Raw genomic sequence first — 72089 nt, forward strand, 5'->3', positions numbered from 1 at the left:
CAATGGATGAGGGGCTGGGCATGGATTAGTCTCTCTGGAGCTGACTGCCAAGTCAGAGGAAACCGGAGGCCATGGCCTGCAAGCACATAGTGCAGGAATTAGACGCAGTGGTCCAAGAAGACATCTAGTGCTCCAGGCTCAGATAGGGCTGCTGGCCTACAGGGGGATTCACTGCAGGTTTGGGTGCAAAGTGCTTAGAGTATTGAGAACAAGCAGCAGATGCCCAGCAGGGCAATAGCAGACGGTTGAAGGCAGCAAGGCCCGGACGACACTGAAAGTGAGTGACAACTATGGCCCTCACCATCAAGCAACAGCATAGTGGAGCTCAGCGGGAGGACAACCCGGTGACAGCTACCCACTGGGGCTGGGACCCCCACGACAAGGCAGGACGGTCTGGTGATGTGGTAAGAGATATAGCAGCCATGTCCTCAGAGAGAAGCAAGAAGGATCAGAATCTAAAAAAGATGCTGACCAAGCTCCCAATGACCAGCAGCAGAGAAGGGAGGCTCTCCCCAACGACACAAATCAGCCAAGATGCAGACACCTCTGAAGCCCCAGTTACCCACGCCTTTTTAGAGTCGCTATTCGGTGCATTACGAGGCGACTTGCAGATGCTGAAAAGGGAAATAGCGGGGGAGATGAAGGAGATAACTGATTGAGGCCACACGTCTCCCAACGGCATCAACGTCCTCCTTATGATAAGGCGGGACGTCAATGCCGTTGGGGACAGTATGGCCTCCATCGAGGATCAGGGCAAGCCCAGGAAGAGGAGGTGGAGCATCTACAGCAAGAGATACTCCGGCTCAAGGTTCAACAGATCGATCTCCAGGCACACACAGAAGACCTGGAGGATCGGTCTCGGCGAAACAACATCCACGTTAAGGGAGTTCCACCAAAAGAAGAAGGGCCAGACATCACACAGTACCTGCAGGGTCTCTTCAGGAGCATACTGGGCGCCCCACCGGATATTTTGGCTTACTTTCCAAACTTTCAACTAAAAGAGTGTACACTACGTACTGTCAGGGACAAGCAACCACTAAGATATCAGGACCACTCCATAGCTTTGTACCAGGACCTGGCTCTAATAACCCTTCAAAAGTGTTGGGTGTTTCGAGTGGCAACCACGCGTCTTCCAAATCAAGAAATACCGTATTCTTTGGGTCACCCTTTCCGGCTGATTTTCATATGGCAGGGCAAACTCCTCCAGCTCAGATCCATGCAGGACACTTGCCAGGTGCTGGGCATCGAGAATCCAATCCAGGAGGAGACAGAGCGCCCACAGATTAAAACTCCTCGAGAAAATTGGCATAAGATCTACGGGAGGCATAGCACAGAGTGAGCAAGGAGACCGGACCCCAAGACCATGGCACAAGAAAGACTGGCAGTGCTGAAGACATTGTTGAAGGAGACATTCCCCCATGATGACACCGTGAACGACTGAGGGACAGATAAGTGACATTTGCAAGGCTTGGTGGGCAGTGAAGAAGTCTGCGGGGAGCGTAGAGACACAGGGAGTGTATAGACACGGGGAACAGGCCACACACATTCACAACTATTCCGACTTCCAAGGACGCGCACGTACGAATGGTGGGCCCTGGACATAATGGGTTTCTAAGTTTGGGTTAGGGAGGGGAGGGTGGAGAACTGGTATGCAGGTTAAAGGCGTTGAAGAGAGGATCACAGGGCAATGGAGGCCTGGCAGACGTTGGGAGTTCAGTGGTAAGAGGGATCACAGGGACCCAAATACAGGCAAAAGCTGGTGCACTCACTATGGCACGCTATTTCCCAGCCCACACTGAAAATTCTCACTCTCAATGCGAGAGGTCTCAACAATCCCAATAAAAGGAGATCCATCCTTTCCTACCTCGATAACATGGAGGCAGATGTGTGCCTCCTCCAGGAGACACAGCTCCTCTCCAAAGATTGGCATAGAATGAGGTCACAACTCTTTCCCCAGCTGTTCTTTTCATCTTCCCTGGATGAGAAGGGGGGTGGCTATTTTAGTAGCCAAACATTTTAAGGGGACAGTGGGGGAAAAGGTGGCCGAAATCAAAGAGGTTGATGGGAGCAGGGCCATCGATAGTGTAGGTGTTGGTATGAGTATTTTTGATGCCGAAATTGTGTTGCAAACCGCCAGAGTTACTGCTCCCGCAATCACCCTTCACCCAATATACGATCAATCCAGGGGCTGCCTCAATTGCCCATAGATAGGAAAGGGTCCCCCATATCCCTATACCAATAACCATTTCAAATACCAACCCCACCAGGGATGTTGCTAATAGGTTAAACTGGCCCAGGAGCTCGAATCAGAACAGGTTGTCTAGTACCTTGTGCATTAATGTTCCTGCCGCCCCAAGTATGAATGGCTAATCAGGATGTCCTGAGTCTGCCGCCCGCTGCTTGCCCTTATGTGTTGGTACTGGCAGGAGTACCTACTTTAAAGAGGGATCAGTATGAGTCATGGGACCAGCTACGCGATAAATGTGCGGCCGGGCTATCAAGGCATAGTAGCTTCCAAATATCCGAAATATAGGATATTATTATGGCACGCAGGGTTGGGTGAGTCAGTGCATCTACAAAAAATATCGAAGGGTAAAGTATTCTAATTAACTTTCGCAGACCTTCTTTGGCGAGACACCTACTAAGGTGTTGCTGATTCATAACACCTAATAGCACTAACATAAGCGCACTTCCCCTTGGTTATTTCTACAAACCAAGTCATGCTCCTTTCACCAACAATTACTCTTGAATTACTACCTCTAATAGGTTCCAGGCCTTATCTGGATTAGAGACCCAAGACTGATTATCAACTTTTGGGGAAAATACTGATCCTGATATTAGGTTACCTCATGCCCTGCCAGTAACTGAGTGTACTATTCCCACAACCCACGTATCCCCCTATGCAAAGGAAGGCCTCAGCAAGTTCAGACCTCCCCATCTTAAGCTGGAATGTTGCAAGGTTGTACTCTAAACTGGTTAGTGGAAACATGAATCTTATTAACATCTGTTTAGAGGCCCTGTTGCACACCCAGTGGCTATCAGCGCCTTTACCAAACTCAGTGGAGCCATTAAATCCTCGCTGTCTAAACCCTTTTGTACAGTACTGCGCGAACCTAGATGGTTCAATCAGGAGTGCTCAATTGTCAACAGGAAGCTCTGCAAGGCCCTATCTCAAAGCCCTAGGTTTAATGATTTGGTCAAGTCCTTACGGTTGACATATAAGCAGGCTATTGCTAATAGGAAGGAACAGTTATTAGGTGAGCACTGGTATGCGCTCATTAATGTTGCCAGCTTAAATAATGGGAATATATTTTGGACTACCATTAAAGAGTTAAGATCAATGGGACAACCGTTAACTCCCATCAGCTGCAACATAATGAGCACTTCCTGGGAAAGTCACTTTTCCACTATTTACCAAGAGCCTGCTTTTTAATCCGACCCTTTTATTAACAGGGTGCCACCTGGAGTCTCATTATCAACAAACGAGGTTGAGGAGGTTATCTGTCAGAGAGTGGGCAATAAAACTCCAAGCCCTGATGGGTTGCCCATCGATCTTATTAAATATAAACCAGATTTTTGGGCCCCACTGTTGTTAAATATTTTTAATATTCTAACCAATGCCCCACTGCCTAAGACATGGTCTACTAGCACGATCGTTCCCATTTTTAAAAAGGGCGATTGCACACAACCTTGTTGCTGTAGACTGATCTCCTTGTGTGGTCTCATGACAATCCTTTCGCCATTTTTCTAATAAAAAATCTTCATGACTTTTATTTGGTTTCAAACATCATTTCTTTTTATTCCTTTAATCTTTCGGAGTCAATTGAATTAATCCATTCATTTATGACGATTCGTTACTTTAACATTCAACGTCTACCCAATGCATTTCGGGTCGAAGTTTACCCTTCCTCGGGGGTCTGTGTAGGGAAACAAGGGATACAATGAGCTATACAGCTAATGTTTCAACTTAATTAATAATACAGTTAGTTGCTGTTAGATCTACATAAGACAAATACATCAATTGCAAAAGCCATTTCATTACGTTCTGAATCTTACTGAACTGCGTGCTAACAAAAATGAACTTAGGTTCGTGATTTACCAAACTCGACATATCCGAATTTCTCAACCCTTATTCATAAATTATTGACTCTCTACATTTCAAGGTGTGACCATTACATATCGAATATATTGAATGCTATGCGCTGTTCAAAAGAAGTACACACTAAACTAAAATATTAACGTGCCGAAGCCAAACAAACATTCAAACTTCACTTACTGCCAAATGTCAAGTATCGCGCGCCGTGTCTCTTCTGCCAATCAGAATACCGGTGACATACTCTGATGCATTCTCACCACCTTTAAACCATGCGATAGGCTCAAAACAGCGAGATCGCTACTCGGTTAAGTTGTTTATATTGTTCAAACGTGAATTAAATCTAAATCCTCTCTATATCCGGATGGTTAAAAGAACCCGAATGATATAAACAAAATGTTTAAATGCAAAACACTTTTACGCGCAGTTAATGTTGACATTGCACTGTAATAATGTGATAGTTGGGAGAATTTTTACACATCCTATGACAGGCAAGAAGATTCCATTGTTACATTCAAGTACTTGTGACACCAAAGGAGTAATTTATGGTATCAAATGCCCATGTGGGAAACTATATATTGGCCAAACTGAGCGTAAAATTAAGATAATAATCACGGAACATAAAAGTAATATCCGTATGAAAAATGTAAAATCGACACTGGCAACACATTGGGCTGAATCAGGACACAACATAGCTCAGATGCGTTTCACTATACTGGAGGTGATGAAACCAAGACTGGATTTGGATACTCACAAACAGAGATTAAGATCTGAATATTTTTGGATTCACAGAATGGGAAGTCTATACCTGCATGGATTAAATGACAGGATAGAATTATCCTGTTTTTTATGAACAACTTAGGAAAGCTTTGACTGGGTTCCTGCTACATTTGATATGAACATCGAACTATGGTACCAATCTAAGATGGCTGACATATAAATGAACTACCTGACTCTTTACGTTTTTGATTATTGACTTTTTTCTTCATTTCCATCATTGTTTTTTGTATGCTACGGTATGAAACAGACAGGAATTGCATTCTGGCTTGTTCTTTGATAGTGAAGTTTAAATCCTCTATGTCAACATTAACTGCGCGTAAAAGTGTTTTGCATTTAAACATTTTGTTTATATCATTCGGGTTCTTTTAACCATTCGAATATAGAGAGGATTTAGATTTAATTCACGTTCGAACAATATAAACAACTTAACCGAGTAGCGATCACGTGATCGCGGTTTTGAGCCTATCGCATGGTTTAAAAGTGGTGAGAATACATCAGAGTATGTCACCGGTATTCTGATTGGCAGAAGAGACACGGCGCGCGATACTTGACATTTGGCAGTAAGTGAAGTTTGAATGTTTGTTTGGCTTCGGCACGTTAATATTTTAGTTTAGTGTGTACTTCTTTTGAACAGCGCATAGCATTCAAGATATTCGATATGTACTGGTCACACCTTGAAATGTAGAGAGTCAATAATTTATGAATAAGGGTTGAGAAATTCGGATATGTCGAGTTTGGTAAATCACGAACCTAGGTTCATTTTTGTTAGCACGCAGTTCAGTAAGATTCAGAACGTAATGAAATGGCTTTTGCAATTGATGTATTTGTCTTATGTAGATCTAACAGCAACTAACTGTATTATTAATTAAGTTGAAACATTAGCTGTATAGCTCATTGTATCCCTTGTTTCCCTACACAGACCCCCGAGGAAGGGTAAACTTCGACCCGAAATGCATTGGGTAGACGTTGAATGTTAAAGTAACGAATCGTCATAAATGAATGGATTAATTCAATTGACTCCGAAAGATTAAAGGAATAAAAAGAAATGATGTTTGAAACCAAATAAAAGTCATGAAGATTTTTTATTAGAAAAATGGCAAAAGGATTGTCAGGAGACCACACAAGGTCATGTTAATGATGTGCACGCCTCCTCCTGCAAGTGGAATTTCCGCTTTCTCAATTTATCTCTTTGAATAAATGTGTTCCTGGACAAAACACTTAAAAGGAGTGAGTAGCACATAAATAAAATTGTGAAAAAATTTGAAAAATAAGACGAGTGCCAGACGGATCAAAGCTAAGATTTATGTAGACCGATCTCCCTCATAGATAACACCCTTAAAATTTAAGGCAGAGTTTTATACACAAACATTTTAACCTGGACAGAGGACAATCAGATTTTAGAACAATGTCAACTAGGTTTCAGGGGTAAAGTTGGCACAAACGAGCAAAGCCCTAATCTTAATTTGATCATAGGGAAGTACACTATTGCACAGCACTCGCCTCTTTACTTAGCTTTTATGGACCTGTCCTCAGCTTTCGATTTTGTCAATAGATCCCGTCTATGGTCCATCCTTTTAGAATATGGACTGGATGAGACCCTTGTTAATTTTTTGGCCTATCTCCATATGGACCTGAAAGCGCGGGTCAGGACTGTTGGTGGGGGAGAAGTTTCCAATTACATCAGTGATGACAGAGTGGTCACACAGGGGTGTGTTCTGGCCCCTTTTCTATTTATCATATATATAAACAATTTACATAAATCACTGACCACACTAACTAATGATATTCCCAGAATTCAAGGCAAACCTCTCCCAGTGCTGTTATACACAGATGATGCGGTTTTATTGGTCGCACACCAAATGCACTGTACACTTTAGTTCGAGGTTTCACAGATTTTATGTTCGGCTTAGATTTATGCACAAATTTTAAGAAATCTTTTATAATGCCTTGTGGGCCAAGAAAATGTCCTTTAATTTTATCTCTGTGGGTGACCAAAAATTAACTTGCACTGCTACTTTACCTTATCTGGGAATGGTCTTCGCTGCGAACGGCACCTGGTGTGAACACTTGGCATATTGTAAAAGTAAGTTAGTCGAGGGATTTTAACTCAATCCTCAGTCTCCTCTGCCCTAAAAGATCGAGAACAATTCTAGCCTTTTTTAAGATTTTTAAGATCCAGAGTGTACCAATAGCTACCTATGGGGCAGAGGTATGGAGTGTTGCCAAATGCTCTTGCGTCCAATCAGAGGAAAATAGATTTTGTAGAAAACTCTTGGCCCTCCAATCTCCACCCCTCTGTACATATGTTAAGGCGAACTGAAATTAGGATACATTGAAGACATCATAAGGGCCCGCCCCACACTATTTTGGCTATTCATAATGAAGAATCCCGAGGCTTCTCTCACAAGGGACATAATAGATGATAGTCTTCGCTGTGAGAAAGGATTGGATATTCCATGGCTTCCTGGGGTAGTCAAGAGTCTGAAAAGCGTTAACCTTGGTAGACTGTTTGCCAATTCAAACACAGCTGTATCAATGGACAAAAAAGTTTTAAAGACAGCATTGTACGCACTTCATAGCGCGGAAAGACTAGAAAGGGAATTGAATAAACAAACTGTTGCAAAATGTATATCCATTGCGTACCCCGTGCATTGTCTACCAAGTTATATTGCACTACCCATGTCCCAATGGGAGAGAGGCCTCCTATTCCGTCTAAGAGCTGGGACAGTAAGATATTTGCTTTGTTTTCCCTATAGCTATGAACCAAAACGTGACTCCCTGCCATGTCCATGTGATGGTCACAGCGGTCAAACACTTTTACACTTTTTATTCTTTAGTAGATACTATATGAAATGTGCACTATGGTTTCTAATTCCGTATTTAAAAAAATTGTCACCTATTAATTTATCAGACGCTCTTGACTGCAAATTTAAATTGGACAATGTTGAATTTATGTTGAGCATTGGCACCTTTTTGGAAGTAGCTACGGGTGCACGGAAATCTATGTGTGATCTATGAAGTCATTTGTATTGTACTATTCACAATATACACTTTACCTAGGTTTACTGTATTTTGCTACATTATGATTGGATATTGCTATCTATTTCATTCAAAACATCTTTATTCGATTCGTGGAATCATAAAACAAAAACAATGCAATATTTATAGATACAACATTTCCGTCCAATGCCATAATCCTTGAGAAAGTAAATTTCAGATTTTTGGGTATCATTACATTTGTGCAAATACGCAATTCCAAAATAAACTGCAGTTAGTAGAATCAGTGCAAATAACATGGCCAATAGGTTCTCGGTGCAATAGACAATTAAAATAGTAAAGTACAGTGCATATGTATCATAGTTGTATTCCCAAAGGTACTTGTACCCCTTATATGTTTATCACAGTAACAATTAAAAAAGGAAATAATAAGAACTACTATAAACAAAATACATTATAAAATATTAAATACTATATACAATAAAACGTTTCGGCGATTCAGTCCTGCAATACTCAATTAATGTTCTTTTATCCTCTATTGCAGAATCCTAGTTAAAATTTCAAACCCTTCTTCATTCTTACATAGTTGATAGCCAATAAAAATCTAAAAACTCCAAATACAGTAAGCTGGGTGTTATATGTTTTTAAAATGCGTAACATATCATTATATCTTCTGACACCCATGTTCCTGCCCAACGGTACAATCCATTTTTGTCTAGCTCTCAGGTAAGTGGGGCAGAAGAACAAAACATGTGCTATATTTTCCTGCATACCCAGCTGGCACATTTTACACTCACTATCTTCCCCCCCTTTTCGGCAATTTTCCCATTTGGTTGTAAAGGACTTAACACGGAGGGTCCCATACCTGAATTTCAAGTGCAATATTTTCGCCAATTGGGGTTCGATTTGGTCTAAAAATGCCTCAAAGCGGGGTGTTGGTTTAACCATCAGAATATTGTTTGTGAGTGAGCCAACTCACTGTGCACAAATTTTGTAAAACTTTGTGCACAGTGAAGTTTCAATAGACCCTTCTGAGTTCCCTTTTTGATTCTGCGGTCAACCTTTCTGGGTGGTGCAGGAACTCACTAAGCCCCAAGGTCAAAAGCCATCTACGTATATAAGCCAGCCATGGGAAAGTAACATGGGTATCTAGTGCGATAAGTTCACTTGGTGCCTGCCTGTAGATATGGAGTTCATCAGTGGCCCATAACCTAAACCAATATGACAAAGTCATCCACACAGCCCGATGCTCGATGCCTTTTAACCCCAGATTGTACATGTAGGGGATCACCAGTGTATTTTGGGGGAGGGGGACCAGGCTCTTAAAATCCTGTTTTCTCCCAAGGTTAAGGTGGAGATTTGCTCTCCGCTCCACAGCTCTGAGCCATAGAGAGAAGCGGTTTGGGCCCTAGATTCATATACCTCCAATGCTGGGGTGATGGACTTGGTACCAGTTGCATGGAGCTTTTTCAAGATGGGCACTGAATTTTGCATTAAAATGGTCCCAGATTTTCTGACATGCGGGCACCATGAGAGCTTAGAATCTAGGGTCACCCCTAAGTAAACAAAAGTGTGAACCCTCTCTATCACTACGCCATTCAGCATCATCTTTTTCTTAAAACTTTTGTGCGGCCTGATGGACATGTATTTTGTTTTTGATGGGTTTATTTCCAATCCTTTTTGTTTACAGTACACCACCAACTTATACAGAAAATTTTGCAGTCCCATTGGGGTCTGTGAGAGGAGGATGGTATCATCCGCAAATGTCAGAGCACATACATGAGAGCCACCTAACTTTGGGGAATCGTGGTTTGTGTCCAATAGGAAATCCACCATATCATTAACATAGAGGAGAAACAGGGTAGGTGCCAGGACACAGCCCTGGCGGACCCTCTCCTCACCGGTATCTCCTCTGTCAACTCCCCGCCCATACCCCAGCGCACTTTTGCAAAATTATCTTCATGTAATTTTATGAGTTGCACCAGTAAGTTTTTTGGGACCCCTTGATTTAGCAGATTTATCCACAGCAGATCTCTTGGAATTGAAACGAAAGCGGCCTTTAGGTCAATAAAGGCCATATACAAGTTGTCGGATCGTAGTTTGGTATACTTCCAGGCTATGGTTAGCAGCCTAAACACCTGATCTATGGTGCTGATTCTTTTTCTGAACCCTGCCTGGCATGGGGATAATATGTTGTTGTCAACTAGCCAGTTGTTTAGCCTGTCCAGTATCTGCTTTAAATAGACCTTTTGGGTAATGTCTATCAAGCTGATAGGTCTATAATTAGCGGGATCGTCCCTACTGCCCTTTTTGTATATAGGGATGATCTCCGCACCCTTCCATGATATAGGGATAGGCTGCCCTCTGCTAATTGCATTGTACAGTAAGTTTATATACAGTGCCCATACCTCTGGGTCATGTCTAAAGAGGTCTCCCGGGATGTTATCTGGGCCTGGCGCTTTGGGCGGCTTAATGGCGGCTATAGCCTACCTAGTATCTAAGATACTAAAATATAGTGGTTCAAACTCCTTGGACATTGTCAGCTCTTTAATTATGCATAAGTTTTCGCTTGAAGGGGAACCCGGACATGCATATAAATGTGCAAAGTGTCTGAACCATGGTTTAGGATCTAGATGGTAGTCCTGGGCTGGCTTGCTCGACTTATTGCCGTTTGCAACAATCTGCCAAAAAAGTTATTGATCTCCCAATCTCTACGTTCTAGTACAGTCTGTGCTTGAGATTGTGTTCCTTTTGCCTGCGTTGTTTTGATTCTATGGCTAGGGTGACCAGGCGTCCGGGATTTGCCAGGACGGTCCCGATTTTTCACCAGCTGTCCCGGCAAATTTCAAGAAATTTTGCTCATGTACCAGTTTTTAAAGAGGGTCGACTAAAAACGGTAGGAGGTGCTTTTTTATGTTTTACAAAGCAGGGATAGTTAGCAGTTGTTTCAAGAAAGCAATTTAATTAATAGGTAAGCTACTGAGTTTTAAAATAGCATTTTATGTATGTTCTTCCTGCCTGTTCTGTAATTCTATGTCAGGACGGAGGCGAGGATTATGCAGTCCTTTCTTCTCTTTATTATAATCAGCACTTCAAAGAAAAACCAATCAAAACATTTTTCTTGAACCACAACTCCCATGAGCACATGGGAAAACAGTGTCCATAGCAACCAGCAACCAATGATGGCTCCGTCCGCCGTATAACTAGCCATGACGTCCTCTTCTATTCCTCTTTCTTCTCTGCTCGTCAGATAAGTCAAACCTTTTATCTTCCTGACGTTTGGTGTCTTGTGTAGATTAAATTGTTTTGCTTGTGCAATAGCACTTGCTTTGCGGTGCGCTTGATTTGTTTTAGCCCCTCGGCAGTTCGACGTGCGTCAGGCGCTGCTTGCGCCGTCTCTGCCGTTTCCCTCATCGCGGGATCTGTGGAGAGCGTCTTCGCTTCCCCTTAGATCCGTTGGGCGCCGCTGTTCGGGTTAAGGCTGCGATTGCGGCGCCTGCCCCTCGGATCGGTGCGCTGAGGCAGGTTTTCACCTGACTCACCAACCCTCGCCTGACACCGGGACGGTGTACTTGCGCGCCCTCGTGTGCGTCGCCCTCTAGTGGCGGTTGTCAGTCACCGCACCTTTAGTTGACAGCGGTACTGTCTGAGCACCGGCGAGGGGGCTACCTTCTGTAATTGAATAAAGGTGTTAGTGCTCTCACCCTCACACGATGCAGACTGCTGATCAGTCGGCTCCCCTCACTCAGGGGACGGAGGAACCTGGCTGTTCCCAACCACTGCCGCCGGCGGTTGGCCGCGCGTTGTCACAGGCGCTGGATTCGGTGCTGGCTCCTTTGCGGGAGAGTGTGGAGGCCCTCACTCAGAGTATCCCCGGGGTGTTCAGTGGCGCAGTGTCTGCGACCCGCGGAACTAAAGGCGTGCAGGGGGGAGGAAAAAAGTCGGCGAAGCGTCACGCGGGGCACTTGGAGGAGTTCGACCGCCTGAGGGAATCCTTCCATAAAAGTGCGCGGACGCTTAAAAATCTACCCTGCCGGGAGGGATTCTTCCCCGGAGATGATGGCGACGAGGTCGCCCCGAATTCAGACCTGGATGATGGTTTCCCCTTGGAGGGAGAGGGTGTAACCGAGGACGAGTCCTCCTCGGACGATGAGGATGAGGGCTCAGGACGCCCTTGGCGTCCTGCGTCGCACTCCTCTGGGTCCCTGGCAGGGGATGACAAAGTCCCGGACATGTTCGACCCGGCGAGGATCTATCATCCGCGCTCGTCGGAATGGACCCCGGATCCCAAGGTGGCGGCGTACGTAGCCAGTAAAGTGCGCCAGCCCCTGGAAAAAGAGATTAGGACCCGCATGCGGGGTGAATGCCCTCGACCTAAACTGGAGGGCAGAGTGGCAGCCACTCCTGATATTGACGAGAAGCTGTACGCGTTCTTCGCCAAATTTATGAAAGACCCCAGGAAGGGTATCGATCGCTCCTGGCGCAGCTGCCAGGACAAGCTCCTGGACGCCGTGGGCCCCGTCACCCAGATCATCCAGTTGGCCGAGAGGGCCAAGGAGTCGGGGTCTCCGATGTCCACGGAGGTCGTGGCAGGTTGGGCTCAGCGGGCCCTATGCTTCCTGGGGAACGCAAACTGTGCGTTGGCGGCAGAACGGAGGAGATCCCTCCTCATTAAAATAGATCCGAAGCTAGGGGATCTAGCCACGTCAGAGGCAGGCCCTGTTGCACAAGGCAGGCTTTTTGGTGAGCCGTTTATTAGGGAACTCAACAAGTTCGTAACAACTTTCTCTGCACTCGACAGAGCACAAACGTCCATAAAGAAGATTTTTCCAGGACGGGTTTTTGCTGGGGCCGGACGAGGACGGGGTCGCTCCTCCGGCCGTCAGCCCCAGCAAGGCCCTAACAACAAGGCCCAGCAGCGCCGTAATAATGGCTGGACGGATGGACGCCAGGGGAACTTCTACCCTAGCAGAGGTGCCGGCCGAGGGCGCGGCAGAGGTTACCACGGTGGTGCAAACGCACCAGGAGGCCCCTCCGGTGAGTGTTACCCTTTTTTCCCCAGTCGTTCTGGGAGGGAGGCTTCGGGATCATCTCCACAATTGGAGCAAGATCTCCTCGGACCCGTGGGTACTTCAGACAGTCAAGGGGTTCAGGATAGAGTTTTACGGCACTCCCCTACAGAGAGTTCGCCCTCGTCCCTTGGTTTTTTCCTCAGAGGACAGACTTCTTGTCGACACAGAAATTGCAGATCTCCTCAAAAAAGGCGCGATTCGCAGAACGCGCCTGCACCCTTCGGGCTTCCTCAGCAATATTTTCCTGGTCCAGAAAAAGGACAAAGGCTTTCGCCCAGTTATCAACTTGCGAGAATTCAACGAGTGGTTGGTCTACCGCCATTTCAAGATGGAGGGCATCCATCTTCTCCGAGACATTCTCCTTCAAGGGGATTGGATGGTCCGTCTGGACCTGAAAGACGCGTATCTCACGGTACCGATCTTTCCCCCTCACAGGCGCTTCCTTCAGTTCATGTGGAACGGGAACGTTTTCGAATTTCAAGCCCTTCCGTTCGGCCTCTCGTCGGCCCCATGGTGCTTTACGAAGCTCCTTCGGCCGGTGGTGGAAACACTACGCGAGAGGGGGGTTCGGATGATCATATACCTCGACGACATCCTGATCATGGATCAATCGTCGGATCGTCTGCGGTCACACTTGATCATGACTATTGCCCTGCTCCAGGACCTGGGGTTTGTGGTGAATGCCCCGAAATCGGATCTCCTCCCGAAGAGACAAATCTCTTTCCTGGGCTTCCTCATAGATTCCGAGGCGGCGAGTCTCAGTCTCCCGCAGCAGAAGGTGAACAAGATCCGCAAGGAACTTTCACAGACCCTGAGGAAGGACAGGATCTCCCTTCGACATCTGGCCCGTGTTGTGGGCCTGCTCTCCTCCTCGATCCAAGCGATCTTTCCGGGCCCACTACACTACAGGGCTCTTCAACGCCTGAAGGCACTACACCTCCGGAAAGGCCTGACTTATTCCGAACTCATCTCCCTCACGGAGGAAACGAGGACGGAACTGCGATGGTGGATAGAACACATGAGTGCGTGGAACGGGAGAGCGATCTTCGGATCCAGCCCGGACCTTATCATAGAATCGGACGCCAGCAGGGAGGGCTGGGGAGCCCGTTGCGGAGAGATCACTATGGGAGGCCGTTGGTCGGAAGACGAACTCCGTCTCCACATCAACTGCCTGGAGCTTCTGGCGGGCTCCTTTGCGATCAAGTCCCTGACGCAGAACAAAGTATCGTGCTGTATTCTACTACGCATGGACAACATGTCAGCGGTTCAGTATATCAATCGCCTGGGTGGACCTCGGTCCAAGGCCTTAGCGAACATGGCGAAGGACTTCTGGCACTATTGCCTGGAGAAACTGATTTCTGTCTCGGCGGAATATCTCCCAGGCACGCAGAACTCGATAGCGGACTGGCACTCCAGAAACTTCCTGGACTTCAGCGATTGGAGGCTGCACACAGCGGTCTTTCAGGCCCTGCAGGGAGCGTGGGGTCCATTCACGCTGGACCTGTTTGCCTCCAGGCTCAACCGTCAACTTCACAGGTTCGTGAGCTGGAGGCCGGACCCGGAGGCGGTCGCGGTCGATGCCTTTTTACAGGACTGGGCGACGGAACAGGCGTACGCCTTCCCTCCGTTTCTCATGATTCCTCGAGTAGCGGCTCAAGTTCGCCGCCAGCGAGCTTCCCTGGTTCTAGTGACCCCCTTTTGGCGGGCTCAGGCATGGTTTCCCTCACTGCTGGAGCTGTCTTGGGACTGTCCAATTCAACTGCCCTCGTTTCCGTCGCTACTTTCGGGGCCTCTGGGAGAAGGGCACCCGCTAGTACTTCAAGGGACCCTGGTCCTCATGGCATGGAGGATTTCCGGGGTCGGTGGCAGGACGACCGCCTTTCGGCGGGAGCAGCAGAGCTCATCAGCAAGGCCTGGGCCCCTGGTACGATCAAAAGGTACCGATCGGCTTGGCAGCGGTGGCGTCGTTGGTGTCTGGGAAGACACGCCGATCCGGTGGGGGCCGACATTACCCTCGTTCTGAATTTCCTGGCTGAATTGTCAGACTCGGGTTTGGCGTATCGGTCCATTAATTCTTTCCGGTCCGCCATTTCGGCAGGACATGTTCACGTCGATGGACGCCCGGCGGGAGAACACCCTTGGGTTTGCAAACTTATGAAAGGCGCCAGGCTTTCGGTTCCTCCCGAGCCCAGGTACTCCAATCTCTGGGATGTCAATATCATTCTCAGGTTCCTTACCTCTTGGCGGGATAATAGCTACCTGTCTAGGAAAGAGCTGTCAGCGAAGCTGGCTATGTTGCTGTGTCTGATTTCGTGTAAACGAGTCTCTGACGTGCGGGCGCTAGACGTCTCGGCACGCGTCTTTACTCCGGAAGGGGTAACGTTCACAGTGGCTAGGCGTACAAAGACTAGCATCAGGTCAGTATCGTACCCATCTTTTTCAGATCACCCTAAATTGTGTGTGGTGCGTTGCCTCAAGGCGTATGAAGACATGACCGAGGATTGTCGCCCACCGGGAGAGCGTCAACTCCTCATTGCTCTGAGGAAACCTTTTAAAGCGGTTTCATCCCCGTCTATTGCCCGATGGGTCCGTTGGCTTATGGCCGAGGCGGGCATAGATGTGACCACGTTCGGAGCTCACTCTGTTAGAGGTGCCATGGCTTCTAAAGCCATTCAGGTAGGTGGTAGGTTGGAGGACATTATGGCGGCAGCAGACTGGTCCTCGGAATCTACCTTCAAAAAGTTTTACTTCAAGCCTATCTATGGCGCAGCAGAGCTTGTTGTGGATAAGCTTTGAAACTGCATAATCCTCGCCTCCGTCCTGACATAGAATGCGAAATTTCCTAGCTGACGTAACGGAAAGTTTCAATTCTATTAAGGACTAGGAGGCGAGGATTATCCCACCCGAGCCGGGGCGGCCTCGTCCCCCCCATGTACCATCGTATTTCAGTAAGTACTACTTTTTGAAGTGTATTGCAACCGTGTTATACTATGCATTGTGAAGATCACTGTTTTTTGACCATGTCAGTTAACTGATTTGCTAACTATACTGTTTATGCATGAGCCATGCTTCGGAGTTTTCTACATGCTATGTATTGATGTGCCTCGCTTCTGGTCAGAAGGACTGGATAACGTTTTCCTTATTTACTTTAGGACACGACCAGAAAGAATAAGGTGTGTTACGAAACGGTCTGCCTCACAGAGAAGACGAGGAATAGAAGAGGACGTCATGGCTAGTTATACGGCGGACGGAGCCATCATTGGTTGCTGGTTGCTATGGACACTGTTTTCCCATGTGCTCATGGGAGTTGTGGTTCAAGAAAAATGTTTTGATTGGTTTTTCTTTGAAGTGCTGATTATAATAAAGAGAAGAAAGGACTGCATAATCCTCGCCTCCTAGTCCTTAATAGAATTGAAACTTTCCGTTACGTCAGCTAGGAAATTTCGCATTCTCTGCTGAGGAGCCTTCTCATTCTGTGTGCTCGCTTGAAGTTAAATTGTAGTCCTTTTTCTATTTTTGTTAAATGTCCATGTTTTTGGCTTTAAAATTCTGGTCACTCTATCTATGGCCTGCTATTTTTATTTGTTCCATTCTGTAACAGTTCTCTCATGTAACGTAACTGGTTCTATTGGTTCTATTGTACGGTGCTGTGACACCTTCGGGTAAAGTCCGCGCTTTATAAGAATGCATAAAATAAATGACTTCACCTGGGGTTTCATGTGGGTGCTGTGCACTCTGTTGTGGGTCGGGTTAAAGAAGGCCTGATGGATGAACAACTGCGCATGTGCTGGGGACAGACACTGCTTCCCACAGCGCGGGCTAAAGAGCCTAAGGATTAGGTGCGCATGCGCTGAAGACAGACCAGCCTCCCGCTGCGGAGCGAGGGTTAGGGGGCCTGATGGATGAACAACTGCGCATGCGCTGAGGACAGACATCGATGTTACTACAATCCAACTCCAGAAGTCGATGCAAGAAAGATTTCTTCATTTAGTTCACAGCACAGGCCCCGACAGCACGGAGCGCAATAAAGGACTACAACTCAGAGCCAGCACAGGTGGGACGGGGTCCGAGCAGAGACACAAAGAAGCACAAGAATAACAGTGTCCGCGTGGGGACACAATGAATGAGATACAACTGGCTCCCGCCGCGGAGCGCGAGGCGCCTCGCGCCACAGCATAGGGTGAGATGTATTTAAATGCAAAGCTCCTCGGTCTGCTCCTCTGGGGGAAACGTCTCTGCTTTGCGCATGCGCAGTGAGACTGGGTGTTCTCTGTCCAGCGCGGTTCACAGTCCGTACCCCGTGCAAGGTCCTAACTCAGCGATAGGACGTAGGGTCTTCGCTCCGCACGTGCGCCGCTGTGACGCGCGGTCCTGCGCGTGCCCAGCAGTGAGACGCATTCTTTTGTTTTGTTGAGCTCGCGCGTGACTCGGAGGGGGAATAACACACCGGGCCCCACTCCTCACAGGCAGCCGGGCCCCCGGTGCCTCCCTCCCCCCAGACCCTGCAGCCCCCACTGAGCGGGGCTCAAGCAGAGGTGAGGGAGGCCTCTGACCCCAGGGTGACTCTCGAGCACGGGGGCATCTTCAGGACACTGAGAGGCAACATTCAGGGCAGGGGCTGTGCAGTGCTTTCCAGACTCTGAACTGTCTCATGCATGTGTGAATTAAGAAAAGAAAGTGCATTCACAATGAATAGTTCCACCATCTTTCTAAAACAATGTACATACGCAAGCATATACAAACTGTATATAGTGTTTCCCTACTTTGCTTTCCTGAGTGTGTGTCTGTTGGTCTCTGTGTGTCTGTCTCTCATTCCCTGTAGGGAAAGTATGTAGCTCCCCGTTCTAGAAGAGTGGGTCAAGAAGGAGCACACTGCATTGAATAGTTTCTTGGTATGCACTTTTTATTAGTATTACAGGAAATCACAATGATTGATTGTCTCTGTTATATTCTTCTTTCCCACAGGGTCTTCCTCTTCAGTCCCTTAGGTGAGCCTCGGCCGCCGTCGTCCCTCGGACAGAAGGAAAGGACCCAGGTAAGTGTTTTAGCTTTATGGTTTAGTCAAGGGAGGATGTGAGGTTAGAGCAACCAAAAGAAAAAGATTTCTGCACTTGTCTTTCTTTTCCATCTCACTTATTTCCTTTTCCCTGGGTCCCTTTCACCCCTCAGCCTCCCCTCTCGTCCCTCTCTGACTCAGCCCCTTTCCAAAAGCCCCGTAGACGCCCACGCTCCTATAAAAGCCACGTTACTCCAGGGCCATGGCGTGTTGACTCCACGTCCTTCAGTGAGGTCTGGTCTCCTTCTGTTTTGACTTTCCCTCCTCCGCCAGGTTCGGGTGTTCGGCTCGCCAACAAGCTGTGACCTCCGCAAGGCTCCAGTTCTCTCTCTCGTAAAGCTGTTCGGTGTTCTCTGTTTTTCCGGTCTTCCCTGCTGGTTTCTCCGCCTTAGGTTATGGCTCACTTGAGCTCGTGGAATGCCTTTCTGGCGGCTTGGGGAGGATTTACCAAGTCTTAGTTCCTTTTCTCTTTCTTCAGTAGGTTGGTTAGTGGTGCTGCTATTTCAGAATAATTGGGTTTAAACCGGCGGTAGTAGCCTTGTAAGCCCAAAAAGGATCAAATGCCTTTTTTGGTGGTAGGGAAGAGGGTATCTAAGACTGCTCTCAATTTCTCTTGTTGCAGAGCGATAGCCCCATCTCCCAATAAATAGCCCAAATATTTGACTTTGGTAAAGGTTATCCTGGACTTTTTGGAGTTCACGTGGAGCCCTGCAGTCCTAAGTGCTTGGAATATCTTCCCACAATGGACGAGATGTAGTTCCCAGTTAGGGCTAAATATTATGATATCGTCTATGAAGGCTAAGGAGTACTCTTGATGTTGGGAGTAAACTTTGTTCATAAGTCTTTGGAACGTCGCTGGTGCTCTGTATAACCCAAAAGGCAGTGCAGTAAACTCGCATAGCCCATTAGAGGTGCTAAAGGCGTTTTTTTCTTGGTCTTTCTGTTTAAGTGGTACCTGCTAATAGTCTTTTGTAAGATTGAATGTGGTTATATATTGGGCTAAGCCTAATTTCTCGATTCATCGACTCTTGGTAATGGGAATGAGTGAAATTTCGAGATGGCATTGACTGCTCGGACGTTCATACAAAAATGGATGGAACCATCAGGTTTCAGAACTATGACAATGGGGGAGACCAGTTACTGCTGGAAGGTTTTATGACTCCTAGTTGTAACATGCTCTCTATTTCGGCCGGAACTGCGTCCCGCCTAACGCCTGGTATTCTGTAGGGGCGTTGTTTTATTACTTTATTTGGTGGGGTAACAATGGCATGCTCGAGTATTGTTGATTTTCCCAGGAGGTCGGAAAAGATGGAGGAGAAGGACTCTAAGAGGGTCTGAAGAGACACTTTTTGTTCCTCTGTTAGATGTTCGTTTATGGGCAATTTATTCAATGTTGAAGCAATGGGTTTTGAGTCAGACAAAACGTAATGGGTGTCTTTGGGGAGGGGTCCCAACCATTTCTTTAGTAGATTTATGTGGTATATCTAGGTTTTGGTTGAGGAAAGGCGTAACCGGTAAGTAGTGAGGCCTATCCTTTCAGCACCTTCATATGGTCCCTTCCATTCTGCCCGATTTTGGTGTATAGAGGAAGGTAGGAATAGGAGCACCCAGTCATGGACCTGTAACTGTTGTCACTTCTTTCCTTTATTGTAAGACATCTGCTGGCTTCTTTGAGCTTTTTCTAGGTTTTTGTGAGCAAAATCTCGCAATTTATGTATACGGTTTCTTAGGCTTTGGGTGTATTCTAGATGGTGTTGTGTCTCTTCTTGTTTCTCTTGTTCCCATGCTTCTCTTGTCATTTCTAGCAAGGTTTGTGGCTATCTCCCGTAAAGAAGTTCAAAGGGAGAACAACCCAAGCTTCTCGGAACCTGGCTTCAAATAACAAAGAGGGCGAGTGGCAACAACATGTCCCAATCTTTCCCTTCGGTGGTTAGCATTTTCTTCATGGTTAGCTTGAAGGCGTTATATCGCTTGCACAGACCATCTGTCTGAGGGTAATAAGCCGATGTTTTTATTTGGGTAATTTTCAAGGTTTTACAGACTTGTTTCATTAAACGAGAAACAAAGGGGGTACCCTGGTCTGCCAAAATCTCTCTTGGAAAGCCTACCCTCGAAAACAATTCTAGTAACTTTTCACTGATGTTTTTTTCTTGCTTGGTGTTTGTAGGGGAAATGCTTCTGGGTATCGAGTTGCGTAATCAACAATAACCAGTATATAGATATATCATCTTTTTGATTTTGGGAGAGGACCCACTAAATCCATACTTATCATCTTATAAGTAAAGCACTGGGTGTACAAGCGAGTCCGAACATTAGGGTAAATACTATTTTATCATGTCTGTGCACCATCCATTGATTACACCCACCAACTATTAAAACGACGAATCCATGCCAGGACTGCCCAACATGCATGGAAATTAAGAGCGCCCTAACAATGTACATGGTCTAAGAAAAACGCAAGTTAAATTGTCAAAGCAGACTTGATACTCTCGTCATAAGAAAAGTTAAGTTGCCAAAAAACCTTAAACAAGGTAGGATTGCTTTTAATGGGCACGGCTCCATTGCGTATTATGTTGCACTGGGTACACCGGTCAGTAGTAGGAATCTCGCTGGACACTGGCATGGTGAACGATGCCCTTCCAGGCTGCTCATTCCCCTGCGTGCTCGTCGTTCAGCACATAGTCCACATGGCCTTCACCTCTATCACACAGACTCACAGCTCTTACTGCTCCGGGCATTCTAAATGTAACCAAAAGTTGATTTCACTCACCGCCATGACGAGCTCGAAGGGATGTTTGTACACCTGCACCGGGGACTAGAACTTTAAAAGAACTGGTCCCCGTGGTGGGCCACTATGAACTCTAAGGCCGTGGCAGACATAGTTCGGTAAATAGCAGGCCCACGGGTCACCGCCCTCTTTCTTTTGTTAACAAATCAAAGCTCCCCTTCTGTTCTAGGCCTCTCCCCAGCCTTTAGACCTGCCGCGGCAGGCAGTGCTGTGTGTTTAACCACACGGCAGGGTCACAACTGTCCGCAGGCTGGGCACACCTTGAGTGACCCACACCTTTCTGTTTCCTTCAAATATTTATTTTCACTTATCCATGCAGCTTTCCCACACAGTGTTTGTGCCTCGCCGTCTTTGGAATTCAGCGGCCGGTGGACCCGAGCTTTTAATTATTCTTTAAGTGGGCGCTAGGTGCCTCTCTGGGAATATTCTGCTCGCTCCCCTGCTCATTAGCTGAGTCCTGATCCTAGCAGCAGGGGCTAGGGAAGCCCAGGGGGGTGGCAGGCAGGAAAGCATAGTCTACTGCCCTTCTACAGATATCAGTTGTCACATAATGCAGCTGTGACAGGTGAGGGCGGCATTCTATGCAGCTGGCCCAGTGCCTGGACTCTACCTGGGGGCCATGAAGGCGCGTAGGGGGCCTGGCCTGGACGATGCACGGGGAAGGTACAGACAAATGCAGTGTAAATACCTACAACCTGTCCACATTTCTGCATATCTTAAGACGTGTAAATGTCACACCCTGTACAACATTGTTTTTCATGGATACAGCGTTATTGCTTCAGATTCTTTATGCCTGCCTTCATGCTTGAGCCCCAGAGTGAATTACCATCTTTAGTAGCTACCATGTGGAGGGTTTCCTCAAGGCCATTGTTGTTTAGTCACATTAAACAACTTAATTATTATGTAAGGCCTTCTAAATTTACTGCCAGACGCGGCCGGCATGACGAGCGGGTGGGGGGGGGGGGCGGTGGAAATGGGGTCGTGGCGGAAGGGTTTATTTAATAAAAACAAAATATTACATAAAACTTATTGTCCCGCTTCTGGATGGGTCCTGGCTCCCGCTCCCACCGTTCTGCGTTTTCTATGCCTGCAGCTCGGCGTCCCAACCCTCCAGGCTCCACCAATCACAAGTGGTGAGGCGCATTGGAGCGCGCCCCACCCGGGCCATTTTCATCCATTGTAGGCAACTGAAGCAGCCTAATAGAGAAAAAAGAGAGAGTGGGCGGTCCTGCTCCAGGGCAGGGGGATATGCTTGCCCACTGTTGTACATACTGACTGTTTGGTCGGCCCTGGAGCCGACCAGTCAGTATGCACAACAGTGGGCAAGCCACTTCCCCCTGCCCTGGAGCAGGACCGGCCACCCCCAATGAGGCACTTCTGCTTTCTTGCTGTGCGAGAAGTAAGAAATATAAAATGGTAGTTAATACCATTATGTTTCTGCCTTCTCGCACAGCGAGAAAGCAGGGGGGTGACACCCCCACACCCCAGTGGGGGAGCTGCCACTGTCTGCATGGCATACGTTCTTTATAGCAGTCACATTACCCATCTGGGGTTAAAAGTATATGGAGGTGGTCCAGAAAGTTGAAAATACATTTTTGCATACCCTCTTATCGGTCCCCCAATTAACTTCAATTTTTGTTATCGATGAAGATTTGGGGGTTAGGTATGTGTCAGATTTGATGAGGTTGGCCCCGGTGGTCTGTTGGCTCAAGACCTGGCTTAATCTAGACTTAACATTTTCCGTCAGATAATTAGGGTCTGCGTCACTCTGGAGAAAGCATGTAGTATCCCATGGCTTTATTACATTATTCAAAAAATATGTAGGGGTTTACCCAATGACCCTCCTCGACCTGGGCAAAGTATTACAAAAAGGTAAAGAAAAAACGTCTGGCAAGGAGGAAAAGATATGTGTATATCTACTTAAATATAGGGAACTTTATATTGCCCTATTAACAGTACATAGTCCTGTTGTTAGTTCATATTTCTTATTTAAAAAAAATAACATACCAGACACATTTTGTACGAACTTTTAGTTATCGTTTTTAGTTATTGTTGTAATAATTTTTTAGTCATCAATATTTCGATATTATCTTTTTCATTTTGTTATCATATTTTTGGACATACAAACATATATGCAAACTACAAATAAGTAGACATCCCAAAACACAATTCATAAAATTCCTTCTACCCATTTGATAGAAAAAACAGTGTTCGTCTATTAAATAAAGGGAATACACTTTGAGGTTGTCTTATATGCACACGAGGTAATTACCCCTCTAGAGACCTTAATTCAGAAATGTTGAATTCACTCATCAGAAAGATATATCAATTATAATCAGACTCCTCTTGTCAAAGACTGCTGACACGGACACGTTTCGGCCTTTATATCATTCTTGGCCTCCTCAGGACAAAGGTAAGGAAACTTGTAGAGCCAAGTCCAGGTGCCCTGGATTTAGAACCCAGTTCAGGACGAACAAGCAAATGTCCAGGAAATCTCACTTCATTACTTTCTTTTAATTCACATGCCACTAATAGAACGCCAATTAATTTCTTAGTAACCTCTCCGAGGCATATACAACTTTCTCCGCTCTCTGTGCTTCAACAAACGCATATGGTCACCATTCTCTGTCCATTCTGCTAGGGGTTAGGTATGTGTCAGATTTGATGAGGTTGGCCCCAGTGGTCTTTCAGTTCAAGACCTGGCTCAATCTAGACTTAACATTGAACCATCAGATTATTAGGGACTGCATCACTCTGGAGAAAGCTAGTAGTATCCCGTGGCTTTATTACGTTAAGCACAGCCTATTAAAATTGGGGCGCCGAGATCTTTTTTATTCACCCGATACGATAAAAAAAGAGGACCTGACTTGGATTAAAACCCAATTCTTGAATTTCCTGTCGGTGGAGCGTGAGGAGCGGGAGCTACTGAAACCATCAGTAAAGGCTTATTTTTTGTCAAAAACCCCCCCTCGGACTGAACCTTACCTGAGAAATGTTACTAAACCCTTCCACCGTTTGCTTTTAACTAGGTTCTGTTTTAACCTAATTGACTTCTTTTTAGGTAATTCCCAAGGATGGAGTATGCAAGAAGATTTGAGTCCGTGTACCTGTGACAATTTCTCACCACAGGATACTATGTATTTTATAAGGTTTTGCGACCATTATACTGTGATTCGCAGGAAGTTCTTAGTTCCTATTTTAAGAGAAAAAAGGTTTTGTACAGGTTAAACCTGCTTTAATTTAACTCCAAATGTTGATTGATCCATGGGAGATTTTTAATATTGCAAGCTTCTTAGTAGCAGCCGTTCGTCTCAGACAAAAAATGTACCCTATGATCAACGTTACATAAGCATTAACTATATACATATGATCATTAATTTCCTTTTTTGCTGCCTTTCTTGAAAATACCCCTAATGTAGTAGTCCTTTTGTCTATATATGTGCTATTGGCTATTGGGGTTTTTATATGCCTATGAAATTGATTTTGTAACATTGATTCTTTTTTTTTGCTCACATGTTGTGATTTGGATTTTAAATGTTTTTATTGTGTACTGGGTTATCAGAATTTTACTTGTATGGTAATAATTAACTGAATAAAGTGGTTTGACTGACTGACAGTCACGTTACCCTTCTCTGCTACTTCATGATGAGGGAAAACTGCCTCTAGACAAAACGCTGATCTCGCTCCAGCAGAAATATTATTCACTGGAGGTATATTTAAATTTTTAATGTTGCCTGAGAACTCTTGGACACACAAGGAATTTGGCAGCAGGTGGTTTTAAACCCATGTTATTTCTGAACACACAGCACCTGAGCATCCACTCCCCCGATCAGTGCAAGGTGTTGTAGTGCACCAGACGGTGCACAAGTATCTAAAGGATCTGTATGACAAAACCAGTAGCTCATTGCTATAATCTTCATAAAATACAGTCATGTTTGTGATAAAAGCCTGGTACGCATTCTGTGGAGCAGGATAATTAACCCTCAGTGCTACTAGGCATGCTGGTCAGTCAAAACTGCCACTAGACAACAAAACTCCAACCTCTCCGCAGGAACATTAGTATTTGACGTACATGTGTGTCTTAGAGTCTAGACACCATCACCTGAGTCACTGGAGGAGGGAAAGGAATCAATTCCTGCAGTCCCGCAGGTACCGGACTACAACTCCCAACCCCCCTGCTGCTGGACGCACACATTTAAGCACAACGTGTTCCCGCGGCTATTGTAGCCGCCATTGCCTGAGTCACTGGAGGAGGGAGAGGATGCAATTCCTGCAGTCCGCAGGTGGAGGACTACAATTCCCAACACCCCTGCTGCTGGACTTACACATTTAAGCACAACGTGTTCCAGTGGCTGTTGTAGCCGCCATCGCCTGAGTCACTGTGGAGGGAGAAGATGCAATTCCCGTAATCCCGCATGGGAGGTCTACAACTCCCGACCCCCGTGCTGCCGTGGTCACGCATTTAAGCGTTAGGTGTTCCCACGGCGCGGTCCGCGCCCGGGTGAAGCCCAGGCCAAGGTCAGGCCTGTCCACGCCAGTCGGCGCCAAGAAGAGGCTGGGTGGAGGGAATGTAGACACGCTTGATGCATTCTTAACTAGGGCAATGAGTGTACTCGTGCACGAAATTGAATTAACTGAGCGGTGTTTATCACAGCAGCCTCTTGTCTACCAGATGCAATCTTCCTTAGGGCACACAACTGTTGATAATATTACCACTCAGCCCTTGCAAGTACTTCCATCTGAGAACCCGGTACCAAGCCTCTTGGAAATTCTTCCCATTATACTTGCCCTCAACGATACACCTATTAGGGAGCTCGACCTTTGTACCCACCTTGATCTTAATATTGAACCGGGGGGGGGGGGGGAGACGAAAGAGGAGCAAACCTGCACTTACCTGTGAGACGCCGCCACCGCCAGGAGTCATACAGAGGCAGCCAGGTACCCGGAAGCACGCCGCCACCGCCAGGAGTCAATCCACTGCTGACTACACGCGCCGCCGCTCCGGGACTACAGTTCCCGGCAGTCTACGTGGCGGCGCGCTCTCTGACACCGCGAGAGCGCCAGGAGGCGCACATAAGCGGCGCAGCACCCGGCGGAGTGGGGGAGACGAAAGAGGAGCAAACCTGCACTTACCTGTGAGACGCCGCCACCGCCAGGAGTCATACAGAGGCAGCCAGGTACCCGGAAGCACGCCGCCACCGCCAGGAGTCAATCCACTGCTGATTACACGCGCCGCCGCTCGGGGACTACAATTCCCGGCAGCCTACGCGGCGGCGCGCTCTCTGACACTGCGAGAGCACCAGGAGGCGCACATAAGCGGCGTAGCACCCGGCGGAGTGGGGGAGACGAAAGAGGAGCAAACCTGCACTTACCTGTGAGACTCCGCCACCGCCAGGAGTCATACAGAGGCAGCCAGGTACCCGGAAGCACGCCGCCACCGCCAGGAGTCAATCCACTGCTGACTACACGCGCCGCCGCTCCGGGACTACAATTCCCTGCAGCCTATGCGGCGGCGCGCTCTCTGACACCATGAGAGCGCCAGGAGGCGCACATAAGCGGCGCAGCACCCCGCTTCGCGGGACGCCCGGGGCTAAGCCCGGGCAAAGGGCGGGCCCTCTACGGCAGGAAGAGACAGCGGCAGGGCCCTGACCCCTGACCAATTCGCTCAAGTAAGTCATCTTCTCACAAAAATATCTGTAAGTGTTTGTGACACTATTCTTTGTTGAACACCCCACGGATTTACATAGACGCTATCTACAAAAGTTGTCTTCCAATATGTCAAAAGTAAAACCAATTGCCCCCCTCAATACCATAGACAATTATATGGTCCAGAAAGTTGCTAAAATTAATAATGACAGGAGATCATCTCTGGGGTTGAGTTATTCACCAGAATTCCCCATTGACAATACACCTTTACCTACTCCTGCTTTTGATATTAGCAACGAGGTGTTCCAGACCCCGGAGAACAATTCACTGACCCAGCTTCTAGTAGCCATTGCCGAACCAATCCATGAGAATATACCTGAAGAAGAAATAATCCTCCTAGAAGAGGAGGCCCCTGCACCGGTCCCAGCACCAAGAGTAACGAAGGGGGGGGGGGGGGGGGGGGGGGAGAGGAACATATCCAAACGGGGCGGTCTCCGATCAAGTAAAAAACGTCCCGATGCATCCCCCCTGGAAAATAGTGGAGACGATACAAGGGGTACTACTGGAGGGAAGGTATACTTGGAAGAAGATCAATTCAAGAAGCTGCTAAATGCCGTAGATAACAAGATCAAAACTATAACCAAACCGCTTCTTAGTAAAATAGACCAGCTCACGGAAGAGGTGAATAGGCTGGGGGGTCTTCTACAAAAATCCTTACAAGAAAAAGCGAAAACCCCATTGCCAAAAACACTCATAGTTGAATCAAAAAATACCCAAACTGCCCCAAGGTTAGAACTACTTGAAAATACTCTCTTGACCTCCATGGAGAGCACTGATCTAGGGAGGGGGGGCTTGAGGGATGTAGATACCAACAAAGGGGACTCGGCAGGGTTGAGCCAAAGAGATAGAAAAGAAGATTCTAATTTAGAGAAGGGTCCTGCAGAACTAATTGTAGAGGCATCACCACTAATATTGGTTCTAGCAAACGTCCCCCAGCTGGAACCAGGGCAAGTTGAGAACATTCCTTCCTTGATAAATAAATCACTCCATTGGTTATCAAGGAACATGGCTTTTACTCCGGGAGGCAGGGATCAGTTGGCGCAAGAAGTAGTTAAAGCTAGAAGAGTTGAATGGATCGGGGGCGGCACTAAAAAATTCAAGGGGGATTGTGTGGTCTTACACCTTTCAGACCCAGAAGTGCTGCCAAACATTCTTGCGAATATATACCCTCCCCAGCGCAGATCAACTGAAATAGTGCCACTAACTTTGGATTTCTTTTATACAAAAAAGGTAATACTCTAAAACCGGTGACGCCGAATGCGTCCCGGGTGTGCTTCGACTCCAGATTACTGAGGAGCTGGTATACTTCTCTGAGTGTGCTGTGAGGGGGACACCGCAGCAGGACTACAGGTTCATGGAGCACGGAGGCCGGTAATCTCGGTCCGCTCTTCCCTGCCTGGTGACCTTTGAGGCTTTAACAGCAAATAGCATGTTAAAGCGGAGGGAACCCCCCTCCACACACGTATAGCACCTTAGCGTGTGCGACACATTTCAATAATCACTTCACTTAATATTAATTTTTTCACCCACACTCTCATTGGTCCTGAGGAAAGCCAGTTTTATAACAAGAAAAGGCCTGGCTGAAACATGTCGACCACATAGGACGCGGGAGTTCATAATTCACTCCACCGCGTCCGCTTGCCTTTTTATACGCTAGCGTGGGCCCAGCTATTAAAGTTCTATATACCCTCGGGCACTGGGACCCACAGCATAGCTTTTAAATCACTTTCTTATACACCCCCTCACAGCACACTCAGAGAAGTATACCAGCTCCTCAGTAATCTGGAGTCGAAGCACACCCGGGACGCATTCGGCGTCACTGTGGTGGGCCCGATGATGAAGCATGCCACCGACTAGGTCGGTGGGTGAGGGCTTAACAACCAAACCAAATGGTTTGCCATCATACGTACTGAGTCTCCCTTTATAAACACAACCTAGCTAGTCCTTTTTTGATAATTACTTATTAATTTGGGGATTCGGACTGGCTTATCTAGTCCTCTCTCTCCGTTTTGATTTGCTAATACTCTAAAACCAACAATGTTGAAAACTAAATGGAACCCTGTATTAAAAAAAGCCATAATCCTAGATATTAGGAACAACTGGGGAATCCCGATGGGAAATAGGTTCTCGGCCCTTTCTGGTCTAAGTGAATGCAATTGACTGGAAGAATGGATGAGCATAGGAAAGGTTAAGGTTGCAGAGATTCAAGATAGTGGAAATGATGGTAGTATAAAGCACTTAGAAACAAATTGTAGTGAGGGTAAGATATCCAACTTCAGGAAATATTTCCCTAGTATAGTAGAGCACATCCCACCAAATACCCACACTACTGTATGTAATGAGGAAAGGAGTCCTTTGTCCCCCTCTATCCAGGGTGCATCATCTCTAGAGTGGACTACCCAGATAAAAGGTAGCCTTAAACTTATCTCCTGGAATCTTGCAGGCATTCACCAGAAATTAGAAACCCCTGAATGGTATGAGTTTATCGACTGCCATGATGTTATTATGCTGCAGGAAACTTGGGCAGTGGCACCAGTTTTTCGGCAGGGCTTTCTAAATTTCTTTGTACCTGCGAAAAAGAATACTAAAAGGCGGCCCTCAGGGGGTCTAATTATTTGGGTACGACAATCTTTACAATGTACCATCAAGCAGAGACCTATTTGTAATTGTGACCTACTCCCACTTGTGTTCACCTGGGCTGATGGCCATAACTTGGCCTTATATAACATCTATGCCAGGGGAACTCAAGGGGGCAAAGCCTCAGAAGTGATAGGTGCATTAGATAACGACCTAGAGATTCTTCCTACACAGTACACTGTCCTAGTGGGGGGAGACCTGAATACAACATTTGAACCACTAGGACTTGAGGATAACGAGCTGGCCCTAGAGGAAGATACCAAATGGGGAGTTCCCCAATTGGATCTTCCGATGGTAAAAAAGTGGACAGAAGTGGCAATACAGGTTAAGAGTTTATGCCTGGCCAGGGGATTGAGGGCAGTAAATGGCCGCACCCCGTCAGATCCACAGGGCAAGCACACTTTTGATAATCTGAGGTCAAGTAGCAGGATAGACTACTTCCTTATAGATGTTAGAGATTGGCACAAAGTGGTAGATATGCAAGTGTCATCAAGATTAGAGAGTGACCACAACCCGTTGTGCCTGCTCTTTAATCTGGAACAAGGTGAAAATTCAACTAATCAGGAAAGGGGTGTTACAACACTAGATGTTGTTCCAACTAATAATCTCCGCCATATCAAATGGGCGACTCTGGTAGATAAGCCCGGGGACATGAAGGACCCAGAGGAGATAGTTATCAAAGAGGTCACCAGATTACAGATTCATACCAATGAATTAAATTTTAATCAACTGATTGAAGAGTCACAGCCAACGTTTTTTGCTAACTTACAGAGGTTTTTCTTCAAAAAAACCAAGCAGAGGAAGGGTCCTGGCCCACCGATAAAAAGAGGGTGGTATGACCACTCCTGCAGAAAAGCGTGACAGAAGCTCAGCGTAGCACTGAGGACTAAAATAAGAGTATTAAAGGCCAGGGATGATTACAGGAAAACACAAGTTAGGGCAAAAAGACTGTGGGATGAGAACATATGGTCAGATCTGAAGAAAGCATGTACAGCCAAACAACAGAAAGAGTTTTGGGCCATCTTAAAGTGGGGCAGTGGGGGAGTAGCAGACTGCCCGAAAAATCATGTAGCAAAGGAAGCATGGGTGGACTTTTTTAAACCACAATACGCAGATAATCTACCCCCTCCAACCGAAATGCCACCAGAAAGGGTATTCTATACTCATGGAATATTCTCATTGAAAGATGTAAATGAGGCAATGGACGGGGTAACTAGAGGAAGGGCGCCAGGAATTGATGGAATACCAGCGGATGTGTTCTTATCTGACAGGGCCAACTGGTGTAAATATTTTGTATGGCTTGGTAATGCCATCGCACAAGGAGCAACGATCCCAGCAACATGGAAGGGTGCGGAGATAATACCAGTCTTCAAAAAAGGGGATAATGCTTTACCAAGTAATTATAGGCCCATTAGCCTTATCGACTCAGCACAAAAACTGATGGGCAGGATGATACAAAACAAAATACAAGCCTGGATAGATGATAAGGATATCCTTTCCCCGTACCAAGCTGGCTTCCGCCCACTAACTAGCTCTGTTGACCAGGTATTCCACTTTTTAACCATGTTCTGGAAAAATGTAACCCTGACAAATGGCCCATTATATGCTGTTTTCGTTGACCTGAAGTCAGCGTTTGACTTAGTACCCCGACAAAAACTTTGGACTGTTTTGCGGGATCTCGGAATAAGCCCCGAATTGCTCACTCTGCTCATGAGGATGCACGAAAACAACTATGCAAGGTCAGGTGGGGTGCACAGGGAGACGTCACCGAACCTTTCCCTGTGGAACGAGGGGTAAGGCAGGGGTGTGTCCTGGCCCCCACCCTATTCTCTCTTTATATCAATGGCATAGTAGACTTTTTAAAGCAATCTCCGACAGATGCCCCGATATTAGATGGGGAGCGGGTTCCAGTATTAATGTTTGCTGATGACACCTTACTGGTCTCGCGGACCCATTAGTGGTTTACAAAAGACAATCAACGCTTTTGGTGATTTCTGTCGGATTCGGGGCTTGGAACTAAACACATCAAAGACTAAGTTTATGAATCTGAACCCTGCAAATCAATTTAAGGGGAAAATGCATTTTAATGGGTCTTCATTGGAGGAAGTGAACGCTTTTACCTATCTAGGTATTTCCCTACAGGCCAACATGAATTGGAAATCCCATATGGACTCTGTGGTGCTAAAGTTCAATCAATTGGCCGGGGCTATAGCACAAAAACACAAATCTTCATTTACAAAACCCATCCAGCCAATAATGGAGATCTACAGTATGAAAGTGTTGGGCGCTTGCCTTTACGGATCAGAGCTATGGGGCTTTACCAACTTGAGTACACTGGTCTCTGCAGAAAAAAATTCCTTCGTCGAATGGCTGGCCTCCCGCAGAGCACTCCATTAATTCCGCTCCAATATGATCTTGGGAGGAAAAAGATTGAGGACATGGCCAGATTGCTTCCCCTCCTATATTGGAGGCGTATAAAGACTACTCCTGAATTGGGACTTTACGCAGCTGCTCTAATGGACGTTGTTAGCTCTGATCGGTTTCATAAAATATCTTGGCTTAAAGAAATAAAGAACTTGCTCCAAAAAATGCACCTAGATCACCTGTGGACTGCAGTAGACCCAAATGCCTTTCCATCTAAGGCATCACTGAAAAAGATGTATTGGGACATGATATACAACACTGTTTTGACTTCCAACCAACTAACCATGTTGACATCCCAGTTCTTTGATTTTAAAATTACTCCTAAATGCGAACAGTACTGGGATTTGATTTCTAAACCCCTAGATAGGAAGCTGTATTTTCAGTTTAGAATTGGCTCTCTACCCCTTAATGCCTTCACTGTCAAATGGTGTCCTGGCAATGTAAATATTTGCTCCTATTGTAAAGTACATGTAGAGGACATCCCACATTTTCTGTTTGCCTGCCCGCTATATGCTGCCCCAAGAAGTAGATGGCTAAAACCGGTTTGTAGGAATTTGGGGATAAGGAAATATCTAGAGGCACTAAGGATATTGAGATCAAATTGTGTCCCCAATCTTGCTATCGCTGAAGCCAAATACCTGGGGTGGGCCTGGATAATACGCATGCGCACTTTAAACTGTAATTAATTATGGGAAATGTAATTACAATGATAACTTGCCTCGCCAAGACCTTGTACTGTGACTCGGATTTTACTATGCATGAATTTTATAAATTGAAATATTCGCCAGCACTGTATAAATTGATGGTATTTAATATGTATTTTATCCTGTTCTTAAAAATTTAGTGTAGTATTTATTCTGTTTAGCTTAGGGAAACATGCTTTTATGACAATGCTGTCGAATAAAGTATTAAAACAAAAATAAAAAAATACTGAACCGCCAGTTAAGAGGTGAAGGGGTGGTGGTATTCAGAAGCCAAAGTCTGCCAGAACCATTTGAGCAACAAAATCAAGGGGGGTGTTATATTTGGGGGTCTCTAGTTGGCATATGTAGGTACTTGTGACAAGTAGGGACCCTCTCCTCTAGTCAGGTTAAGGGGGATTACACACCTAAAATAACCCCTGCTCTCCCTCTAGGTTACGTGGCGCGAGCAGGCAGGCTTTACTTCAGAGGCGTTGTAAGTTAAGCAGTTGTGACCACATACAGTAACTCAGTGACAACACTACAAATGGACACCACACAGGTTTATATAAAAAATAAGTATACTTTATATAGAGTTACCACAAGACCATAAACGACAAAAATACACACTGATTACTTTAAGATGGTAGATTTAAGCTTAGTTCAGTTCTTAGATGCGACACTCTGCGTCAATGTACCTTAAGTTGCGTTGCGCTTCCACAACAAGCAGTGTTGCAGCGATGGGAAATGCGGCGAAGTTCAGGGGCAATGCGGGGATGCGAGGTGCTCTTGATCAATGTGGTGCAGTGCGACAGTTCCAGCGGCGACACCCTCCTTTCTCCGGAGTTGCGACGGCAGAAGCAGCGACACGCTTCCGCTTCGTTGCGGCACGCTTCTCTCCGATGCGGTGCAGTGCGATAGTTTCAGCGGCGACACCCTCCTTTCTCCGGAGTTGCGACGGCAGGTGCGGCGTCTGCGGCACGCTTCTTCTCGCTGAGTCGCGCTTCCAGCCCTTTGCGACACGCAGTTCCTCAGAAGGCCCAAAACAGAAGCAGGCTCTTCCCAAAGAACTCTGGGGAGCTGGGGGTGAAGTCTGTTGTCCCTGAGCTTGTGGCGTAGCAGTGGTCGAAGCACAATACTTCCACGGGGCAGGTTGTTTGAAGACAAGGCAATGTGCAGTGGGCAGTTAATGTTTCAAGTTTGCTGCAGCATAAATTGGTGGCTGGGGCTGAGACACTGCTGAGGGTTGGATTCCGTTTTTCGCTCCGGGAGCAGTGCAGCCATGCCATAAGGCGTTACAACAATGGAGCCCTGCGGGGGAAGAGAGGGAGAACAGCGCAGGCCGCGGCCGAGCGAGTGCTTATACAGGGAGGAGATCCCCAAGGGCGCTTTGGAAATGCTGTACCAGATGTCGTCGGGGGAGAGATCGCAGGCACCATCCCTATGTGCCCCCGCGATCAGCGCAGACATAAAAGTGCCGTGCTCGGACCGCCAGAGGTCAAACGGACCTCCCGCCAGTACCGAGCGCCGCTTTGCCCAGAATGTGGCCGCTCAACGCTCCGGCCCGTGGCCCGGTGACTCACATCACCCCAGCTGCTGGCTCAGTCCCTCCACCGCCGCACCCGGAGTCTCCTCATATCGTCAATTCCGCTATCTTGAAAGTCGTCCGCCTGGAGTCGCCGATTTCTGCCGTTCCGGTGGTTTTCTCACAGCACCGCAGGGAGACTTTTAATCAGGATCCCTTCCGCTGCATTTAGGTGTCTTTTCCCTGCCCGGTAGCCTCGCTGGATAGCGGGACATCACGTTGTTGCAACGACTGCTGGCGGAGCTTCAAAGCAGAGCGACCATCTTGGTCTCTGGCTTGGCCACGCCTCTTACCTCTTCTTCAGCCCTGGTGCCACTGTGTCTGCTGCACTAACAATAGATGTGCCTATGTTCTCTGTCCTAGGAGCATTTTGCACTTTGACCCATAGCCTTCGGTGCCCTGCGCGTTGGTTGCACTGGGCTGTTTACATTTATGTGCCCTGATGTGACTCCATCTGCCCTCATATGAACCACACATTAGATGAGACCCTTTCAACTCTGCGATCCGGAAGGGCCTCTCTGAAACCTGATATGCAGAGAATATATATAAGAAAACAAAGCAAGAGAGAAAATTGGGATATAAAAAAGAGTGAATGTTGTAGAAAAACAGAACGAGAAACAGCAAAGGAGAAACAAAGGTTATGAAGTGCATGTGTGATTAGGGTGACCAGGTGCCCCGGATTTACCAGGACAACCCCAGTTTTTCAAATTTCAAGAAATATGTCTTGTGTCCCTGTTTCCATAGAGGGCTAGCTGAAAGAGGCACATTTTTATGTTTTCCATTGGAGGACTGGCTAGTTTCTGTTATCAGAAAGCACGTTAATTAGCCGGTATGAAATGGTGTTTAAAATGGCACTTTATTTATTTCCTTGGCGTTTCGATGTTGATAAGCACTGTCATCCCATACCCCTCAGTTGATGTAAAATAGTCGTCCTTCTTTTAGATTTTTTTAAATATACAGTTTTTTGTTGTTTTCAAATTCTGGTAGTCTTATGTGTGACCAAAATAGCAAAAGAGATAGAAAGATAGACTAAGAGAATCTGAAAACTAAGTGAGAAATAGCACAAGAGAATGAAATAGGGTAAGAACCAGAGCAAAAGAGAAACAAATTAACTTGAAAGTGACAGCAAAATCAAGGGAATTATAGAAGAGAGTGAAAAAGTCAAAGGTTAGCATTTGGAACTTGTGAGATGATGGATATCAGCCAGAGATTGTCAGATATGATGTCCCCCTTATTCAGAGTGCTTAAAGGTGCACACTCTGCAAGTAGGGTGGAGAGTGAGAAAGATGAGAATGGAGAGCTAGAGGAAACCCAAAGGTATCAGAACAGAGTGAAAAAGAGGAAAGAAAGAGGGTGATGCAGACAATGGTTGAGAAGAAGAGCAAATAAGGCAAAAATAGAGAGATAAAAGGAGACAAAGATGAGGATGAGGGAAGAACAGAGGGATAAAAAGAACAGCATAGCTAGTAGAAGAGAAAAAGATCAAGAGAGCGAAAATACAACAGACAGTGAGACATAAAAAAAAGAGTGAGAAAAAAACAAGATTGAAAGAAAAAAAGGCTGTTGAAAAATAGGAAGAGAGTTAAAAGAAAACAGTGAGATAATACGGGAAAAAGAAAGTGAGATGCTAGAAAGAGAAAGTAAGAGATAAATTAAGACCATGAAGCTCCACTTGAGTGAGGGAATGAGAGTCTTAAAAGGATAGAAGAGGGACCACATTCGTGAGAGACATGAAGGGAGAGAAAGTAAAGTGGACTGAAAGAAAGGCTGCAGAGAAGGAATTTGTAATTTTAAAGGTTTTTTTCTCATAAATTGACGTACTTTTCATAAATACTATACCCAGGCGCAGGTAGCAATGTCTTTTGCACGAAGATTTACTAATGAATATCAAAACAATTACACCACTTGTAGGTGGTGGGAATAAAGAAAAATCAGCAATATTGATCCATTAAAAAAATTCAGGATAAACAGTTTTGAAGTTAACTCACAATAGAATGGTACATCAACTTTCAGTGCCAACTAGTTCTCACAAGGCAATACTGTCTGTACACTGCTGTTTTAGGGAAAAAGTATGCCACAGAGTAATTTACAAAAGGGGGTGGTGATGGACGGAGCATCTGAATCAATCAAACACTCACACCCAGTCAAAAGATCTGGGTTTAATCCATCACCGTTCTTTAGCCCACTCTGCCCCCCCAGTTCAGACATGGCTATATGCAAATCAGTCTGGCCCTGTGCCTTATGGGAACAGTCCAGCCCGAACTGCCAAGGCATGTCTTCCCTGGACCGGAAACAAGCTTCCGAGGACCGGTTTCTGGCATTCCAGCCGTGTTCAGCCCGGCTTGCTTGAATCCAGTGGCAACGTGAGAAAGGGACTCACGTCTGAGCATACCCTGCCACACTTATGGCGGCCAAAAACGGTACAAAAGGGGGTGGTGATGGACGGAGCATCTGAATCAATCAAACACTCAAACCCAGTCAAAAGATCCGGGTTTAATCCATCACAGTTCTTTAGCCCACTCTGCCACCCCAGTTCAGAGATGGCTATATGCAAATCAGTCTGACCCTGTGCCTTATGGGAACAGTCCAGCCCGAACTGCCAAGCCATGTCTTCCCTGGACCGGAAACAAGCTTCCGAGGACCGGTTTCTGGCATTCCAGCCGTCTTCAGCCGACTTGCTTGAATCCAGTGGCAAAGTGAGCAAGGGACTCACGTCTGGAGTACAAAAAAACGATGGATTTAGGCCCAGATCCTTGTACTGGGGTGAATGTATGACATTGTTCTACATTCTGTCCATCAACTGTGTTTTTTGCAATTTTCACCCCGAATGGGCTGGGTATGCTCAGACGTGAGTCCCAGGCTCTCCACACCACTGGAGTCAAGCTATCCAGGCTGATGAAGGCTGATAGCCAGAAACCGGTCCTTGGATGCTTGATTCCGGTCTGGGAAAGATATGGCTTGGTAGTTCGGACTGGACTGTTCCCATGAGGCACATGGTCAGAGCTGATTTGCATATAGCCAGTGTCTAACCCAGGGTGGTGTGGAGTGCAAATAAAAGATGGATTTAGGCTCAGATCCTTGTACTGGGATGAATGTATGACATTGTTCTTCATTCTGTCCATCAACTGTGTTTTTTGCAATTTTCACCCCGAATGGGCTGGGTATGCTCAGACGTTAGTCCCAGGCTCTCCACACCACTGGAGTCAAGCTATCCAGGCTGATGAAGGCTGATAGCCAGAAACCGGTCCTTGGATGCTTGATTCCGGTCTGGGAAAGACATGGCTTGGTAGTTCGGACTGGACTGTTCCCATGAGGCACAGGGTCAGAGCTGATTTGCATATAGCCAGTGTCTAACCCAGGGTGGTGTGGAGTGCAAAAAACGATGGATTTAGGCCCAGATCCTTGTACTGGGGTGAATGTATGACATTGTTCTACATTCCCTCATCGCTCCTGCCCTGAGTGGTCGCTCCCCTGTCTCTCCACCGAGACGCGGTATCGTAGAACTGCGCTGCATTGTGATTGACTGTGCCATTATTATTTTCAACTGGATATTAATTGTATTTACCTCGCTTGCTTGCACCTTTTCTGTATTGCAATTGAGTTCATTGCGCAATATCCCCCGGCGCCCTGCTCTACTCCCCCCTCCATTTTGTCTCTGTTGTTGTTGTGCTCCGTGTGCGTTGACCTGAGCCCGCCCCGCCTCCCAGCTGAGCCGCCCTCCCACTAACTATTTACAGCGCTCCCGGTCCCAGAAGCGCTGTGGTCCCTCATCGCTCCTGCCCTGAGTGGTCGCTCCCCTGTCTCTCCACCGATACGCGGTATCGTAGAACTGCGCTGCATTGTGATTGACTGTGCCATTATTATTTTCAACTGGATATTAATTGTATTTACCTCGCTTGCTTGCACCTTTTCTGTATTGCAATTGAGTTTATTGCGCGATATCCCCCGGCGCCCTGCTCTACTCCCCCCTCCATTTTGTCTCTGTTGTTGTTGTGCTCCGTGTGCGTTGACCTGAGCCCGCCCCGCCTCCCAGCTGAGCCGCCCTCCCACTAACTATTTACAGCGCTCCCGGTCCCAGAAGCGCTGTGATCCCTCATCACTCCTGCCCTGAGTGGTCGCTCCCCTGTCTCTCCACCGAGACGCGGTATCGTAGAACTGCGCTGCATTGTGATTGACTGTGCCATTATTATTTTCAACTGGATATTAATTGTATTTACCTCGCTTGCTTGCACCTTTTCTGTATTGCAATTGAGTTCATTGCGCGATATCCCCCGGCGACCTGCTCTACTCCCCCCTCCATTTTGTCTCTGTTGTTGTTGTGCTCCGTGTGCGTTGACCTGAGCCCGCCCCCCCTCCCAGCTGAGCCGCCATCGCCCCTCCCCCTCCCCACCATCCATATATGACAGTAGCCCATGTGCGCAGCGTACACGCGCAGCGTTCGCGCCCAATCCGCGCCGAAGGTGCGCCAAAGGTAAGCCCGTCTACGCCCGTCCGCGCCAAGCCCGCGCCCAGCGCCAGACCCCCTGGCCCTCGCATTGCCCAGCCCTCCCGCATAACCTACGATGCCAACACCCTCCGAGCCCTTAACCCCGGCCGCTCCTCCAACTGCGTCCAAGCCGCTCCTGGACACACCCATGGACCTTTCTCCTGCAACTCCTGCAAATTCATCGGCACCGACAACAACTCCGGTACAATCACACCACAGATTCCCGACCCCAACAACCTACAATGCATCTTGCTCAACACCCGATCGGTCCACATGCACGCCATTGACCTATGGAATCTACTAGACACCATCTCTCCGGACGTCGCCTTCCTAACAGAAACATGGATGAACGCCTCTTCCGCCCCAGACATCACCATTGCCATCCCAGAAGATTATAAGATCATACGCAAGGACCGTACCGGCCACACAGGTGGAGGAATCGCTATCGTCCATAAGAAATCCATCCACATCTCAACCAGCTCTGACGTCAATCTCGCCAACTCTGAACACCTTCACTTCCAGATCCACATCGACCCCAAGACCACACTCAGAGGCACCCTCCTTTACAGACCTCCAGGACCCCGCGCACAATTTAGTGAGGACATCACGGACTTCATCACTCCACACGCGCTCCCCTCCAAAGATTACATCCTTCTGGGAGACCTCAATTTTCACCTTGAAAAGAACAACGACCACAACTCCACCACCCTTTTGGACAACCTCGCCAACCTCGGACTGAAACAACTGGTCACTTCCCCCACCCACATCGCAGGTCACACACTCGACCCTATCTTCACCTCCAGCAATCATGTCTCCTTCAGCCACACTACGGCTCTCCTCTGGACTGACCACAGCTGCGTTCACTTCACCTACAACAAGCCCAAACCCAACAACCACCCCCAACCAACTCTGCAAAGAAACTGGAACAAAATCACCATCGACCAGATCTCCTCATCGCTTCTTCTAAACCCCCCAGCCCACTCCTCAAACCCCGACCAAGCCGCCACCAACCTCACCCTATGGTTATCCAACAGCACCGACATCCTAGCACCACTGAAAAAACGACAAATCAAACTTGGCAGCAAGAAGGCCTCCTGGTTCAACGATGATCTTAAGAAATCCAAGAAACTCTGCCGCTCCCTTGAGAAGGCCTGGAAAAAAGACCCAACCACCAGCACCAAGGACACCTTCAAAAACGCCACCCGCTTACACCACCAACTGATCCGAAAGGCCAAGAAAACCGCCTTCAAGGACCGACTAGATAGCAACGCCCACAACAGCAAGGAACTTTTCAACATCGTCAAGGAATTTACCAATCCCTCGGCCAACTCCAACGACATCACCCCCTCTCAAGCCCTCTGCGACTCCCTAGCCTCTTTCTTCCACAACAAAATTGCAGACATCCACAACAGCTTCGACAACCAACCCGGAGACCAACCCGGAGACCAACCCACCCAACCATCTGCTGAACCCTCACCCCCCTCGAACATCCTTAATGACTGGAACCCAATCTCCACTGAGGACACCATCCGCCTGATGAACTCCATCCACTCAAGAGCCCCCACAGACCCATGCCCTCACCACATCTTCAACAAAGCAGACTCCATCATAGCACCGCACCTCCGAGACGTCATCAACTGCTCCCTCAACTCCGCCACCTTCCCGGAAAGCTGGAAACACGCTGAACTCAGCGCCCTTCTAAAAAAACCTACAGCGGACCCCTCGGAACTCAAAAACTACCGTCCCATCTCGCTCCTTCCATTCCCGGCCAAAGTCATCGAGAAAGCTGTCAACAACCAGCTCGCCGCCTTCCTCGAAGCAAACAAATCCCTCGACTCCTCACAGTCCGGCTTCCGAGCAAAACACAGCACGGAGACCGCCCTCATCGCAGCAACAGACGACATTCGAACTCTACTGGACAATGGAGACACAGTCGCCCTCATCCTCCTCGACCTCTCCGCAGCCTTCGACACAGTCTGCCATAGCACCCTTCTACAGCGCCTCAGAAACATCGGAATCCAAGGAAAAGCACTAGAATGGATCACCTCGTTCCTCACCGGAAGAACCAAGAGAGTCTGCCTCCCACCATTCAAGTCAGAGGCCACTGAAGTCATCTGCGGCGTGCCACAAGGATCCTCACTCAGCCCCACCCTTTTCAACGTATACATGAGCCCCCTCGCGGCCATCGCACGCCAACACAACCTCAACATCATCTCCTACGCTGATGACACTCAACTGATCCTATCACTCACCAATGACCCTAGCACCGCCAAAACTAACCTACACGAAGGAATGAAAGAAGTAGCCGAATGGATGAAACACAGCCGTCTGAAACTGAACTCAGATAAAACAGAAGTCCTGATCTTAGGTACCTCCCCATCTGCATGGGACGACTCTTGGTGGCCAGAAGCCCTTGGAAAAGCACCCATCCCGACAGACCACGCACGGAACCTGGGCGTCATCCTGGATTCCTCACTTTCAATGAACAGACAAGTCAACGCCGTCTCTTCATCCTGCTTCAACACTCTTCGCATGCTCAAAAAACATTTCGTTGGATCCCCACCGAAACTAGGAAAACGGTCACCCACGCTTTGGTCACGAGTCGACTGGACTATGGAAACACCCTCTACGCCGGTACTACCGCTAAACTCCAGAAAAAACTCCAACAAATCCAAAACGCCTCAGCCAGGCTCATATTAGACATCCCGCGTAAAGAACATATCTCTGGTCACCTGAAAAACCTCCACTGGCTTCCCGTCAATAAGAGGATCATTTTCCGGCTCCTAACCCACGCACACAAAGCACTCTACGAAATCAGACCAGAATGCCTCAACACACGACTGTCCTTCTACACCCCCTCCCGCCAGCTACGATCATCCACCCAAGCCCTTGCCACTGTTCCCCGCATCAACAAAACCACCATGGGAGGTAGATCCTTCTCCTACCTGGCAGCTAAAACCTGGAACTCACTTCCCACTTACCTTCGCCTTACCCAGAACCACCTAGCATTCAGAAAGCAACTTAAAACGTGGATATTTGACAAGTAATTCCCCACCCCTCCTCAAGCGCCTTGAGACCCTCTGGGTATGTAGCGCGCTATATAAATTCTTTGACTTGACTTGACTTGACATTCTGTCCATCAACTGTGTTTTTTGCAATTTTCACCCTGAATGGGCTGGGTATGCTCAGACGTGAGTCCCAGGCTCTCCACACCACTGGAGTCAAGCTATCCAGGCTGATGAAGGCTGATAGCCAGAAACCGGTCCTTGGATGCTTGATTCCGGTCTGGGAAAGACATGGCTTGGTAGTTCGGACTGGACTGCTCTCATGAGGCACAGGGTCAGAGCTGATTGCATATAGCCAGTGTCTAACCCAGGGCGGTGTGGAGTGCAAAAAAAACGATGGATTTAGGCCCAGATCCTTGTACTGGGGTGAAAGTATGGTATGACATTGTTCTTCATTCTGTCCATCAACTGTGTTTTTTGCAATTTTCACCCCGAATGGGCTGGGTATGCTCAGACGTGAGTCCCAGGCTCTCCACACCACTGGAGTCAAGCTATCCAGGCTGATGAAGGCTGATAGCCAGAAACCGGTCCTTGGATGCTTGATTCCGGTCTGGGAAAGACATGGCTTGGTAGTTTGGAGTGGACTGTTCCCATGAGTTACAGGGTCAGAGCTGATTTGCATATAGCCAGTGTCTAACCCAGGGTGGTGTGGAGTACAAAAAAATGATGGATTTAGGCCCAGATCCTTGTACTGGGGTGAATGTATGACATTGTTCTACATTCTGTCCATCAACTGTGTTTTTTACAGAGTAATCGCAGGCACATCTGTGAAGTATAAATAGTCCAGTAATCATGATCTATACAAGACTTTGATTGCCAACGTGCTGCACTCCAAAGAGTAGGCAGTCGAAGCACTTACAAATGGAGGCTGCATAGATTGAGAGAGAGTTAATTTACTAACTAGCCTAAGGCTTAACTGGAAGATCCTATTATAAATTGATATCTTTGAGCGTAGAAGTAAGGGCTGAGGAGCACATTGGGTGTCAGTGAGTACCCGAAAGTGGATAGGATCACTCATCAGTGAGGCAGTAAAGCCAGAGTCTCAGAAAATGCAGACCACTGCCATTGATCACATGTGAGTTTTAATTGCGACAGTGCCCTGTCCCTCGGGGCCAACTAGCCCTCCTGTTACCTCCAGTAAGCCCCATACAGCTGGATTGCTGAGAATGTTCAAAGGCCACGCCACCTTTTTACACCATTCTGCAAACGCGACTCCTGGCGCACTGCTGCCCAGGGGATGAAGTTCACTTTAGTCCTGAGGGCCTCAGGGCACAACAGGACCTCATTGCCCCATCAGCAATGCGCCACAAGGCGCGTTTGCAAAGTGGTGTAAAAAAGGGCGTGGCCTCGGACCACCCCTCACTGGTGCTTGCTGGAGGTACCTGGTGGGCTAGTTGGCCCCTAAGGACCCATAAGATGTGAGGGGACTTCATCCCCCAACCCAAAACGCGCCAGAAGGCGTGTTTTCAAGTGGGACGGGGAGGGGGCGGGGCCTACAGCGAGATCCAGCTTCGGTTTTCTTTTTCTTTTTTTAGGAGGGGGCTGTGTGGCACGCCTTCTCTTAACATTTTTTGAGCCCTGGGGATCCCATCTCCCAGTGCCTGAGCATTTAAAAAAAAAACAAGAAGGCCCCGCTTCCCTGGGACACTATTGGCCCCGGCGACCCCATCCCCCGGGGCCTGGCCTTGTGTTAAAAAAATTGCAGAAGGGGGCAGCGTGGCCTCACTCCCCTGGGCCACATCTAGACCACATCCCCCAGGGCTGCCCTTCCATTAAAAAAAAAAGCAATAAACTAAAGGGGAGAGGCTTTGTGGCCCCCCTCCCTTGTCATTTCTGGCCCCAGGGACCCCATCCCCGGGGGCCGACCCTCAATTTGGGGGGAGTCCCAATGCTCCCACGGTCCCTGCCGGCTCCTCGCCTCCTGCGTGAGCCATAATTGCTTTTGGGTAAGGGGAGCTGCTAAAATGCAGCTCCCCTTGCCCAAAAGCAATTCTGCTTTGCTTCTTGGAAGCGAGAGCAGGTTTCCTGCTCTCGCTTCCAAGAAGCAAAGCAGAGTTTACTATGGCATGGCGGGAGACATTGCAGCTGGCCCTAGGGGGTGATACTCCCAAGGCCCTCAAGGGCTCTGGAATGGGAGCTGCCGGCCCCCCCTCCCAACGAGTACAAAGCCCCTTGGAGGTGGTGGTCCCTGGGGCCCATGGTGTCACGAATTCACCCACCTGTACTCCAGTTTGTTCCTTCCTTGATGCTTCTATTACCCAACTCCCTCTGAACTCCACCAGAGAGGCAAGGATAGGATTCACTTGCCGCCCTGATCGAACCCCGGGGGAGGGGGGAATAGGGACGAGAGAAAAGAGAAGACACATTGGATTCTTGTAGACCGACTTGACAATTCAGTTGTGTAGAATGTCTCTCGAGAAAGGCAAAGTGTTACTGGGCTTCAGTTTTCAGCTCGTGTATAATCTGATAAATGTACCCGGTTAATCTGAACACCCTAAATCACTTCTTTAGGTCAAACATCTGCTTTGGAACTCTTAATTAGGTATACCTGAATTACCATTGACCTTTTCTCTTAAGGATTCTTGAAACTAAAAGAAAGAATAAACAAAAAAAACACTACAGGTGAACTAATAATCTGTGATTGCTCAAATTATCACAAGAGTTACTGATTTCCTTTACAATATTTGCTCCGTAATTTCACATTAAATATATATAAATAATAATAACAATCGAGCACTCTGTTCCTTTTCAGACTTCTAATCAGACTCAAGGTATTTACACAAATGTCTGTTTTACTTTAACATTCTTTACTTACTCAATGTCCTTAAAGTCCTTGGATTGTTTCAGGAAGAGTTTCAAAATGTTCTCTTGATTTATAGAAGGTCAAGAGGTCTGCCACAGTTTTCATAAAGTTTAAATTCTTACTGGTATGTGTTCAAGCATGCTAACCCTTTACCATTCAGAGCGAGGTGTTGCTTGGCAACCCTTTGTTGATTCTCTTTTCTGTTCTCTTTTGCAGGAAATCGGAAACAGTGCCGGGAGAGGATTTGGAGCCGGAAATTCAGAAACAGGAAGGAACGTCTGAAATGTGCTCCGGGCAGCAAGAACACAGCTGAAGACATTGAGTGAAGACAGGGAAGTAAGCAGGGTGGAGCGTGGAAGAGCTTCGGATGATCTGCCATCCAGGTCCGGAGTCAGGTGAGTGTTTAGACACGAAGCGAAGCATCGGGAACCAAGTGGGTGGGGTTTAAATAGCTTTGGGTCTCAGGTTTTCTCACGTGTGCATGTGAAGGTGATTTGGGCCTTAGATCTTTCCCAAGTAATTCACGTGTACATGCCAAGACTGTTTACACATGCAGGAAATGCCTCCTGCCCCCCCAAAGGGCTTCGTATGTGACAGGGTTTTTCCGGATGCAAGGCATGGAAAGATCTGACCAATCTTGGAGTATGTACATGTGTTTCTGTTTCCAGGATCTTTCTGATGCATCATAACCCTTCCAGTCAATTAAATACTGTAATCGACCATGTATACGTTTTTTACCTATATTGCGATTTTCTTCATATGCAATATTGTCTCCAACTACAACAGAAGGAGGAGGGTTGTCTTTTCGTGTGGACGGATGTAATGACTGATATTTTCCTACTTTTCTGGTGTTTCAGCTAGTTAGCTATAAAGTAATTACTCATCACAGTCCCTTCCCAGAATGCCTAACAACAAAACACCACATTCAGACTACCTATCTGAGAAAGGAATAACATAAATAACTAAAGATACTATAGATCATAGCTCTGAGGGTATGTATATGTATAGCAACGTCCTCCGACGAATCAGAATCAAATATCAAATCAGGTCAGCAGCGTCTTTCGATGATCAACGCGCACTTACGCGAGCAACGCATCCAGGTGCGAATCAATATCAAATCAGCAACGTCTTCCGATGAATCAATATCAAATCAGCAACTTCTTCCGGCGAATCAATATCAAATCAGCAATGTCTTCCGACTAATCAAATATCAAATCAAGTCAGCAACGTCTTCCGACGTTCAACGCACACTTACGCGAGCAACAAACCCTGGTGCGAATCAGCAGCAACTTCCGGTGAAAATCAGTACATACCTCTTACGCTATGTTGGGTTGGTCTACCAGCAATTTAGGTATTCCTGCTTAGGAGCCGATGTCCCTTCCGTATCTACAATTACTCATTAGAGGGGAACTAGCACATCCCTCTGTAAGCACTTGGTAAAAAAGGGGCCCGACCTTCCTCCACAGAGAATAAGGACAAATTATATATTCTCCCATGTAGTCATCCCTAATCATGAGCAGCGCACCTTCCCATCATCAGTTACCTGTAAGAAGGGAATCACCCCTCCTTCTATACGACAGCACCTGGTTAAGAAGAACCCACACTCCCTCTTAGTGACAACAAACAAATGGAATTAATGCAAATTGGGGTCTTTTATTACACAATGATGAAAGGACATAGAAAGAAATGACTTATTAATATACATACACACATATAGAACCTAAAAATAAAGGAATAATTAGATAAAATTAGTCATACATGGAACACCTCCCCATATTATTAGACATCTGCAATATGAAGACAGGTCCGTCTCTCTTTCCCTCTTCGGTTGGGTCAGGACTCTCTGTTCCACAAACACGACTGCACGTCTGCACCGTGATGCTTCACCAGACCGCCAAAACCACCAGACAGTCATCTCACCCTCACTTGGACCTGCTTTCACTAATATAGAATGTAGCTCTCTCTCGATGCTTCTAGAAGAACCCGCCTACCGTTCTCATGAGATTCCTGTACCTTTCCATACCTGGCACACAACAGCAGCTTTCCAAGCGTTTGTTATGGCTCCAGCACGAAGAGAGCACATTTCTCCGATAAGAACCAGTGCTTGCTGGTTCACTACTAGCGAACAACACATTGAAACTAAAACATTGCCTTTCACCTAAAGAGGCTTAGCAGGATGGTGTCAGAAAAGAACATGGCATCGCTCGAGCATAGGCCTTTAGGCCCGAAAAAGAGCGAAAAGCAGCATATAAGGTGACATAAAGCTGTCAAAGTCTATAGGCAAGCCCTACCAACTAGGTGAAATAAAGGTCGTGAATGGACAAAACACCATACATGTTCGAATGACAGCAGCATATACTGAGATGGTGGTGGGCAACGATCATAACCGAGCCAAAAAAGCACCAATACCTCAGTCACTACACCGGATCATGTGGTTTGAGCCAAGATACATGAAAAACTGGGTGGATCGCATATTCTGAGGGCAAAGTTAATCTCATTGATTCTGGATTCAAAACGTTATTTATGGGAAAGGGGCCAATGAACCTAGGTTTTAGTTTCTTGGGGACTTCAATCTGAATATTTCTGGTTAATAACCAGACGAGATCCCCTACTTTATAGGGTGGTGCTGGTGTTTTGTGTTTATCGTCTGATAATTTGACCTTTTTGTTTATTTTTGGCTAAACTACGCTTGGCTTGTTTTTGAAATTCTCGCGATTCTGTTAATCTTTCGGTCACAGCAGGCATAAATCTGAAAGGATGGCAGGAATAGATCGTGGATGTAAGCCAGTTACAAAAAAGAAAGGGGAGCAGCCTAAAGCTGCATGATAGCTATTGTTGTATGAAAACTCTGCCAACCGTAGGACCTCATCCCAATGCGCCGATATAATGGAGGTTAGGCACCGAAGACTTTGTTCAAGGTATTGATTAACTTTTTCTGTCTGGCCGTCAGTCTGTGGGTGAAAAGCGGAGGATAATGCTATTTCAATTCCTAAATGTTTGCACAACTGACTCCAGAATTTTGAAACGAATTGAGGACCCCTGTCGGAAATTATTTTACTGGGAAGGCCATATAGTTTTTCAATCTGGTTTAAGAACACTTCACTAAATTCTGTAGCTGTTGGTAGTTTTTGTAAGGGAATAAAGTGCCACATTTTAGACAACAGATCCACAACTACTAAAATTGCAGTGAAATTATGGGATTTAGGCAAATCTGTGATGAAGTCCAAACTGATATTATGCCAGGGAAGCGGAGGTATGGGGAATGGTTGTAGAAGACCTTTAGGGGATGAATGGGAGGACTTTTGTCGTGCGCACACTGGGCAGGCTTTTATATATTGTTGGACGTCCTGTCTGATGGTTTTCCACCAGAAATGCCGTTGACATAACTCTAAAGTTTTATTGACCCCTGGATGTCCTGCTGTACTAACATCATGATTCCAGTGTAATATCTGTTGTCGCAAGTTTTCCTGAGGGATAAACAGTTTATCCTTGCGGAAGAAGTAACCCTCCGATATGGTGTTTTGTTTCTGAGCTAGCCATTGCTGTTCATTTAACGTCTGAACACCCAGTTTAACTTGGTCTAAAAAGGTGTCCACTTGTGTGACTGCCACTATTTTTTCAGAAGGAATTATACTTTATGAATTCTTTGTTTTTCTAACATCCTTTTCACAAACTAATCTAGACAAAGTGTCACATGGCGTTCCGTCGATGGCAGTGATACCAGACGTCCTGAAACAGATTCAAAATGAATACGGACCAGAACCTGCCTTAAATCTTGGTTTGAAATTGCTAAAAGATTTCACACAGGTTTCGGCTATATTATTAGCTAAAATTAAAGGTGAAGCAGCATCCGTGGCACTCTGCCAAAAACTAAAAGAACTTGATATTACTGAGCAACCATATGAACTTGTAAGAATGATTTAAAAAATCCTATGAAGAGTTAGGCAGAGACAGTTTGGGTGGTAAACCAGTAAAACCTGAACTGACTGAAAATCCTGAAAAAGTCTTTATTAAAAATCATCTCACTACTCCTAAAAAGAAGTGGGAAAACACTAGACACTTCCTAAAGAGAAGCGTTCTCAGTCCAGAGGTAGGTCTCCTCAAAAGGAGCCCTCTGGAAAGAGGTATAACCTCAGGAATAGGGATAATTTGAGAAAACCTGATAGATATCAAGATACTGATACACGTTCCTCTTGTACCTTTCACAGAAATTGGAAATAAAGAAGAGGACGGTCAGAACACAAGGAAGAACGCGTGAAGTCCAAAGACGATCAACAAGTTCAGGAAAATAAAATTCAATTCACCAAAAAGTAGATAGCAGGTCTAAAAATCACACATGCCGAGGATCTTGAGGACACAACTTAAGAACGGGGAGTGGGCTCAGACAATAATAGACAGCGCAGCAGAAGTCACCATAGCTCGCAAGATCCTGAAGAAAATAAAAGCACTCTTTTGGGAGAAGCTATCTAAGGGTTATGACATTCTTCTAGCTGAAAAAGACTGGCCACCTGAATTTGTCAGGGAGTGCCCATCATTATGCCAGCCTTCTCAAATCATGTTCTAATTCATAAAAAAGACACATATGCCAGAAAATGGGCTGTTGCCCAGGCTCCAGCATTATATAGAAATCCTGTAAGGTGATTTTAAAGCATTCCCTCTTCATGTCTGATAGTGATTGCCAATCTTCTGATTGGCTTCCAGTTGCGCCATCACTGTTGAGGCCCAGAATTGAGTGGGTCCTAAGTCTTTCTACTGCTTAGTCCTCACCATAACTCAAAACCTGGCCTTCCATTGCCTGGTTGGGAGTGTCTAGTTTGGGTGAATAAAATACACCCTCATTTGGAGGGTGACCACTCAAATATAGTGGTGTGTAATCCAAATTTGAGGGGGACAGACCAAATCTTACCCACCGAAAATAAGTCCCTTGTGGTTTAGCCGTGCAAAGAACTGAATACAAAAAGGAGGGACTTTCGGGCTTTTTCCACTCACGAGGGAGTGGGAGGTCCAGCATAAACGGGGGGCCCGTCACAGTATCCAAGGAGTAGAGTTATGCCGGTCCTCTAATTGCAAAATCACAGCCGGGCTCCCTAAAAAGGGGCACTTTACTGATGATCTTTTATCCAAATGCCGTATGGTGAAGTGCAGGTGTGGGGCCAGAATTCTTTAGATGGACAGTGGTGAGTTAAAATAGGATTGGGAGTATCTAGCAAAAATTGGTGTGTATTCCCTGTGTGTTAGCTTCTTTATTTGTCTGAATGCAGAGAACTGTTGTCTGAAGGCCAGTATTGAGGGCTAAATAAAATAACTGGACCCTGCTGTTGCGCCTATAAGCACCTAGATATGGGTGTGTAGGTGTGACAAGAATCACCTAACCCTCTGAAACTTTGTCTCTTTTAAATACCCAAGAAATTATTGGCATACATTCCTGTACCTTGTAGAAGCGATACAAAGCTTACCTTCGAGGGCCCCTTGGAATGACTGAAGGCATGACTGACATAAGTGTACATTGAATGTGTGAATGAATGTGCCGTACGGCAGAAAATAACCGGCTATAGTATCAAGCCTCTTGGGAGGACTTTCGATTTGCTTTTATCACAGTTTATCCCTTAAGCCTTATCGCCTGCTTCTGAGGGCGTTAACAAACAAGATTAACGCCCTGCAAAGGATGTTAACTGCTGTTAAGTGAAAGAGCCAAAGGCGAGGGAATGCAACGAGGGGACAGACAATTAACAACTGTTAATGCCAGACGGCATGTTAAAAACAAGTTTATATCCTTTTTCCCTCATCATACCACACCCAGATAGGCACACTCTTACTTTCCGGTCGATGTCTATACTTCTCACTCTCACAGGGCCTATAATGCAGACAAATGACAGTATTAGTGGCAGCATTCTAAGCATGCTGATGGGTTGAGCCAATCTCTTCACAGTGATGGCTGAAGAGCACGTGCTGATTGGTTGAGCCAATCTCTTCCCAGTGATGATGATTGCTGAAGAGTGCATGCACTGTGATCATGCTTCTACGTGCAGGAGAATCGGGGATGAGTTATCAAGTGAAGTACAGGTGTTATTTCAGCTACGTTTTCATTATATAAAATGAAAATATAATTATGTAAAAAGAAGTATATTTAGGGTTTAAATTGGGCAAGCCTGGCTCTGTATCGCCAAGGGAAGGGAGGCCGAGATGTGGGGGAGGGGAGACTTCACGACTAATGTCTAACACAGTGCCTCATTGGAGCACTTGGCACCTTGTAACCCGGCTCAGCTTCATGGGTGGAAGGGTGCATGCCTCGGTGTTAGTCAGGGTTTGGATAATTCTGTCCCCTACTCACTGCCTTCCAAAGGTGAGCCCTGCCACTGCCGGGGGTCTCTCGTGCCCAGGCGCTCTCAGTCCATTGAGTTATTTCAGTAGCCAGAGCATATTTCTACCACATGTAGGGTTCCGTGGTTTTTTCGGAGTCTAGGCGCCAGTCACGGATCTGTATTTGCCTTTAACCAGAGTCATTGGGAGCTGTGGATAAAGCTAGAGTGATCCCTCGCTCCGGTACCGGGGAGAGACATAGCCATCTCCCCAGCGCAGAAAAAGGATATTGAGGTGGGCAATCTTTGATTTTCTCAAAGTATTTGTAGACCATATGAGCAAACTCCAGAATTATGCGATTTACTCTTGTCAGATGTTCCAAGAGTTCATCTCCGTCAGATATAGGTCATCGACACAGGACAATATCCTGGTCATTAAAATCTTTTACTAGCTTTGTTACTCTGACTGAAAACAGCCCGGGCTATTCTTATCAAAATCTGAATTGCGATCTTGGCGGTAGAGCTGAGGAAGAACACCCATTTCAGTAGGCCAGTTTTGGGGACCCCAAAGATCTTTATTCTTCCCCAAAATCAGGACCTTAGTTTTCTCTCCATTGAGTTTGAGAAAATTGGCCTGCATCCAGTATGCAATTTTACTAAACCCCATCTGGAGAGCAGATGTCTCAGACACCCTCTCCATAGAGAGAGAGAAGACTATCTGGGTGTCGTCAGCTTAGGAGAACAGGGTCAGCCCGCCTCCTCTGCAATGTCAGCCAGAGGTCTGACACTCACGTTAAATAACAAAGGGCTAAGAATGGAGCCATAGGGTTCCCCGCAGGGAGACGAATGAGTAACAGAACTGGCCGTTGGGGCGAAGACCTGGAACGTTCAGTCGGCGGGAAAGAGATAAGCCAGTTGAGTGCCCGCCTGGTAACACCCAAAGATCGCAAGGCTTTCACTAACACAGTGTCAGACACCGTGTCGAAAGCTGCTCTCAAATCAAGTAATATGAGGGCCATTGTGTCTCCAGAATCTAAACGGTGTTGCAGCCTTTCCGTAACTCCAAGAAGGGTAGTTTCAGTTGAGAAGCCTGCTCTAAAGCCCGACTGAGATGAGTGTAAAAAATGTTGTGGCCCGACAAACTGAGATAGCTGTGAATTAATGTGTCTTTCTGGGATTTTCAAGAAGGCCAGGAGCAATGAAATAAAAAACAAAGACAGACAATTGATGGACGGAATGCAGAAAAAATCAAAACATTCACCCCCAGTCAAAAGATCTGGGTTAAATCCATCATTCTTTTGCTCACCATGCCACCCCAGTTTAGACCTGGCCATATGCAAATCAGTCTTGACCCTGTGCCTCATGGGAACAGTCCAGTCTGAACTGCCAAGCCAGGTCCTCCCTGGACCGGAAACAAGCATCCTAGAACCGGTTTCGGACTTTCAACCCCCATCAGCCAGGATAGCTTGATTCCAGTGGCACATTGAGCCTGGGACCCACGTCTAGGCATACTACCGGCGCACTTAGGGCGAGAAAGCAAAAGACACACAATTGATGGACGGAATGCAGAACAAATCAAAACATTCGCCCCCAGTCAAGAGATCTGGGTTAAATCCATCATTCTTTTGCTCACCATGCCACCCCAGTTTAGACCTGGCCATATGCAAATCAGTCTTGACCCTGTGCCTCATGGGAGGCCAAGCCAGGTTCTCCTTGGACCAGAAGCAAGCATCCTAGGACCGGTTTTGGACTTTCAACCCCCATCAGCCAGGATAGCTTGATTCCAGTGGCACAGTGAGCCCGGGACCTGATTCTGGGCATACCCGGCGCACTTAGGGCGAGAAAGCAAAAGACACACAATTGATGGACGGAATTCAGAACGGGACTGTTGCCATTGGGTGCAGGGTCAAGACTGATTTGCATATGGCTGGATCTAAACTGAAATGGGATGGTGAGCAAAAAAACGATGGATTTAGGCACAGATCGCTGTACTGGGGTGAATCTATGACATTGTTCTGCATTCTGTCCATCCATTGTTCTTTTTGCAGGGAGCAATGAAAGAGGCCGGTAGTTAGCCTTCTTCAGAAGAGGAAGCGTGTTTCCACTCTGGGGGAACCATTGCCTCCTGTAAGGAGGCATTCAAGAGTTCCATGATTATTGTGAGTGAAAGCGACTCAAGCTGCTGGAGCACCGAGATCGGAAGAGGGTCACAGGGTGAGCCACTGGCTATGAGTCGTATAAGGGAGTTCATATCTAATGGAGACCACGTTTTCAGTTTATTAGTGGATTCTGCGATCCTGTTGTCTCTGTGAGAGATGGTTCTGGCTGCTTGAGGGGATGTAGGTGCTTGCTGAAGGGGGGCACCTGGCTTTATGCCCTTCATTTCTGAGTATATTTTCTCTTATGGAGGACAAATTTGGCCACGTCTTCACATTGTAAACCATTCAGGGAAGGGGGAGTAGATTGAGTTTCAGATCTTGAAAGTTCTTTGACCATTTTAAATAATGCCTTGGAACAATTCAGCGCACTAGAGATGGTCGAGGAGACATATTCAGCACGAGCTGACTTACAGAGAGTGTGGTATTCTCTTTTTGCCATTTTATATGCGAGTTTGGTGTCCGATGCCTAGTTCCTCCTTCTGCGTCTTTCCAAAGCTTTGCATTTGGCTTTCTTAGTTTTTAAATTCTCAGTGAACCACGGGGCAGGGGGGCGGTGGTTGTTCACCTTCTTAAAAGAGGGTGGAAGACAAGTATCAATGGCATGTAAAAGCCACTTTTGGACGACACCCGAAAGAGTGACAGACATTTGTTTGGTGATAGGAGCGTTGGAAGACAGAATCTTATTGAGAGCTTCAATGTCCAGTTTTCCCCAGTTCATAGTTGGTTTCCTTATGCTAGGTGCGTCTACAGGTGAGTTCACTGAGATCTCGAAACCAAGCCGATCGCAAAGGGATCAGACCAACATAAGGGAAGAGCTGGTGGGCTTTGAATGTTGGATAAACTGGAGAAAATAGAGTCCAGTAGGTGGCCGGCCACATGAATGGGACCGGAGTTGCAAAGTGCAATATTCAATGCTGCCAGATAAAAGTAGCGCTATTAGTACATGCGGAGTCATCTAAGCGTAAGTTAAGGTCACCCAAGATGAAGAAGTTGGCGGCATTTAAGAGAAAAGGGGTTATTAGGTCAGGAAAGGATGAAGCCCATGGACCGGACAGCCCAGGGGGACGATAAACTAGTATGCCTGAGAAGGTGAACTTAGGGGTCAGGGCAAGCTTAAATAAAGCTGCCTCACAGCTCGTAAATGGCAGGTCTTCAAATTTGCACATGTAGGACTTTTTATAAATTATAGCAATATCACCACCTGTCTTGGAGTCCCTGTCTTTCCTGACTATAGCATAGTTAAACAGTAAAGCTGCAGCCACATCAGGGCCAGAGCTCATGTGCAGCCATGTTTCAGTAAGAAACATTGCGTAAAATAAATAGTAACTAGTAAATCCAGTATTTGTAAAGCGCACAACTACCCGGAGGCATCCCGGCGCTGGGGGCCATTAGGAAGATTAAGCGAGCTGCACGCGTCCGATCTGGGGCCATTGAGTAGGGGTTAGATAGGACACCTGCAGCGACTAGAGCGCTTCCCGGAGGGAGAGTGTGGCCGAACAAAATGGCCAACCCAGGCAGGAACAGCCCCGCAAAGTACAAGTGCAGGAAAAAATGAGTATAACACCCTCAGTAAAGCAGAAAAATAATGCAACAGCAAGCAACAAAACTATAAGCATCCCTAAACCTAGAAAGGTAGAAAATGGTTTTGGCAGCCACCAAACATGACTACCCCGTCTCCCTCCAGGAATTGTGGTAACAAATCTATAGCCCTTTCGCTCAGTCACTCGTGCTTTCTCTCAGAGAAATATATAAGGAATACAAAGCAGACCTTGCAGGCAAGTGAAAACAGAGCTTTAGTACTTCTTAATACTCTTAAAGACAAAAACTTGGCTGCTTCTGTTTTTATTGTACAAACCATCTTTATGTTTTTTTTATAGACTGTGCTGTATCTTTTTGACATCCCGGTCTGCAGCAGGACTTCCCCGATTGAGCAGAGTAAGTCTTTCAAGCCCCACATCCAGAGCTGTAGGGGCAAATTAGCAGACTAGTTGTTTGGAACCTGACTATTTTATTTAGCGACTTATGTGTTGTCATCACAAACATTTCTCCTGCTTGGGGATTTTAATTATCATGGAGAAGATGTTTTAGATATGGAAGTAGCAAAACTCTTATCATACTTAAAGACTTGAGGACTGCAACAAAAGATTACAGGCCCTACTCACTCGGCGCGCCACAATCTTGGACTTAATCTTCACCACCTCTACTGCACTGACTTGTGAAGCCCATGCCTTTGACGTGGACTGACCTCTCATTACTCTTCACCACCTCTACTGCACTGACTCGTGAAGCCCATGCCTTGACGTGGACTGACCACTCATTAATCTTCACCACCTCTACTGCACTGACTTGTGAAGCCCATGCCTTTGACGTGGACTGACCTCTCATTACTCTTCACCACCTCTACTGCACTGACTTGTGAAGCCCATGCCTTTGACGTGGACTGACCACTCATTACTCTTCACCACCTCTACTGCACTGACTTGTGAAGCCCATGCCTTTGACGTGGACTGACCACTCATTAATCTTCACCACCTCTACTGCACTGACTCGTGAAGCCCATGCCTTTGACGTGGACTGACCACTCATTACTCTTCACCACCTCTACTGCACGGACTTGTGAAGCCCATGCCTTTGACGTGGACTGACCACTCATTACTCTTCACCACCTCTACTGCACGGACTTGTGAAGCCCATGCCTTTGACGTGGACTGACCACTCATTACTCTTCACCACCTCTACTGCACTGACTTGTGAAGCCCATGCCTTTGACGTGGACTGACCACTCATTAATCTTCACCACCTCTACTGCACTGACTTGTGAAGCCCATGCCTTGACGTGGACTGACCACTCATTAATCTTCACCACCTCTACTGCACTGACTTGTGAAGCCCATGCCTTGACGTGGACTGACCACTCACTGCACTGACTTGTGAAGCCCATGCCTTTGACGTGGACTGACCACTCATTACTCTTCACCACCTCTGCTGCACTGACTTGTGAAGCCCATGCCTTTGACGTGGGCTGACCAACATTACTCTTCACCACCTCTACTGCACTGACTTGTGAAGCCCATGCCTTTGACGTAGACTGACCACTCATTACTCTTCACCACCTCTACTGCACTGACTTGTGAAGCCCATGCCTTTGACGTGGACTGACCACTCATTACTCTTCACCACCTCTACTGCACTGACTTGTGAAGCCCATGCCTTTGACGTAGACTGACCACTCATTACTCTTCACCACCTCTACTGCACTGACTTGTGAAGCCCATGCCTTTGACGTGGACTGACCACTCATTACTCTTCACCACCTCTACTGCACTGACTTGTGAAGCCCATGCCTTTCACATGGACGGACCACTCATTACTCTTCACCACCTGTACTGCACTGACTTGTGAAGCCCATGCCTTTGACGTGGACTGACCTCTCATTACTCTTCACCACCTCTACTGCACTGCCTTGTGAAGCCAATGCCTTGACGTGGACTGACCACTCATTACTCTTCACCACCTCTACTGCACTGACTTGTGAAGCCCATGCCTTTGACGTGGACTGACCACTCACTGCACTGACTTGTGAAGCCCATGCCTTTCACGTGGACTGACCACTCATTAATCTTCTCCACCTCTACTGCACTGACTTGTGAAGCCCATGCCTTGACGTGGACTGACCACTCATTAATCTTCACCACCTCTACTGCACTGACTTGTGAAGCCCATGCCTTTGACGTGGACTGACCACTCATTACTCTACACCACCTCTACTGCACTGACCTGTGAAGCCCATGCCTTTGACGTGGACTGACCACTCATTAATCTTCGCCACCTCTACTGCACTGACTTGTGAAGCCCATGCCTTTGACGTGGACTGACCACTCATTACTCTTCACCACCTCGAGAAGGCCTGGAAAAAAGACCCAACCACCAGCACCAAAGACGCCTTCAAAAACGCCACCCGCATACACCACCAACTAATCCGAAGCGCCAAGAAAACAGCCTTCAAGGACCGTCTAGATAACAACGCCCACAACAGCAAGGAATTATTCAACATCGTCAAGGAATTTACCAACCCCTCAGCCAACTCTAACGACATCACCCCCTCTCAAGCCCTCTGCCACTCCCTAGCCTCATTCTTCCACAACAAAATTGCAGACATCCACAACAGCTTCGACAACCAACCCGGAGACCAACCCACCCAATCCAGTGCAGGACCCCCTCCCCCCCTGAACATCCTTAACGACTGGAAGCCAATCTCCACTGAGGACATCATCCGTCTGATGAACTCTATCCATTCAGGATCCCCCACAGACCCTTGCCCTCACCACATCTTTAACAAAGCACACTCCATTATTGCACCGCACCTCCGAGATGTCATCAACTGCTCCCTCAACTCCGCAACCTTCCCGGAATGCTGGAAACATGCCGAACTCAGCGCCCTCCTGAAGAAACCCACAGCTGACCCCACCGAACTCAAAAGCTATCGCCCTATCTCACTCCTTCCATTCCCGGCCAAAGTCATCGAGAAAGCTATCAACAACCAGCTCGCCGCATTCCTCGAAACCAACAAATCCCTCGACTCTTCACAATCCGGCTTCCGAGCCAAGCACAGCACCGAAACCGCCCTCATCGCAGCAACAGACGGCATTCGAACTCTACTGGACAATGGAGACACAGTCGCCCTCATCCTCCTCGACCTCTCCGCAGCCTTCGACACGGTCTGCCATAGCACCCTTCTACAGCGCCTCAAAAAAATCGGTATCCAAGGAAAAGCACTGGAATGGATCACCTTGTTCCTCTCCGGAAGAACGCAGAGAGTCCGCCTTCCACCATTCAAATCAGAGGCCACTGAAGTCATCTGCGGCGTACCCCAAGGGTCCTCACTCAGTCCCACCCTCTTCAACGTTTTCATGAGCCCCCTCGCGGCCATCGCACGCCAACATAACCTCAACATCATCTCCTACGCCGACGACACTCAACTGATCCTATCACTCACCAGAGACCCTAACACGGCCAAAACCAACCGACACGAAGGAATGAAAGAAGTAGCCGAATGGATGAAGCACAGCCGTCTGAAACTGAACTCAGACAAAACAGAAGTCCTCATCTTAGGTACCTCCCCCTCCGCCTGGGACGACTCTTGGTGGCCAGAGGCCCTTGGAAAAGCACCCATCCCGACGGACCACGCACGGAACCTGGGCGTCATCCTGGATGTCTCACTCTCGATGAACAGACAAGTCAACGCCGTTTCTTCATCTTGCTTCAACATTCTTCGCATGCTCAAAAAAACATTTAGCTGGATCCCTACCGAAACTAGAAAAACAGTCACCCACGCTCTGGTCACGAGCCGACTGGACTACGGAAACACCCTCTACGCCGGCATCACCGCTAAACTCCAGAAAAAACTACAACGCATCCAGAACGCCTCAGCCAGGCTCATATTAGACATCCCGCGTAAAGAACACATCTCTGATCACCTGAAAAACCTCCACTGGCTCCCCGTCAATAAGAGGATTACTTTCCGGCTCCTAACCCACGCACACAAAGCACTCTACGAAATCGGACCCGAATGCCTCAACACACGACTATCCTTCTACACCACCTCCCGCCAGCTACGATCCTCCAACCAAGCCCTTGCCACTGTACCTCGCATCAACAAAACCACCATGGGAGGTAGATCCTTCTCCTACCTAGCAGCTAAAACTTGGAACTCACTTCCCACTCACCTTCGCCTTACTCAGAACCACCTAGCATTCAGAAAGCAACTCAAAACATGGATATTTGACAAGTAACCCCCCACCCTTCTTCAAGCGCCTTGAGACCCTCTGGGTATGTAGCGCGCTATATAAATCTATTGACTTGACTTGACTTGACTTCACCACCTCTACTGCACTGACTTGTGAAGCCCATGCCTTTGACATGGACTGACCATTCATTACTCTTCACCACCTCTACTGCACTGACTTGTGAAGCCCATGCCTTGACGTGGACTGACCTCTCATTACTCTTCACCACCTCTAGTGCACTGACTTGTGAAGCCCATGCCTTTGACGTGGACTGACCACTCATTACTCTTCACCACCTCTACTGCACTGACTTGTGAAGCCCATGCCTTTGACGTGGACTGACCTCTCATTACTCTTCACCACCTCTACTGCACTGACTTGTGAAGCCCATGCCTTTGTCGTGGACTGACCACTCTTACTCTTCACCACCTCTACTGCACTGACTTGTGAAGCCCATGCCTTGATGTGGACTGACCACTCATTAATCTTCATCACCTCTACTGCACTGACTTGTGAAGCCCATGCCTTTGACGTGGACTGACCACTCATTACTCTTCACCACCTCTACTGCACTGACTTGTGAAGCCCATGCCTTTGACATGGACTGACCACTCATTACTCTTCACCACCTCTACTGCACTGACTTGTGAAGCCCATGCCTTTGACGTGGACTGACCATTCATTACCCTTCACCACCTCTACTGCACTGACTTGTGAAGCCCATGCCTTGACGTGGACTGACCTCTCATTACTCTTCACCACCTCTAGTGCACTGACTTGTGAAGCCCATGCCTTTGACGTGGACTGACCACTCATTACTCTTCACCACCTCTACTGCACTGACTTGTGAAGCCCATGCCTTTGACGTGGACTGACCTCTCATTACTCTACACCACCTCTACTGCACTGACTTGTGAAGCCCATGCCTTTGACGTGGACTGACCACTCATTAATCTTCACCACCTCTACTGCACTGACTTGTGAAGCCCATGCATTTGACGTGGACTGACCACTCATTACTCTTCACCACCTCTACTGCACTGACTTGTGAAGCCCATGCCTTTGACGTGGACTGACCACGCATTACTCGTCTTTCAAATACCTAAAGCTGGGTTGCCTGACAAACAAGACCTGAGCAAAAGAGCCTCCCCCTGACTCAGTCACAGCTCGAGACAACGACGGACAGAGCGGGGTCTCACATATCCTGAGCCAGGTCCAGGAAGAGGTGAGGTCCACTCCCCAGAAGCACTGGTAACAAAGTACCAGCTTCCGAAGAGGAGTCCGCACAGAAGAAGGAACATTATATCCTTTTCTGGCTTTTTCCACATGTGTGTTTTTTTGTATAATTTTTCACACCCGTTAATACACATATTTAGGCAGTAGCATATCTAAGAACAGAGACCCTGAAGAAAGCCCGAGGCATCTTCCTCTGGGGCTGAAACATGTTGGTCTCTTCGCAGTTATTTGTTATCACTGCGATGATTTTGCCAGACTGTTCTTGTTTTTAATCAGGAAGGGGCCAACGCCTATTAAAAGTTTTCTGTTGGTTCCCTATCCCATTTTAAATCACCACTTTTTCTTTTTTGCACTGCACTTTTCCCATCTAATCAACATCATTTGTGATACCTGTGTGATTGTGGTCGCTACCCCGAACCATCCGAGAGGGTATGCATGTGATCTCAATGATCAGGAGACACAATACCCAGCAAGGATTGCCAAATGAGAATATTGATCTTATAAGACTTTGATGGGAATCCAAACAACTGGGGTGACTCACGATTACAGGTGTTTCATTTGTTGGCGATTTGGTCTGTTATTCATTCTGTGTATTCCTATAGTACTCATTAGACATAGGTCTTACATTGGCAAACACTTATCTGGTTTAGCTCTTAGACCCCTAAGTTTATTGTGTATAATTCAAAAGAGTCTCTTGTCAATGGCAGTGCATTATTCCTATCGCTGAAAAATTGAATTTCTCTGTAACATCAAAGGAACACGACATAAAGTACACCTTGGCGGACTAGTGTATGGCTTTAAATTCTGCCTTTGATAACATTGCTCCTTTTAAAACGCATTCTAATAATAAACACTGGACTCGCGCCCTTTGGTATCCTACAGAGCTGAGCCCGGAAAAGTCACTATGTAAAAATCTAGAGTGGCATTTAACTACCAACCCTTGCGACAGAGACCAGACACCTTTATTTATTTATTTATTTATTTATTGGTGCAAGACGTTTATTGAGTACTGTCATGGATACACAGCGCGATGCCTACAACCTTGAGACCGGCCGCTATCGGTGCAAATCAGCAGGAGAAGTAAAGACAATCAAAAAGCAGCATAAGCATTTCTGTATAGATAGCACATCAACTCATTGACAAGCACAAACGTATTATAAGCATATCAATTCGTCTTACATTTTTTACATTTTAAGAAACTTAAACATGTGCGATAACTCAGTCACATAAAGGGAGAGGCATGTGCGCCAGTCGGATGGCATGATTACATCCACAGTCAGCATGAAATAAGAGAGAGAAAAGGAGAAGCAAAATAACACCGTGCAATACATGGAATAAGGGTCGCAAGTAGGTCGTACGAAGATATCATGTCTCGTGAGCTGACCAGCGGAACCCCTACGGCTAAGGCAGAGGGCAGTTAGCACCATATCGCCACCCACCAAGGTAGTGCAGCAAGTGGGGGACTGAAGGGGTCCACTGATTGGGGGTACGGGGCGAGGGGGGGGGGGTTTATGACAGCAGTAACGGAGCTCAAAGCAGTTTAATACATCCCCACATCCCCCCATGTTCAGTCAACAGCAAAGCAACGGCTCAGCAATCAGACCTTAATCATCGTCAGCCAACGGAGATTCCGTTATCAAATAGCAGTGCAATGGGGCCCATATGTCAGTGGGCCTGGAGGTGGGGGGCAACAGTTCTGAGTATGTATGTAATTGTTCTTGGCAGTACACCATGTCCCGCATCCACTCCTTGAATTTGGGTGCCCTTCCCCTTCCCCACCTGCAGGCTACTCTACGCTTGGCCAATAGCAGGGCCATCGCCACATATTTGCGGTGGGCTGCCTGGAGTGGTTCGACATAGCCCAGCAGAGCCAACACCGGGGACGGCTCCACTGTCATATTTAACATCTTGGAGAGCGCCTGAAAGACCTGATCCCAATAGTGATATACCTGAGCACACCCCCATGCAAGGTGCAGGAAATCAGCCCCAGGAGCCCCACACCTGTCTCAAGTGTCAGTAGCCCGCTGTTGGAATCTGTGCAGACGTGCAGGTGTATAATATAATCTGTGAATGAATTTATAGTGAATGATCCTGTATCTGCTGCTGGATGAAATGCGTTCAGTTTGCTGCAGGCAAAATGTCCATTGTTTATCAGTAAGGGGCATGGCTAGTTCCTGGTCCCACCTCTCCCTAGCGGGCAACTCAGCGTATTCCACATTGGCACGGATCGACCTATACAGCGTGGACACAAGCCTGTTGGGGTTATCGAGTTGAAGTATGTGTTGCAAAGGGAGTAGTACAGGAGGTTCGTGTGGGAAATCTGGTGTAATTGCCTGCAAACCATGTCGGAGTCTTACATAGTAAAAGACCTCTAGTGGCGTCGGGTGTATCCCTTCATAGAGTTGGTCCTTGGTACGGAAAGTGCCGTCTCTGTACAAATCTCCCCATGTTTGAACGTGGATTTTTGTCAATAACCTTTGGAAGCCAGCTTCCTGTAGTAGCGGCAGTTGTGGGTGGTACGTCAAGGGAAGTAGAGGGGCGTATAGCAGCCGTAAATCAAGTTTCGAGCAAATATGTTTCCTTGCCGTCACTGTACCGAGGACCGTGTTTGGGGTTTTGTCTCTACCCTCTACTGGGGAGTAAAGCGCTCCTTCGATCGGTGTCGGGTGTGCTAGCCAGGGTTCAGCCGCCAGCTGGGGCATGTATCTAGGTTGCCGTACCCAGAAATAAGAGAAGTGGGCTTGGGCAGCTCGGTAATAGAGCTCAAAATCCGGAACCCCAAAACCACCTTGCGAGTAAGGCATGGTAAGGACCTCCCATTTAAGCCTGGGCGTTTTCCCACCCCAGACCAGCCTGAGCAATTCCGAGCGCAGCAGCTTAAAAAAATATGCTCCGGGATGAAATGGATTATTCAGGAATAAATACAGAAGTTGAGGGAGTATCACCATCTTAACTAGTGAGGCCCTCCTGGCCATGGAAAGGGGAAGGGTTATCCACCGGGAAATGTTATCACTGATTTTATCCATCACCGTGCCGTAATTGGCACGAATAAGCGCCTCCCTATCTTTTTCTATATGTATACCCAGGTATTTGAAATCCCCCTCGCACCAGGTAAGTGGATATTCCAATGGAATTTTACGTGTCGAAGCAGTAAGTGGAAAAATGCATGACTTGTTCCAGTTAATCTGCACTCCAGAGAGGGCCCCAAACCGGATGAACTCTCTGAGTATGGGGTGTAGATTCTCACCCGGGTGGCGAATATAGAGTGTAATATCATCCGCAGACATGGAAATGAGGATCTGCCTTTGAAAGCACCCCAATGCACGATCCCGATGATGTTGACGTAGTTTAGCAGCGAGGGGCTCCGTGGCTATGGCAAACAGGAGCGGGGATAGGGTGCAACCCTGTCTAGTCCCCCTGGAGACAGGGAATTCTGGGGATAGCTGCCCGTTAATAAGTACTCTGGCTACAGGACGTGTATACAGCAATCTGATCCAGGAGATGAAAATAATAGGGAAGCCCATACGCTCAAGCACACGGAATACATAATCCCACTCGAGCGAGTCAAACGCCTTAGTGGCGTCTAAGAAAATGGCTGCCATTGGCAAGTCCTCATGGACAGAATCATAGACTGAGAAGAAGGTGCGAAGGTTGTGCGACGTCGCTCTGCCTGGGACAAACCCAGCCTGATCAGGAAGTATAAGGTCCGGTAGCAGGAGACTAATGCGCGCCACGATTAGTTTCGCAAGGATCTTCACGTCACAAGTTAGCAATGATAGGGGTCTATAGGAATCGCAGTGTGAAGCGGGTTTCCCAGGCTTAAGCAGGGACGTGATGAGAGCAGTTCTCATGGAGGCGGGGTGGTGACCAACCTCCAATGCATCTTCATACACTTCACGCAGGACCGGCGCCATGAAGTCTATATATGTCTTAAAAAATTCAATGGGGATGCCATCTAGCCCAGTGGCTTTGCCTGATTTCATGTGCATGATGGCTTCCCTGACTTCATCAAGTTCAAATGGGGCTCTTAAAAACGCCCTTTGGGAGTCGCTCAGCCATCCCAACGATACATCTGCCAGGTAGTCTTCTAATGTCAGTTCCCCTGTTCTAGTTGAGGTGTAAAGTGTACTATAATGTCGTACAAATTCATTAAGTATTTGCGTGGTGTCCCTAAGTAGCAGCCCTTCAGCAGTCTCTAACTCAAGTATAACAGTGGGTGAGCGCATAAGTCTAACTGTAGTAGCCAGAGCTTTCCCAGGTCTCTCGCCCTCCCCATACCGTTGTGCCACCCAGTGTTTGTGTCTGAATTTCACCTCTCAGGCAGCCTCATCTGTATATTCCGATATCTTTTCCTGTATCTCAGCCAATGTGTTGCCACCCGGGTTCGCTCGGAGGGCCTCCTCCGCTCGCCTGAGATCCGTTTCCAGGGCCGTCAATCTATTCAGTATGCTCTTGAGTACCCCCGAGCCCTTCGAAATGCAGAAGCCTCTAAGCGTGACTTTAAATGCATCCCATATAGTCTCAACATCTCGAACTGAGTCCTTATTGCGTTTAAAGAAGTCTTGACATTCCTCTCTGAGCTCCTCCTGGAACTCCATATCCAAGAGCATCGAGGGCTGCATGCACCATGCCGTGACAGGGGGCCCAATTCAGCCCCTTTCAATGTAATAAGAACCGGAGAGTGGTCAGAATATGTTCTGGGGAGGTGTGTTGCGTGTATCAGTGACATGTAGAGGTGGGAAGTTAGGAGTATGTAGTCAAGTCTAGCCCATGATTTTGCCTGTGCGGTGAAGTGAGTGCCTTCCCCCTTCATCCCACAGTGAGAACACCGGGACCGAGCAAATAACGAACACCGCCGCCCGGCCCTCACTGGTCTTCAACCTATCCAGTACACCATTTTTTCAACAACAGCAATCAGTCCTGGAAAAAGGACTGTCATTTGTGCCCACCACAAGATTGGACCAATTCAAACTCCATACCGAACTGGCACAATTCTTCAGAAAATTAAAACTGAAGTCGTTCTTTGAGAAACCCACCCCCGAGAATGACCAACCTCAGGACAACCCTAACATCACGGGCTTAAGGACCAAGTCAACCTTTGTCCCCCCCCCTCCACTGTCCCTGCCGAAATCACCATGTTTGAACAGGCAGTATACCACGACATCGAGAGACTTCAACCGACCAACCACTTCAACAACTTGCCTTGGAATGATAGACAAACGATCCAACGCCTACAAAATAACCCCACCGTGATCATCAAACCAGCAGACAAGGGCGGCTTCATCGTACTTCTTGACAAAACGGATTACGACACCGAATGCCGAAGACTTCTCCGTGACAACAGGAACTACAGCAGGCTGGATCATGACCCTACAGACCAATTACGCACCACCATCCACGCACTCGTTAAGAGGGCAGCAGATGCGGAGCACATTTCCAAGCAAGAAGCTGAATACCTTTGCCCTGAACATACCAGGACACCGTACTTTTACACTGTACCAAAAGTACACAAAGGCACCATTCCACCACCTGGCAGACCCATTGCATCCGACATAAACTCCCTACTAGAGCCACTGTCTCAGTATTGCGATTTCTTCCTGAATCCCTTGGTACAAAAAACGCCCACATATATAAAGGACACCAAACACCTACTACAGGTCATAAACAACATGGATTTTGACCCGAACACCCAGTTACTGGTAGGGCTAGACGTGGAAAGCTTATATACCAGTCTTCCACAAGATGCCACCCTGCAGGTTCTCCATGACATCCTGGAAGAATCGCCCTGGCCTTACCACACCCCGAGAAGTTTCATTCTAGCATGTGCCACGCTGGCCCTCAAAGAAAACAATTTTGAGTACGAGGGCACCTTCTACCTCCAAACAAACGGGACTTCGATGGGCAGTGTTTTCGCCCCTAGTGTGGCGGGACTATACGTACACCATTTTGAAAGCACCCACATCTCCACAGAAGCCAACCCGTTCAGTCATCATATCCTGAAGTGGCACAGGTATATAGATGACATTCTGGTCATTTGGCAAGGCTCTCAAAGTGACTTGGACAACTTCATGACCTGGCTCAACACCAGAGACCAATACTTGAAGTTCACTTGCACAGCTAACAACCAACAACTACCCTTCCTAGACCTGGCGATCACTACCAAAGATGGGACCCTCATTACCACTACCTACTACAAACCGACTGCAAGGAACTCATTGCTCCTCTACACAAGTTTTCACCCCCGACCACTCAAAGAAAACTTGCCTTTCGGACAGTTTCTCCGCATTCGGAGAAACTGCACCAACATCAGTGATTACAAATCACAATCGGCAGATCTAGCAACCAAATTGGAAAACCGTGGTTACCCCAAGGCCATCATTCGAAAGTCAAACAAGAGAGCCAGAAATCAAAACCGTGATGCACTCCTTGAAACCATCCCAAAGGAGGACGAGGAACAACCTATAACTTGCGTCACCACCTATAATACAGCATCCAACGAGGTAGCTAAGATCATCAAAAAACACTGGAGAATAATCAATTCCGGGCAGAGAAAGTGGGAGGCTCCCAGGTTTACATATAAAAGGAACAATAATCTGAAAGACCAACTGGTAAGCACCCGACCAAGACCCGCACCCAGACCTCAAGATAACACGATCCTGAATGCTTGGGGCCTGCCGAAAGTCACAGGACACTACCCGTGCAACGACTGCAGTGTGTGTCATCTCACTACCCATACCAAAACGCTCAATCTGGAACCACACAAAACCTGGACCCAACGGAACCACACCAATTGCAACTCACGCAACGTGATATACATGCTCACGTGCACGTGTGGCCTGCGGTATGTGGGAATGACATCACGAAAAGTCAGAACCAGAATAACTGAACACCGAAGCACGATACGGTGCAAGAAAAACATCAGCAGACTGACCAACCATTTCATTACTCACGGCCACACTCCCAATGACTTCAACTGGACAGTCATTGAACAGATCCCTGAAAGCCCCATCAACAACGACAAAAAACTCCTCAACAAGGAACAGCGATGGATATATCGCCTTTCCACTGCCAATGACGGCTTGAATGATGCCATCCCATGGAATGCCTTGTCTACTGTATAACCACAAGGCAACCTCCGCTGCCTTTCATTTCAAACCCTTGAGTAATAATCCATTAGTTCTGAGTGATGGGAAATTGCCCCCCATGAAATATCCACGGTTCCATAACCTTGAAGCCTTGCTCCCATTGATAGAACTCCTAATGTGTACTCACCACACAATAAGTGACCGTTTAGTGTACCTATTTAGTAACCTAGCCTGACAGACGCACGTATGCCTGGCGAACACACCCTGTCATAACCTCACCACTACCTACGCATGTGTTGCTACTGCCGAGCCCGGCGAGCATACTCTGAGCATGCGCAGAGCTCTCTTGACTCACCTGAGCAGCATCATGACTCGGCAGTCCGAGTCTATCTTCCATCTCTATCACTATACTGGTACACGCCTTCAATCAACCAACCACAGTATAAAACCCAGTAGCACCGGCCACCACTCACCGGTTCTGCGAAGAAGGCACTACAGGTCCACAGCAAGCTCTGGTCAGTAATCCTGTGAGTATGATCGAACAACCACCCCTACCATAGGTAAGCGTTGTCATTTTTCTCCCTACAGGTCTCCTAACTCTCAGTGGACATACCCTTTTTCTCCCAAATAGGATCAACTACTTTGCCTCTTCAATAACCTTGAAGAAATAATCCTTAAAACTAGCGTAAGAAAATCTCTTACGCTTTCTCACTTTCTCACCTGGGTGTGTGTCCCCCATGTGTGCAGTTGGATACATATATTAGGAATCAAGAAATCCATCAAGGCGTAATCACAATCAGTAAGGTGCATGGCCAACTTAAGTCTCGCCCATTCTGCAACACTCAGGGGGAATGGGAGCTGCTGCCCAGGAGCGCCTCCCCCGATATCGATACTGTGTGGTAGCAACTCATATTGCACATAACGCAAAGTAGACCCATCTTTCTCCTGGCCACTAGCCAGCCGTCTCCCAGCGTGACATTGAAGCAATCCTACAAGAACTAGTGCACATGTCATGAACCGAAACCAAACAAGTGTCCAAAAATGGACCATTTTCCAGCCCTCACAAAGAGGTAGAAACGAGTCTTTGATACCTAACTCACATAGTGTGAGCCAAACACAAACAGGTCTCCCCAAATGACCCCCCTCCCTCCCCTCCGCAATGAATCCCAACAAAAGGACAAGGCATGCAAAATTACCAGTAGCATCCAACAATCGACCATGGACTCTCCGTCCAACTGGCGCCGCAAAGTTGAGCCGCACTGTGTCAGCTGTATTCCTATCATGCAAAGCCTCTCGCCTGCCACCCCCCTCCCACTGAAGCATCCCCAACTTGCCAGCATCCCACGCCCACCCCCCACCCACATAGTAACCAAAACATTCGAACATCAAAAGAGCAAAAGTCAAGGTCCTTGGGGTACACCCAATAGGGGCCATCAGAGGTGCACTTCCTACCACCCCCAGTCCTCCCGCTCCGTATAAGTCCTCCCTTAGCGTCTCTGTCCGGAAGGGAGAGGGAGTAGGGGGGTGGGGGCCTGGCATACGTTACCACCTGCAGTCCAGCACCCGTCCATGGCACTCCAGGAGCCAGTCGTAACCACTGCACGCAGTGATACTCTGCGCCATGTAGCGAGACAGCAATGAAATCCAACAGACTAGAAACTCAAAACAGTACAGGGCCATTGATCATTCATTCCGAACCAGAGTCATGTAGGCCTTCAGCATCCGCAGGTCGTCTACCACGTTTAGGCAAAGTTTTAATGTAGTCTTCAACTTGTTGGGGATTGAAAAAGAAATGTTGCGTGCCTTGGTGGGTTACTCGCAGTTTGGCCGGGTACAAAAGGGCATAATCAATGTTCAGGTCTCGAAGTTTTCTCTTAACAGTAAGGAACTTCCGTCGCTGTTCTTGAACCACCGGTGTAAAGTCAGGATATATAGAGAAGGGCACTCCATCATATGTGAGGTTTTGGTTTGCTCGGGCCGCTCGCAGCGCCGCATCTCGATCCCGATAGTTGAGCAGGCGCGCAATAATGGGCCGCGGTTGGGCGCTTGGCTTGGATTGAGGACCAAGCGAACGGTGAGCGCGCTCCACAATAAACTGGTTCGAGAGAGCTTCCGCCCCCACTGCCGCTGTAAGTAGCTTTTCAATGTATAGCTCCATCTTCCCTGGGTTGGTCGATTCTGAATGCCCGTGACGCGTATGTTGTTCCGTCGACTTCTCGCTTCCAACTCCTCATTTTTGGCAGCAATCACCCGCAGTACATTATCCATTCTGGAAGTAGTGAAGTATGCGCCGCCGTGGTGTCGTCATTTTCGGATATTCTGCGCTCCACCTCCTTAAGGTGCTCTTCATGGACATCCATCTTCTGGACTATGCTATCCATTCTAGCGGATAACCTATCCACCTTGTCCACCACGGTGGCAAAGCCCTGGCGCATTTCCTGCAGCATCGTGGCAATGCCATGGGCTGTGTGGGTCGATGTGGAAACCTCCGCTGCCGGACTCCGAGGCTGCCCGCTGTCGCCCGTGTGTCTAGTCGCTTTCTTTTGCGTTGCAGGCTCAAACTGCAGCTTGGGTTGTTTGTTATCCGGTTTCCCCATGGTGGCAAGGAGAAGGGGCGCGTTCCCACGCCACGCAAACCGCGGCTGGTAGAATGTGAGGTGAAGAGGCCCACTCACTGTTGATGTGGCGCTATCCAGTAGGTTCAATACTCCCCACGTGCCTCACCGGTAAAGGTGTAGAGTCGGTAGATGGCCACTGTGGAGTTCTAAGAGGCAGCAAAGCGCGGACTAGGGCCGGTATTGTTCACAGGTCTCCAGGCACTCGAGTTAAGCGCGCCGCCGTAAGTTCTCTAGTACAGGGCAAAAGGTATTGCCCGAGGCCCATAACAGGAATAATGGCACTGTGGTGTGGTAAATAAATCACCATGCAATTTTTCCGTATAATTAATGACAGGTAAAAGAATAGCTCAATCAAATGAGAGGCAGAGTCCGTGGTATCTGAGTCATACAGGCTTTAATTGGGATGGCTCAAGCCATGGAAATCAGATCCATCAATACAAGGGTTCGGGTTCGGGATATGCAATGATGGCAAAAGATGTCAACGATTTATTAACAGTACACAATATATATAGTAAAACCGTACAATGGTGATGGATACAGTAGGCGTGACAAGTGAAAAGAATAAGATAAGAACACATGTGCGTAGAAAAAGGCGTGTACAAGGGTGTGCACGGAGGCGTGTGCTAGAAACGTCACAGAAAGTGTCATAAGTGGGTGGGTGCGTAGAGGATTCTGCGGAGTCAGCAGAAACCTTTGACATGGGTGCGCGCGCAACTAGTATGACGTGTGATTGACGTGGAACTAGGGAAAACTGGGGCTTGACTTTAGCACTAGTAGAGGAGACAGAAGTCTGGCATGTCAGATCGACCTGTTCCTATAACATATCTGATATCTTGTGTTTGGAGGATGTTTAATCTAAAGTAAAAGGTCTCTCAGGCAGAGGCTATTCTATACTGAATGCATATGTGTCTAAGTGCAATGCGCGGGGCCATGGGCCTACCATGGTAACGGGAGCAATGAATTACATGAAGGAGACAGGAAGGCTTGGCCCTTTGCTCTGCAGCCGGGAACATGTTTACCTATATCACTAGACTGGAATGTGTTTTCGAGGAGGCTGAACTGATAACTTGAAGGCAAAATACTGTTTTGGCAGGCAGGCCAGGCTGAGCCAGGCACCGCTTCGCTTGGCAGGAAGTAAGGCAGAGGTCAGGGATGCATCTCCATGCTGCAGCTTTCAGAGGCAGAGACAGAAGTGGTTCGAAGGCAGGAATCAGGGCCTAGCTCGGCAGAGCCAGGAAAAACGTAAAAGTGCACCATGTAAAGACGTTGGCATGGCATGTTTAGAAACTGAATTATTGATCCATTCATGGTGGATCTGGTAGAGGACATGTTAACGTTGGACGCAAATGCATTTGCGTCTTCATACTCGGCCATGGAGGGAAGTTACATGTACTTTAAGCACGTACATGGAGACGTTGGGGTACACGTTAGGGGACATACTTGACCATAAAAATTTCAATTACCTCATTCCCTCCTTGTCCCCTACGTACCCTTCAGGATATATCTATTTTCATGAGACCATCTATCTGTTCATATAACATCATCTGCTCATCTTTTCTCATACGGGAACTGGAACGTGAACTAGGATGTGGAACGCAGGCTGTGGCACACAGGCCGCAAATCGCTGGCCCACATTGTAGGCATAGACAACAGCTGAATACTATGAGCAGTATGATTCCTAGGAATGACAGTAGTTTCCATCCCCAGGCTGATATTACACTCCAGAGCCAACCGGACCAAGTCCAGGTGCCTGGATTCTGGTGTATCTGATGAGCTATTTCGTGAAGCCTGGTGATAGCCTTGTATACTGATGGCGCGTTATTAGGAATAAACACGCAACAACTGGATCCGATGACTCTACAAGCTCCGCCCCTATCGGCCAGGATGACGTCAAGGACAAGGCGGTTCTGAAGAACAACGAGTCTCATAGCAGACTGCTCCTCCGTTAAGTTACCTAAAGCAGAAGTAGTCTCATTCACTACTGCTTCAAGGGTTCTGGTTAATTTGCGTATCAGTTTACTATTTGAAACAGTGCCTAAATAAGGAAAGAATCCTTTATTGAAATCTGTATATTGCTCCTAGGTAGTTTCAGTCTGATCAACAATTGGGAGATCTCTCTTTTGTCTAACGTGAGTGAGGCGGGAATTCCTGTGATAATCAGACGGGGCTAGGAAAACAGGTGGCAATAGGAATGCAATAAAACAAGTACCATCCCAGTCTAGAGGTAAACGTACATAGGCTGTCTGACCACAAATGAAATAGGAATGTCGGGAAGCTTTGAAAGTAGACTTGCCTTTATCACTGAATTCGACCACAGTAGTACAGTCACTGTGTCCTAGATGTACTGAACCATTCTTTCTGACCCATAATACACCCTTTACTGGTAAAACTGATATAGATGGCAAGTCTGGACTAGTCTCGGACTGAACATTAACAATCATGAGGTTAAGTGTAAAATTACCTAATCCATACACTTCATTTTCTAGATCGGTCCCTGTCATTTGTGGAAGACCTTCCTCGTCTGGGAAACATGCTTTGTTCATAACTGTGTTCAGGTTTCCCCATATCCAATTGCCTTGGGAAACTCTGGATTCAGTGTCTAAAGAGGATATTAAACTAAACCATGCACCACAGGAACCATTGTGTGTAAACGGATAAGGGAAGAGGGGCAGAGCTCCCTTGTAGTTCTGATAGGGAGGGATTCGGCCACATATCCAACAATTAGTAGCATTGT

General features: G+C 47.3%; 1 protein-coding gene and 1 long non-coding RNA gene across 2 annotated transcripts; both read left to right on the top strand.

Annotated features, from left to right (window-relative positions):
• The first annotated feature begins 11583 nt into the window (after positions 1-11583).
• On the top strand, positions 11584-15738 carry LOC147663442 (uncharacterized). The gene is made up of 2 exons (XM_086950448.1): positions 11584-13072; positions 15386-15738. The coding sequence occupies exons 1-2, from the start codon at positions 11584-11586 to the stop codon at positions 15736-15738; spliced, it is 1842 nt and encodes a 613-aa protein (XP_086806574.1).
• A 1609-nt stretch (positions 15739-17347) lies between these two features.
• On the top strand, positions 17348-44567 carry LOC147663443 (uncharacterized). The gene is made up of 3 exons (XR_015305312.1): positions 17348-17477; positions 17908-17977; positions 44389-44567. It is a non-coding gene; the product is annotated as an uncharacterized LOC147663443 (long non-coding RNA).
• Positions 44568-72089: the final 27522 nt, after the last annotated feature.

Source organism: Lissotriton vulgaris, unplaced genomic scaffold, assembly GCF_964263255.1.
Source record: "Lissotriton vulgaris unplaced genomic scaffold, aLisVul1.2 SCAFFOLD_735, whole genome shotgun sequence".
Taxonomy (NCBI): Eukaryota; Metazoa; Chordata; class Amphibia; order Caudata; family Salamandridae; genus Lissotriton; species Lissotriton vulgaris.

What these genes read in the sequence shown, in the direction of transcription:
- LOC147663442 (XM_086950448.1), top strand. Translation starts at nt 11,584, where the DNA reads ATGCAGACTGCTGATCAGTCGGCTCCCCTCACTCAGGGGACGGAGGAA. An exon ending in GAGTTCGCCCTCGTCCCTTG is followed by an intron (nt 13,073 to 15,385) that starts GTTTTTTCCTCA and finishes CATCTTTTTCAG; the next exon opens with ATCACCCTAAATTGTGTGTG.